The sequence below is a fragment of the Grammomys surdaster genome, unplaced genomic scaffold (assembly GCF_004785775.1).
Source record: "Grammomys surdaster isolate TR1022 unplaced genomic scaffold, NIH_TR_1.0 129, whole genome shotgun sequence".
Lineage (NCBI taxonomy): Eukaryota > Metazoa > Chordata > Mammalia > Rodentia > Muridae > Grammomys > Grammomys surdaster.
The window spans coordinates 21,047,893-21,119,981 of NW_021604587.1; the positions used below are offsets into that span (position 1 = coordinate 21,047,893).

Here is a 72,089-nt window from a genome sequence, read left to right on the forward strand (position 1 = left end):
GTGGTTCCTAGCTCTGGTCTTCATATGTGAGTATATAATCTGAAGTAACTGTATAAACCAGTAAAATAAAAGGGGGCAATGGGTAGTGGGAGCTCCAGAGCAGGGAATAGCAGGAAAAATGGGGAGGGGCTTAGTTAGGAATGGGGAGGGCAGACAAGACAGAAGGAGAGGGAGAGTGGTAAATAATACTAAAGATGTTTGAAATATCCATAGACAATCATATTATTTGTATTTGTCTAAAATTACAGGTGATACATATTTTTAAGATATAATTATGTTACATGGGATGATAATGCCTCCTCCAAAAGCTATAGACTAAGAAAAAATAAAAAAAGCAGTGCCTGTCATGAGATACTTCCTTTTGACTTGTTCTGGGGAATCCAAGAAACTCCCCAAACAATATAGACTATTGCTTTTCTCCTTGGTGACCTACTAGAAGTTGATTTTTTTTTTTTTTTTTGGTTTGGTTTTTCGAGACAGGGTTTCTCTGTGTAGCCCTGGCTGTCCTGGAACTCACTCTGTAGACCAGGCTAGCCTCGAACTCTCGAACTCAGAAATCCGCCTGCCTCTGCCTCCCAAGTGCTGGGATTAAAGGCATGCGCCACCACCGCCCGGCTAGAAGTTGATTTTTTATTGCTGAAGAAACCACACAGTTTGGACACAGGATTTGAAGATTCCAAGCTGGATCCATCCTAGAAACTTCCTCCCTGAGGGCTAGCTCCCACAGCACTGGAAGTTGATATGCTAGCTGCCAAGGGTGAAAAGGAATCAATAGTCCTACTCAGCTGTGATGCCTATGTACCACAGCAGTGACCAGAATGGCAAAATAGACTAAAAATACCATAGTGGCACTTCTACCTTGGCAGTAACCAACTGCTCTGTAAATTGTATTTAATGCCTGCTCAATAGGAGGGAAATAAATCATGTCTGATACTATAAAGCTAGCCAACCACCTGTGGTTGTGTACCTTAGAGGAGAATGTACCACTGACACTTTCCTAAGCCAATATAACTCTTTTTTAAACGATCTATTTATTTTTATTTATATGAGTACACTGTAGCTGTCTTCAGACATACACCAGAAAAGTGCATCGGATTCTATTACAGATAGTTGTGAGCCACCATGTGGTTGCTGGAAATTGAACTTGGGACCTCTGGAAGAGCAGTCAGTGCTCTTAACTGCTGAGCCATCTCTCCAGCTCCCCAATATAACTCTTAATGTCATCTAAATACTTATCCTTATACTCACAGATAAAAGTACATCTTCCTACTTATCAAAGAAACTTCTGTATACAATGTATGAAGAGCATTAGAGAGAATCACAACTGGTCAAAACACAGCAGACAACAGACTGCAAGTCCCCAGTCCCAGTGATACAGTTACAACACAACCCCTGTACCTAAGGCTCAATGAACATCAAGGAAGAGAGGACGGAAAGACTGTAAGAGCCATAGACTCAGGATGTCTGCTGTGAGATAAGAATCTTCCATACATGACAGGGAAGCTGTAGCCATGGAATCTCAACAATATGGTTGCTTCAACAAGACCTGAAAAACACTAGGCAACATGCTAAAGAGGATGGGGGAAATCTCATGGGGTCCCACTCCAACATGAAGAGCTATAGACAATGAGTATTGAGAGAGGGATAATTATTATTCTCCAAGGATTAACCCCACTCTAAGTGATTATCCAATACCATATAGTTAGTTAGAAAAGCATAGACATTGGGGTCTGGAGAGATGGATCAGTGGTTAAGAGCAATGACTGTTCTTTCAGAGGTCCTGAGTTCAATTCCCAGCAACCACATGGTGGCTCATAAACATCTGTAATGGAATACAATGCCCTCTTCAGGTGTGTCTGAAGATAACTACAATGTACTCATATACATAAAACAAATAATTCTTTAAAAAAGAGAAGAAAAGTATATATATATATATATACATATATATATAATATACATATATATATACATTTATGTCACAATAATAATTAAAGAAAATAGATAATGAATTTGGGAGTCTATAGAAGGGTTCAGAAGGAAAGGAGGGAGGGGAGAAATGATGTAATTATATTTTAATTAAATCAAAAATAAAAGTAACATATCTAAACCATCCCCCATTGAGACAGAGCTGTTAGCTGCTCTCAGGTCATCCTCCTCCAAATGAGCAAGCACAGCGACTCACGGGTAGCCAGGTGTGTTGCCTCTTGCCTGAAACCCCAGACCTCCTGAGGGAGAGGTAATAGTATCCAGAGTTCAAGGTCATCATTGACTACAGACAGGACAACTGCTTTTTAACACAGTGTAGCCACTGATTTTCTCAGTCTCCCAGAACCAACTGGAAGAGTCTGTGTCAGATCACTGGGCTTTAACAGCCTCACACCCCACTCACCGAGATACCATTGGGCACAAGGGAAATTTTAGATGAAAAACCCATAGTTAACGCTACTAAGTATCCTATTTTACATGAATAATTAGGAGGCCATGCTACAGAAAATGAAGCCCTATTCACAGAACAAGACTGGAGTCTTGCATGTGGATCTTCTAAAGTGGAGGCTGGGTACCCAATGAACATGTGTGAGACTTCAAACATCCAGAGTGTCATCAGTTTTATGAGGCAATTGCATGCAATGATACCATACAGGCACTAAACTATGTTTACAAGGACTAGAAGGTTCTGCATAATATATCACCAGGCAGAACAAAGATGAGGAAGTAGGAATAGAAAAGTATACAGGATTGTAACAAGACTTTCCATCTCAAGAAACAGCATATTGCAGCTCCCTGAGACAGAAACACCCGTTATGAAGATCATTTTCCTGTGTTCTTAGTGTGCTAAGGGTCAGAGTGTTTTTAGACATAGAAAATCTTTTTTTTTTTCCCTCAAACAAGTCTGCTGTGAAGAAGCCATTAAAATTTTGTTTTTTGTTTTTTACTCTGAGCAAATACATCACAGGTTTAATAAGAAATGTATTAAAATGTATCAAAACCACAGAGTAAATAAATGAACAAATTATTCTATACCTTAGCCCACTTTTGTTTGATCAATAATCTCCATCAACCCCATGCTTGTTTCCCATCAGAGTAGGTGAATGAAGGAACAATCGGTGTCCGCTCACATTTTAGGAGTGACTCTAAACCATGACCCTAGAGAAGATTACAGGTTCTATGTACAGCTGCTTTCAGAAATACGGTACGAAATAGAACCTTGCAATCCAAGCAGAAATCAGAGGCTCCAGGAGTCCTGCACAAGGTGTCCTGGCTCAGAGCTCTGCTGCACAGAGGGAGAATGAGTCTGCTTACAGTCAGCCCCAGCATGGCATTCTGTGCAGCAGAGCCTTTGACAATGATGGAGTGCTGGCTGTCCATGCTATCCAACACAGAAGCTCCTCTCCAAGCTTTTGAATGCTTGGAATTTGACCCGGACAACAGAAGAACCAAAATTTAAATTTTAACTTCAATTAGCTAAAATTTAAAGACTACTTGATTGAACAGTATGATAAATGCTAAGGTAACAGAAGAAAAACAATCAAAAGCCATGTTTGATTCAGTAAGGAATCTGGCAACATTTGATGTGTATGTGTGTATATGTGTGTGTTTGTTTTTGTGCCTGTGTGTGTTTGTGTGTATAGGAACTCTCACATACTAAGCAAGTGCTAATCATTGAACTCTCAATCCCTTTTTAATATTTTAATATAAATTTTGAGGCAGAGTCTGTTGACCCCATTGTGGCCCTGGTGGGAACAGAGTGACATGGTTTCTGCTCCTGGGACCGGGCCCCAGTGTGAGCCTCCATGAGTGTGGATGGCTGCTGTGGACGGCTGCTGTGGACAGACGCTTGTTTGTGTAATGTACATCTTTTCACATTCCTCTGAGGAATGTGTTAACACTAATGACTCCATGATAATCTAACAGCCCAAGTCCAGGAGATAAAAGTGTGGCAAAATGGTAAAGGCTGGGACCTTCAGGACAGCCCTTAAGGCTATGGGAAAAAGCTCTAGATACATGAGTTTGAAAATATATAATTTCTCAACTATGCAAAATATAAGGATGTTGTAAGACTCTGCTGAGCCTTAGCTTGCTGGGGACTCCCTAAGTGAACCACATGGAACCAGGAGTCGATGTAAAAGCAAGAGGAATTTTATTGTTTCAGCTTGCTGGGGTCATCCTGCATCCAAAAGGAGAGGCAACCATGTACGGCTCATTCAGTGAGCTTTTTATACAGTTTTCAGGGCAGCAGCCATTAGGCACAATGTGATTGGCAGAACAGTTTGACTTTTTAAACTGATTGGTCTTTAGGGAATGAGGTGGCAAGGCCTTCCCTTGTCTGTGGATGGCCAACGGTTCATCCTATGGAATGTGTCTCCATCCGCAGGTCTGTTTCCGGCAAACCTCCCCAGCCTCCATGGTCTGAGGCATGTTAATTAGCCTCTCCCTTCCGGAGGGGCAAGTGTCCCATGACCTTGCCAAAGTTCCTGAGCTGACCTCTTCAATGTAATATGAATTATGAGGGGCTTCATGAATCTAAAGGAACAAAGGCAGCTGCATTAATAAGCCAGCTTGTCAGAAAGATACAAAGGCAGACAGATTCCTGAGTTCAAGGTCAGCCTGGGACAGAGTGAGGTTAGGCACAGGTGTGGTACAGATGGTAATTTCAGGGGAGGGTCCCACCAAACTAACTTACCATTTCTGCTTAACAAGGGCAGATAGATCACTGAATCCTTTTGCAATGTCAAAAAAAAAAATGCATGCTTGCTGTCTCTTAAGAATCGGAGGACTGGGGCTGCGGGATGCTGATTCATACGATAATCAAAAGGAAACCTGGAGTAAAAGACTGGATTGATCTGTAAAATAAAAGACCGGACATGTGTTCTGCAAGGGATGAGCTATCCAGAGAATTTCTTAGGATAAAAAGAGAAAACTGCTCGGAGAACTGACAGACACAGAGACTTGCACACACACAGAAACAGAGACAAACACAGACAGACAGACACACACACACACACTCAAGCACACACAAGCAAGCAGGACATGGACAGAGAGATCTCTTAGAATAGCAAGCAAGCAGAATAGAGACAGAGAAGTCTCCAGAGAGAAATCAGAACACAGAGGAACACAGAGAAAGCCGACTGGGAAAGCTGTATCAAGCAGCACACAGGTTGTTAGCCTGGATCCACAATTTGAGTTCAAATTGTTCTTTTCTATGCTCCCAGGCACTCCTTCTCTCAGAACCCTTCTCCATGTGGAGACTGGTCCTTGGCAAGAATCTTGCCCAGGTTGGCCCTGAACTCACTCTGTAGCCCAGGCAGGCCTTGAATTTGATAGTTCTCTGCCTCTTCCTCCTGAGAAGCTGAGAATACAAGCCTAAGAGTGACTTCAGTGTTCACAGGGGTCTTCCAGGCCCTTCCTGAGCTGCCTTTCTTTCCTTCTTGCCTTCAAGCATCAGAGTTTCTTCAACTCTTCTTTCTCATGCAGTCCCAGTGAAGAGATCTTTCTGGATTTTTTAAAATTGCCTCCAACCCAAGCCCTAAATTTCTGGTGATTATATTTTGTTGAGAAGAAAAGGGCAGTTGGGGGTGGGGGAAGCTACTAGGTTAAGACTTTATCCTTTGCTGTCCTGATAGCAGTCCAATGACTTTACAGACCCTAAGTCAATCAGTAACCAGAAATGACATGGTCTCCAAACATCCTCAAATATGGTGACTTTTCAGTACCTTCCTCTACTGTATTTTTAATCACATCACTTTCCAAGAATGAAAAACCTAAATGCTTTTATTGTACCAATTACATGTTGGGACACTGCTCCTTAAGAGATTTGTGTGGTTTATTTGGTCTGTCTGGTATTTCCTTTTTCTCACTCTATGAACTGAACTGAGACTCTTGCACAGGCTAGACCACAGAGGGTCTGAGGTGGGCATGGGAAAATGCTTATTTTTTGTTTCACTAAGATCCTAAGTAATTGTTATCTTCAGTAGAACTCCATCCCAACCCCACTCCATCTGATCCCCCTTCCTCCTCTCCCCTCTAAACCTGAAGAGCACCTCCAGGTCAGAGAAAAGAAAGTGGACAACCTATTAGGCAAATAAAGGCAAAGAAATTTATGTAGGATTCTTCTGTCCATCATTCTCTGTTTCTTCCCAAATAACAAAGAAACATGTCCTCGGTGTGAGCCTGTTTTAGTGTGTGTGTGTGTTTTGTGTGTGTATGTGTGTGTGTTGTTTTGCTCTTTAGTGATGATGATGAGGAAGAGGAGGGGGATAATGAGTCTCAGAGCTTCCCACATGTTTCCGAAGAAACTTATTTTAAAAATTTTTTATTGGATATTTTCTTTACTTACATTTCAATTGTTTTCCCCTTTCTAGATCTCCCCTTCTGAAATCCCCTATCCTACCCCCTCCCCTGCCTCTATGAAGGTGCTCCCCACCCACCCACCCACCCACTCCCACCTTCTGGCCCTGGCATTCCCCTACACTGGGGCATCGAACACCCTCAGGCCCAAGGGCCTCTCTTCCCACTGATGTCCAACAAGGTCATCCTTTGCCACACATGTGGATGGAGCCATGGGTCCCTCCATGTGTACTCCTTGATTGGTGGTCCAGGCCCCGGGGGATCCGGAGGGTCTGGCCACTTGACATTGTTGCTCCCTCCATGGGGCTGCAAACCCCCTCAGCTCCTTCAGTACCTTCTCCAACTCCTCCACTGGGGACCCTGCCCTCAGTCCAATGGTTGGCTGCAAACATCTGCCTCTGTATTTGTCAGACTCTGGCAGAGCCTCTCAGGAGACAGCCATATCAGACTCCTGTCAGCAACCACTTCCCAGCATCCACAATACCATCCTGGTTTGGTGACTGTATATGGGATGGATCCCCAGGTCGGGCAGTCTCTGGATGGCCTTTCCTTCAGTCTCTGCTCCACATGTTGTTTCCATATTTCCTCCTGTGAATATTTTGTTCCCCCCTCCTAAGAAGGATTGAAGCATCCACACTTTGGTTTTCCTGCTTCTTGGGCTTCATATGGTCTGTGAATTGAATCTTGGGTATTACGAACTTTTGGGCTAATATCCACTTATCAGTGAGTGCATACCATGTGTGTTCTTTTGTGACTGAGTTACCTCACTCAGGATGATATTTCCAAGTTCTATCCATTTGCCTGTGCATTTCATGAAGTCATTGTTTTTAATAGCTGAGCAGTATTCTATAGTGTAAATGTACCACATTTTCTGTATCCATTCCTCTGTTGAAGGACATCTGGGCTGTTTCCAGCTTCTGGCTATTATAAATATGGCTGCTATGAACATAGTGGAACATGTGTTCTTATTATATATTGGAGCATCTTCTGGGTGTATACCCCTGAAAAACTTCTTAACACTAAATCTACAGTTCAGCACTAAGTGAAGATCTATATTTATTTATTTATTTATTTAGTTAGTTAGTTAGTTAGTTTTAATTTACTTTTTTTATAGAATAGAGTTTATTAAGGGCATGTGGAGGGGGAGTTAAGAGGGTAGTAGAGGCACAGAAAGAGAGCAGAGAAGTAGGGGAGTAGAGGCCGGCCATGAGCACGTGGAAAGAGGGGGCGAAAGGAATGGTGAGAGAGAGAGGAGGGGCGAGGGGACAGAGTGGGAGCAAGAAGGTAAGAGACTAAGTGGAATTTACTTTTTTTTTTTTACTTATTTACTTTACATCCTGCTCATTGCCCACCTCCCAGTTATACCCTCCCTCAATCCTTCCCCTATTCCCCTCCCTTCTTCTCTGAGTGGGTGCCTCCATGAGGTATTCCTCTCACCCTGACATTTCAAGTCTCTGAGCAGCTAGGTGCTTCCTCTCCCACTGAGGGCAGACAAGGCAGCCCAGCAAGTAGAACATATCCCATGGACAGGCCACAGCTTTTGGGATAGCACCCCCACTCCAGTTGTCTGGGACTTACATCAAGACCAAGCTGCACATCTATTACATATGAGCAGGGAGGCCTAGGTCCAGCCTGGGCATGTTCTTTGGTTGATGGTTCAGATGCTGAGAGTCCCAAGGGTCCAGGTTAGTTGACTCCATTGGTCTTCTTGTGGAGTTCCCATCCCCTTCAGGGCCTTCAATTCTTCCTCCTATTCTTCCATAAGAGTCCCCAACCTCCATCCACTGTTTGGCTGTGGCTGTCTGTATCTGGAAGACCTGTATTTAATATGGCCTCACAGTAGCATCAATTCTTTAACCCAAACCTATAAAAATAACCTTCAAAGAACAGAATACTTAGGAGAGTGTGTAAAAATGTATTAATGCATAACTATGTCTACACTGCACTAAGTACTGAGGATAATATGAACAGTAAGGAAGACACATCTTCTCCTGCAGTCTCCTGAGAACTCTGAGACAGTGGTTGTGAGTGCTTCCAGAGGAGGAGCAGTTCTCAGAGTGTCGAAAGGAGCAGTAAGAATTATCTAGATTAAGGAATAGACGATGGTTTCAGGTATACTTGTGTACAACTTACTCTTAGCAGTCTGAGGCAGAGACAGGCAGATCTCTGTGAGTTCTAAGACAGGCTGATTCATACAAGGAGTTATAGGGCACCCAAAGCTACTCGGTGAGATCCTGTCTCAGAAAAACAAAACAAAACAAACAAACAAAAAAGAGAAAAGAAAAAAGTACAAAGTACCAAAAACCATAGACTACCCAACAAAAACCCCAGTGTCAGACACAGGAAACCTCATTTGAGTTTAACCTCATTTGAGGAAACCTCAGAGGAATTCAAGAGACTTCAAAAACAGTGTAAGCTATTGCTATTGTCCTTGGTGTTGTGTTTTATAAAGAAGAAAAAGAAGCCAGGGATATGTTTGGTGGAAGTGCGGTATGGTGTAGGGAAAGGGGGTGACTCTGAGAGTCCATGCTGAGGCATCCCTTCTCCTGAGGTACCAGCCACACAACTGTATAGTATAGATTAGAGTTTATTTAGTGGATGGGGAGGTGAGTTGAGGGGGTAGTAGAGACAGAGACAGGCAGAGAGTGGGGGAGGGAAGGAGAGAGAGAGAAGAGTAGTAGAGGCTGGCCATGAGAGAGGGAGGAGGGAAACGAGGAGAGAGGGGACAGAGGGGGAAGAGGATAAGAGAGCAAGAGAAGAGCAAGAGAGTGAGGAGGGGGCCAGTAGGCCCCCCTTTTTTTTCCGAGACAGACAGGGTTTCTCTGTGTAGCCCTGGCTATCCTGAAACTCATTCTGTAGACCAGGCTGGCCTTGAACTCAGAAATCCACCTGCTTCTGCCTCCCAAGTGCTGGGATTAAAGGCGTGTGCCACCACTGCCCGCCCCAGCAGCCCCTTTTATAGCGAGTCAGGCACATCTGGCTGTTGCCAGGAAACTGTGGAGGCAGAGCCTAAAGTGCCAACACTTGGTGTCTTCCAGAGATTGAAAGAAAGAAAGGCCCTGTAGTTGAAGACGTCACATACTTCAGCCCCAGGACTTGGAAGAATTGAGCTACAACTGCTCTCGAAGCCATTTTCCTGAAGACTAACTCTCATAGAATCAGAAGGAGCTATGGAAGCAGCCAGGAGAGGAAAGCCACCAATAGTTCTAACCAGTTGTGAAGCCTGCAAACCACAGCATGGCAAGATATCCTGAAAGGTGTAGGGGTAACCAACAGCTTTCTAACAGGACTCAAGGCCTGCTCAGTAGGAGGGAATTCATTTTTGGTATTGAAAACCTAGCTAGGTACCCATAGCTGATGATGTCATAAACCCTACTGCCATTTCCCTATACCAATACAATTTATAACTGCATTCTACTTTTTAAAAAAGATTTTATTTATTTATTTTATGTATATGAGTATGCTGTCTTTAGACACACCAGAAGAGAGCATAGGATTCAATTACAAATGGTTGTGAGCTGTCATGTGATTGGTGGAAATTGAACTCATGACCTCCAGAGGTCTCAAGTTCAATTCCTAGAGCCTATAGGGCAGCTCAGAACTGTCTCTTAAGTCCAATTCCAGGGCATCTAATGCCTTCTTAAACATATAGATGTGCAGACAAAATACCCATTCACATAAAATTAATTTAAAAAAATTTAAAAAAAAAAGAAATAGGTAGTGGAAACAGAGACAGCTGCTGGTTCAACAATAAAACTTTGTAGTTTGTTTTAGATGCTTTTGGGACTGAGCAAGGTGGGACATGCCTTTAATCTCAGTACTCAGAAGGGAGAGGCAGGCAGTTGTTGGTCAATCTGGTCTACATTCCTAGTTCCAGACCAACCATTACTACATAGTAAGACCCTGAACAGTAACAATAAAAAGCATGCTTTTAGGTCAGGCAATGGTGGTGTACACCTTTATATACTAGCACTCAAGGGGCAGAGGCAGGTGCGTCTCTGAGTTGGAGGCCAGCCCGATCTAAAGAGTGAGTTCCAGGGAAGCCAGGGCCCAGGGATACACAAAGAAACCCTGTCTGGAAAAACAAAACAGACCCCCCCCCCAAAAAAATGAAAACAAAAACAAAAAGCAAACCCCAAAGCTTTTCGTTTTAAATAAATATAGACAACAAATTATAGTATATTCATAAATGTTGTATATTTATAAAATGGAATAGTGAAAATTGCCCGTCTACAGCTCTGGGCAACCATGTGGATGAATTTTACAGATGCACTGACAGGAAGCAAAAGACAAGGTGGATGGTCTGACTATTTGAAGTGTCAGAGAGGAGACTGGATGAAACTGGTGCTGAGGGAAGTTGGGACCACTGGGAGGCAAACACTGGCAAGGAATTCAGATTCTTTTTTTTCTTCCTTTCATTTGATCTCCCGTTTTATTCTTTGCTGATGGGATTGAGGCCAGGCCCTCACCCAAGTCTGCTTTACAGTTGAGACATTATTTTGTGAAAGTCTGCTCAGTTTCTGCATACTTACCACAGCTTACACTACATAGACCCTCCTGCCTTTAAATATGTAAATACTGTTGGTTAGTGATCAAATGCATCTCCCACCCCCTACTTCTTGAGATTCACTTTTCCATTAGTGATTTTCTTTTACATATTTTAATTAATTACATTTATCTTTCCATAATTCCATACATGAAGAGCATGCTGCTTTCTCTCACGCTCCACTGTTTCTTACCTCTGCCTCCCCCAACCCCCGTGTATCATTCTCCCACACACACTCTACAAACACAGTTCTCACATTTATGCTCTTTCCTGTACTGTGACCCACTGGGTTAATCACAGCCTGTGTGACACGGGTTTGAAACCACCCATTGTAAACTTTAAGTCTGCATCTCATGACACTGAGTCATCTCGGAAAAAAAAACAACAAACTTTTTTTTCCATTTAAATTGGTGTTCCTGTCTTAGCTGATGACCGTCTATACTCAGTGACCCAGTTGCTCAGCAACACCTGGACTCGGCAGTTATATCATATAGTCCTATACTGTCCTGACCTCTGGCATGTCCACCTGACACAGAATGGCAGATGTAAGTTAATGATAAATGAGAAAAAGGAGGGGTTGGCTGGTAATATCAAGGCTTGTTAATGAGGAAATATAGTTATATGGATTGTATTTTCAACAAAGAAGTTCAAGAAGGGGTCAGCCTATACATTATTATGAAGCTCATAGTCTTGCCAACTTAGACAATTGATAATACTGATTTAACTTAATTTATCTCAAACCTTGGGAGGCTGGAGTAGGAGGATTGTTAGTTAGTTCCAGACCAGGGCTACATAGTGACTTCTAGGTTGAGCTATAAAGCAAGACCCTAACTCAACCACAAAATAATGTTACTTATTTGTATGAACTGGTGATAATATAGATTCTAGTTAGATGAGCATTGAACATATGTCTCATCCACTTCCAGTGTAATTGGGGCTGTTATGTGAACTGCACTGGGAGTCAAAACCGAGTCTACCCTGAGCAAGCAGCAGTTCATGGAGTGTTAGTAAATTGAGCAGAAGTTTCTCAAAAGTATCTTCATTCAGCTGGTCATGGTGGCACATACCTTTAATTCCAGCACTCAGGAGGCAGATGCAGATAGATCTTTGTGGGTTCTAGCCAGCCTGGTCTACAGAGTGAGTTCCAGGATAGCCAGGGCTACTCAGAGAAACCCTGTCTCGAAAATGAAATCAAAACAAAGGTATCTTCGTTCTTCAAAAGGCACTTGACTGCCTTTACTTGCTTTGAGTGATAGCTTATTAATTTGGAAGTTCCTATCAGTATGAAATGAGTTTTAGAAGCCTAGAGAGGTCTTTAACACAACCAAGAGACAGGACTGCAGTGTCCACCCAGAAAACTATGTAAATTCACTTGGAGTCAGAGAGAGATTTGGGCAACACACAAGTCAATCTGCTATACCTGAGGAGTCCAGGACTTTCATTTCTACACTAAAGCCAACCAACGCACCTTGCAGCCACGTTGATTCATGCAGACAGTAACACCTCTGCTTATGCCTTGATGATAAGATCAACAGAACTCCAGCCAGCAATAGATTATTCCCATCTTAAAGTAATTAACTCAAGAGCTGGAGAGATGGTCGGCAGGTAAGAGAACTTGCTGGTATTGCAGAAGACTCAGGTTTGGTTCCCAGCACCCACATGGCAGCTTACATGTGTAATTACCATCTGTAATTCTAGTTCTAGGGGTCTGATGCCCTCCTCTGACTTTCGCAGACAACAACATACATGTGCTGTACATACAGACATACAAGGAAACATTTATACACATAAAACAAAATTACATATTTTTAAAAATTAAAACAGACTATTCATAGAAACCAAGATATAGGTGTCTACACAAATCTTTATAGCACTGTCTTATCCATGAGGTTATATTTATAACTAGTATAAAAATGTTCCAGAAGGTGGAAAACCAAGATTTTATTAGGACTTACTTGGTGACTTAAAACTCTTTAAAAGCTGTCTAACTAATCCTGAGGACTGAAAAATCACCTTAACATTAAATCAGAAAATTGCAGCTTTGTCCTTATTATCAACAAAGAGGTGTGTGTGTGTGTGTGTGTGTGTGTGTGTGTGTGTGTTGGGGTGCTGGGGATCAAATACAGGACCTTGTGCTTGGTATACAAGTTGAATTTCATCACCAGCTTAACTCTTGGACTTTCAAAGTCAAGTCCAAACTGGAGTGCAGATAAAGAGCAAGAAAAAAAATATTCAAACTAATTTTGTTTGAAGTGAAATCCAGCTATTCCAGAGAAGGTTATACTACCTATGCTTTAGAAGATACTTCAGAGGTAATTTTGTCAAATTCAAAAGTTCTGAAATCTACAATATTTATTAGTCAAAGCTTTTTAACCTGCTAAAGATTCATCGAGAATCTATAGTAACATACATAGGAATAGAAATGACTATAATTTTAGTTCCTTCTCCATGTCTTACTGTGAGATTTCTTTTTCTTCTTCTTTTTTTTTTTTTTTTTGGTTTTTAAAGACAGGGTTTCTCTGTGTAGCCCTGGCTGTCCTGGAACTCACTCTGTAGACCAGGCTAGCCTCGAACTCAGAAATCTGCCTGCTTCTGCCTCCCAAGTGCTGGGATTAAAGGCGTGTGCCACCACTGCCCAGCGCTGTGAGATTTCATATGCATAATTTCCCACTCAATTTTCTTATCTGACAAAAAACAACAGCAACAAAAAGGAGGAGATGTTGAAGAAATGAATCGGTTATTAAAAGTGCTGGCTGCTCTCCCACAGGATCCGAGCTGGACTCCAACGTAGTGGTTCACTGTGATCATAGTGGTTCATCTGTAACTCTGGAATCTCAGGGGATTCATAACCTCTTTTCATCTCCATGGGCACATGTGATGCACAGACATACAAGCAGACAAAACACCCATACTGCTTCAAACTGCACAGTTTTCTGATCAACCTGACTTGGGCAACAGGGAACCAAGAACCAACAGACACAGGATACACACATGGAAAATCTGGCGTTGGGTGGAGGGTGTGCTCTGATGGAGATTAGCCAGCCTCTAGGAAACTCAGTGTTTATTCTATACAGCTGAAGTAGACTCAGGTTACCTAACCTCACTAGTGGGTTTCTGTAGGGGAGCAGTCTCAGGCTACAGTCATCTCTTGGGAGGAAGCATTGGTTGCTACTTCTTACACAGCCTGTCAACATCTGTGCTACAGGATATTTGATTACTGTACATAGAAAACCTAATTGTTAGCAAAATATGAAAGCCTAGATACTGTGTTTGTCAGGTGCAGTTAGGTATGTTCTGAAGAGATAGATGCTCAGGTGTGGCTCTAAAAGCCTCCATAGATAAGAATGCTAAAGAATGGAAAGTTCCAGCCTATTTTAAGGCAAGTTGCTTGGGAGAGAGGTCTTGTAGTCTTTGCTCTACGAGCCCAGGTAAAGTCAGCTGGATGGCCTTGAGCTACCCCACTGTTTATGTGGTGAAATGGTCTAGCCCTTGTCTTGGACAACCTCTGCCCCCATGGCAGTGACATGGTTCAGCCTGCCAAGGGCATAAGGGAGGAGCTAGAGACTTCTTTGACATTTGAGAGCTCTCTCTTTTGGATTGGAAGAGTCTTATGGAAGGAGCTCCAGATGAGATAGGAATCCTCTCTTCGGGCTTTGTAGGGACAACAGAAAAGCAGCTGGCAGGACACAGGAAAACAATATTCAAGGAGAGAAAGCTAAGAAGCTCTCTTGGGATCTTTTAGGAGCTCAAGAGAAATGTAGACTAGCTCAGTAGATGACACAGAAAGAAAGAGATTTCTAAAGACCTAGCAGTTTACTGGCAGAATTAGTCTTGTAAATATTTTGTATATAGCTAAGAAAATAAAGTAATATCACTGAGCTAGCAGGTTTTTACTTTGTCTTCTGCCTCCTATGTCTTTATTGCTATAAATATTAGCTAAAAGGATAAATATTACTTATCTGTGCTCAGATCAGGGCCTTGCAATTCCCTTGGCTCTGAGGCACTGGAATCTGTAACATGGCTGTGTTTCTGTCAACTCTACACTTGGGACTTTGTCTACTCTCCATACCCATATGCGTAACATAAATAAAAAATTATCTTTAAAATAAGAGTAATAATTTACCTCATGGAATTGGTTTAAATGCATTAAACCAGCTAATATATAAAGATTCTTAACAAAAAAAAAATTAGTGAATGCCAGCTTAAATAACAAAGCAAAACAGCCAGGCATAGGGCTCATGGCAGTGATCCCATTCAAGGAAGCCAAGCAGGAGAATGGCTCTACGTTCCAGTCTAGCCCAGGCTACAGAGTAAGACCCTGACTCAAAAACCAAAATAAAACAAAAACCAGCTGGTAAGATTTTGTTAAGCATTTCATGGCTTTGCATTCATTAAGTGGCCTCATTTATCTACTAGGAATGTATTTCAATTGGTAGAGATCTTGCCCAGCATGAATGAAACCCTGGGTTGGATCCCAAGCAGGACATAAAACATGGCAAGGTGGCTCCAGCTGGCCAGAAATCGAAGTAACTCAAGAGACAGAGGAGGGAGGATCATAAGTTCAAGGTTATTCTTGGCTTCATAACAAGTTGGAAAACAGCTTGAGATATATAATACTATACCTTAAAGAGGGCAGGAAGGGGAGTTCCTTTGTTAAGAGTGTAAAGATTCCTAAGCTAAGGCTGGAGAGACATCTCAGTGGTTAAGAGTTAGATTCCTGTTTTGGGACACCCACAACTAAGTGCTTGTAATTGCAGCCCTAGGGGATGCGACACCTTTTTCTGGCTTCCCGGGACATACACACAAATGGCATGCAATGATAGACTCATATATATATGCATAAATAAAAAACCTTAAAACAACAAATCCAACCAACCAACCAACCAACCAACCAACCAACGATTCCTAGGCAGGGTGACAGAATCCCAAATCTGTCTGTCCATCAGCTTGAGCCCCCTGCTGCTTTCGCCCATGTGGTATGGGAAGCATCTTCTCCTTTCTGTCTACTGAATGCTTCTTTTTTAGGATTCTTTGTGACTGACTGAATATTCCAACCTACCTCTAACAGAGGAAGCACCTACTATTTCATTGATATAATTCCGAAGGGAAGAAGACAGCTCTATCCAGGGAGCAATGAATCTGTGTGAGCAAGAAAACTGAGCTCACAGTGACAAAAACATTGTTGGCAGCTTGTCTCATGTCTGGTCATGCCTGTGAACCAGGAAGCATCATGTGCTCAGCTCAGGGAGAATTTATGTCTCACAGACAAGTGTCAGAGAGGCAAGCTTGACAGAAGCCAGACAAGCTCTGCCACAAAGGAGTGCTGGGAAGCTCTGAGCTGCTATTTTACCAGGCAGCAAGATAATGACTGGGTCTGAGTACTAAGTAATCACTGAAACCATGGTGCTTTGCTTTGTCTCATGAAAGTCGTATTCAGCAGTGAAGACACACAGGCACACATGCATATATAACCCCAACAACACAGTCACCATATTGCAATTGGGGAAAATTTGGCAATTCCATGTCTGGGCACATAGCCAAGTTGAAATTAATGTATCAAAGAGATGTTTGGACTCCCATTTTCACCGAAGCATTATTCTCAATAGCCAAGAACTGGAAACAACCAAAATACCTGAAACAGCATAGGGATGAATTTTCTGGATAGGATTCTGTAACACAGGAGATAATCCGAAGAATTGACTAAAGGGATTATAGGAATTTAAGAAATAGCCACCAGTGAGTAGCCAGCCTATACTATAGGCCTAATAGACTGGGGAAAAAATCTTTGCCAACTATACATGACACAGAGAATTAATATCCAGGTTATATAAAGAACTGTAAAAATTAAATACCAAGAACCAGATTATATAATGAATGGCTAGACTAAAGACGCAAACAGTCCAACTGATACTTGAAAGTGTTCAACATCCCAAACTTCTTTGAGATTCTTTCAGGCAGGTGTAGTGGTACATGCCTTTAATCTCAGCACTCAGGAGGCAGAAGCAAGTAGACCTTTGTGAGTTCAAAGCTAGACTGGTCTACAAAGTGAGTTCCAGGACAGAAAGAGTTACAGAATGAGACTCTGTTTCAGAGATTCTGTTTCACCCCAGCCAGATGACTGCCATCAAGAAAACAAACAATAACAAATTCTGGGAGTGGAGGAAGAGGATTCATTATGGGTAGGAATGTAAATTTGTATAACCATCATTAAAGTCAAGGGTGATGTTACTCAAAAACTGAAAGCGGGTCTATCATACCATGCAGGTGTACCACACTGGGGTATATGACCAAGGGAGTCTAGGTCAACATACCACTAACAGCCAGGAAATGTCCATCAAAAGAAAAACAGATAAAGAATATGTGAAGCATATACGCGATGGAAGATGGAATTTTTTGCATTATAAAACCATGCACTTGCTGACAAATGGATGCAATTGGAAATCAGTATATTAAGTGAAACAAGCCAGACACAGAAAGACAAATACCGAATGCTTTCATCACACTTGGAACCGGGATTTTAAATTATACATATGTATACATATTATACACGCTTATGTAGTATGCATATACATGAAAAAGAGAAACAAAATGCATATAACAAATCAATGGCTTTTGAAATATGTTATAGACACAATAGAAATTGATTCAGCCTTTACAAAAGAGGAAATTCTATCGTTGCCCTCATGGATGAACATAGACAACATTACAGGTGCCTCCCCTTACAGATATTGTCACCTCAACCCTAGCCATTGAGGACCAAGCCTTCAAGCACATGAGCCTTTCAGGGACAAATTACATCCAACCACAGCAGGTTGCTTATAGTTTGAAAATGTCACAGAGCCACTTAGACCTTCGTGGACTCATCTTCACAAACATTTTCTTTCATTTCTCTTGAGTACATAACTAAAGGGAATGGCTGTGTTGTACAGTAGAATATGATTAACTGTACAAGAAAATGCCCGTTTGTGAAACTGGTTGCACTACTTTACATCTCCACCAGAATTCTGGCTCTTCCACATCCCTACCAATGTTTGGTGATGTAATTTTCATTCCATCCCTTCTTGTAAGTACATGCTACTTGCACATTCCTTTTAAAGTTTCTGGACTTTTTATCGAATAATAAGAGTTCTTTATATATGTGTATATCTGTATCTGTATGTAGATGTTTTACGATTGTCTTCTCCCAACCTACAGTGGCCTTCATTCCTTTAAGACTACTATCTTCCAGGGGCAGGAGAGATGGCTCTGTCATTAAGAGCACTGGCTGCTCTTGAGGTGATGGACCTGGGTTCAATTCCCAGCACCCACATGGCTGCTTATAATCACCTATAACTCCAGTTCTGGGGGTCTGGTGCCCCTTTCTGAACTCTGTAGACACTTGTATACACATGGCAGATATAAGCTCATGTAGGTGTCTGTGAAAGTACACACATAAATAAATATTTTTTAAAAAGAGAATATCTTTCAAAGAACAGAGGTTTTTATTTTGGTGAAGTCAATTTATTGATTTTATTATTGCATAGTTTTCCCTTTTAGTGTCCTATTTTAGGAATCTTCATCCAACAAAAAGCCCTTAAGAGTCTTTACAAATGTTTCCCTGAGACAACTTAGAAGTTCAGGTCTTTTTTTTTTCTTTTTTTTAAGGTCAGGTCTTATGTTTAGGAGTAAGATCTATTTTGAGCTACATTTAGATAACAGTATGAGGTCTCTGGCATGTTGAGGGCCCATTCTCTGATTCTCTGATTCAACAAGTTTGGATGGTGATGCTGAAACTGCAGAATCAGGGGCTGTGGTCCAAGCCTGCACTCTGAAACACTAAATAACAAAAGGTTTTCAAGCTTAGCTGTATATTAAACCTGGAAATGTGTTTAAAATCCAGATATATTGGTCTCATCCAGATGAGCAAGTATCTAGGATCCCGGTGGAGAGAGGAGACCAGCTTAAACATCAGTGTCCTAGAAGGTTTCTAAAAGTGGCTGAGAGTAAATACAGCAATGTCATGACAGGCATTTTCTGTCTGGGGAGCTCTTTAGGGCTGGTAGGGTTACAAATAGATTGAAACTGGGCCACAAGTAGAAGCCAGGGGATAGAAAACTACAGAAACAGCCCACGCAGAACTGTGGGAGCGCTTCCTTCAGGAATCCCCCAACGCAGAGGAGGAAGTCTCAAGTTCCAAGCTGTGAGATCCATTTCCCCCTCTGCATCTTCTCATTCTCCATCCCTCCCAACTTCAGCCAAGGTCCTGTTCTGTAGTTCTGTAGTTGCCTCCCTTGGCTTTCAGACTAAAGCTTCCTTTCTGGAAGTCGATTCCCTCTTTGCCTAGCTGAAATTAACTTGCACAGAAATTAATAGTCAGTTATACTTGGCTAGGGCTGGTGTTTTCTTTTTTCTTCCTAATGCCCTATTTTTACCTCCCTTTGATTCTTGTGAAAGGTCGCTTTGTAACAGTGTTTGCTCACACATCTTTAGTCCTTGCTATGTCCCTCCCTTAAGGTAACAGGAACACTGTCGTACTCAGTGTATGGTGTTAAATAGTCATCCAACAAATATTTGATGACCTAGTATACACTGGATATTTTATGTGTAAGGACACAGCAGTCAACGAAGCAAAGAGGGATCCTTCCATTAATTGGATAGCATGTGATGAGTATAAGAAAATGGGGAAAAAATTAGGCATGGTGGCTTATGCCTTTAGTCTCAGGGCTTGGGAGACAGATACAGGCAGATCTCTTGAGTTCTAGGCTATGATCTATTTAGTGAGTTCAAAGTACTAGTCAAGGATATGTCTCAAAAAAAGCAACAACAACAATAACAACAACCAAAAAAGGCTATGAGGATTACAAATAAATCATAGTATGAACGTAAATTTAGGGCTACTTAAGATTAAATGTACTAGGAAACTCTCTTTAGGGAAGAAGTGTTAAGTAAGCCAATAAGGGAACACCAAGAGTGTATTCTCCAGAGACTGCCCGCCTAAAGGGTCTGTGGCCCTTAACGAGTGGGACAGTAGAGAAGCTAAGGACAGAAAAGACTGGGGTGAGATGACATAAACTTTGCAGCAGAGAAAGAGTTTTGACTTGTGCTCCAAGTGTGGCGAGGGACCTTGTATGGTTTAGGTCTTTACGAAGCTCTCTCCGAGGCTACGTGGCAGAGGCCTGAAAGGAAACTGAAACCCGAAGCTCTAGTGGCTTGGAATGGGCGTTGGCTGCAGTTAGGGGGAACTGAACGAGAACCCGGGATTTACGCAGCTAAAAATGCTCTGCCAGGAGCTGACAGTCCCCAGAGTCTCAGCCCAGCGTTCCGCGGGAGGGACCGGAAGAGGAAGTCGGAGCTGCACCCTAGAGGTCCGGGTGCCGCCAGCGCAGTCTGCGCCTAGCTGCCCGCCCGTGGGATGGGGCTGCTGTATTCGCTGCACTCTCTGGCTGCTGCCCTGCTCTGGAGCTGCCTGCTCAGACTGGTGAGAGCCGTACTCCCCTCCCCTCCGCTTTTCCCTCCCCTTCCTCCCTCTTCCTCCCCCTCCCCCTCCATCCCTTCCTCTCCCTCTTCCCCCCTCCCGATTTCCCTCATCCCTCCTCCTTCTCCTCCTCCCCCTTCCTTTCCTTCCAACCCAGCTTCCCATTCTCCCTCTGCCCGGGCCCTGTTAACTGCGTTCATCCTTGAGTCCCGGCATTCCTCACCTGCCCCCCAGCCCCCGTAATCCTGCGAAATGCCCAACCCCTGGAAGAAACCTGCGGGGCGGGGGTAGGAGTGGGCGGTGTGGGTGGGGAGCTTCCTCCTTCTTGGTCCTGGAGTCTCTATAATTTTTCACCGTGTTGACATGTTTTCTTTTTAATTCAAAGAATTCACTTTTGTGCGTATCTGTGTAGCCCTTCTTACTGCGGGTGGAGGGGCAGGTGTGGGCAGGGTTCCAGGTGTTAGCGTTCTGGCCTGCTCTTTAGTTAACTGCGCTCCATACATTTCTCTCTGTAGCCATATGAATATCTCTATACATTCCTTCCACTCCCATATAGTGCCTTCTATGGAAGGTACACGAGATTATACTGTGGGGATTTGTTTTATGCTTTTGTTTTCTTATAGGTATATTTTTAAATACCTTTAAAGGGGGGAAATGAGAGGTTTGAATAGATTGAAGTCTAAAAGGGTCGAAGTCTGGTTAAGAAAAATAACAAATATGTGCATACATACCCATGTTTACTGAAATAATGTTTTAAAATTCGGCATCAGGTAATTTGAGCTCCAATGTGTGACCAAGAAGCCAGCTTTCAGTGTTTTAGATTTTGTTTCTATTCACTTTCTTTTCTGGGGTTTGATGTTGGGAACTTTTTGCCGTGTTGTTTGCACACTGTTGTGTAAGCAGTGTATTCAGTTATTACTTAGAAACCATCACTTCTCTGAAAGACTGTACTTTGTTACTCTGGGCTTTAAAAGCTCACCGAGAAAGTCTAAGCCCCAAATAGGTTTTTGAAAAAGGTAGCCTTTGGTGTTCTAGGAACCTTGCTGGATAGCTTTGGAGAGAACTCATACAAATGTATTTTGAGGAGAGAATAACAACTCAGTAGCATTACTTTGTATCTTTAAAGTATGAACTGAGTAACCAGACAAGTACCATTTAGGTGCAAAGGAAACAGAGGGCATGTAAATGTCAGGAACCTATAACTTACCTGTCAAGCTTGACACTCATCTCAGTGAACTTCTTAAGATGGTGAATACAAAATTATGTTTACATACTGATACCATAGTTCCACTAATCCTTTCTTAAGATAAATCAATATTTAGCACAATAATACATCTACTCTTGATAAACCCACATTTTTGGGCAGTGGTGGCACATATGTTTAATTCCAGTACACAGGAAGCTGAGGCCTGTGGATCTCTGTAAGTTCCAGGCCAGTCTGGTTTACAGAGAGTTCTAGGACAGCCTTCAGAGAGAAATCTTGTCTCAAGAAAACAAAGCAAAACAAGCAAACAAAGTGTTAAATCCACACTGTGGTTATTAAAGAGCTGGGAAGATCTAATGGATGGCATGGATACATGGGTAATGATGGTTACATATTTATCATGCTATTTTTGTTGTTGTTTTATTGTTTTTTTTTTTCAGATAATTCTTTTCTCTGTAGCCCTGGCTGTTCTAGAACTCACTCTGTAGACCAAACTGACTTCAGACACACAGAAATCTCCCTGCCTCTGCCTCCTGAGTGCTGAGATAAAAGGCTTGTGCCACCACTGACCAGTTTAGCAAGCTATTTTTAGGTACTGACCCTGTGAAGTACTTGGCCTCCCTCCCACCCCCCAAACAGGGTCTGAAACAGGCTGACCTTGAGCTCCCCAAGAATGACAGTGCACTTCTGATTGTCTTTAGTGTGAGGATTGTAGACATGGGCCACCATGCTCAAGTGGCTTCCTGAATGTAGACAAGTGCTCAACTGAGCTAAATCCCTAGCCTGCTGAGGAATAAGGGTTTTGTTGTTGTTTGTTTTTGTTTTTTGTTTTAAGGTTGGGAAGTTGGTAATAGGTTTCTTTGGCTGCAACTTTAAACATGTCCCTTTTCTGAACAAATTATAAGATTTCCAAGTGTTTTTATAGTGGCTTTGCTCTTGGTTCTTATCATAAATCATAACTAAAAGCATCCATTAATATCTGTGTGAGATAGTCTGAACACTGTGCTACCCAGACATTGCCTCTTTCAGGTTACTCCTTTAAACTCAGTTTCCCACGGGGTCAAAGTTTGGACAAAAATGAAGACAAGTTCTTTACCAGAATGTACATCGTGGTGCATTTAGCCTAATTCTAGATAGAGTCATCATTCCATCTGTAAAATCATGAGCCTGCCTTTTTGCTGTCTGCATTGAGGGCAGCATTCCCCTATTCTGTTCTCTCCCCAGAAAGGCCTTAATAGGCTCTTTTTATAGCATGGTAGGCTTTCTCTAGACTGGTCCTCTAAACCTCCAAACTTCTCCTACAAACTAATGCCAAAGGCTTATGAGCCATATCATCAGCTATAGTCTGTCATAAGCAACAACCTGCCATTGTGGTACCATTTTTCTCAGCCTTCTGTTAGTTGTGGCTGCTTGTGTTTCCACCTGCTGACCCATTTCCCGGGACCTCATGTTCTTCCTTGTGGATTTAGAGATAGGTTTGTTCACAGAGAGGATGGGGAGAACACCTAGTGAAGGAGGGAGCTGTGTTCTGAAGGACTGGGGATGTCTGAATGTCTCCCACATCTCACCTTTGTGTATCTTTCTCATCACTTTTTACTGTTTCTCTATCTTTCCTTTCTAGGCAGTGGGAAGGAACACAAGAGAAAGTGTTTTAGCTCTTTTCTAAAAGTTATTTTCATTATCTTACCTATTTATTGGGTGGGTATGCATTTGTGTTGTGATCTGAGGACAGCTTGTGGGGATCATTTCTCCTCCTCCCAACATGGGTCCTGAGATCAAACTCAGATGGTCAGCCTTGGTGACGAGTGCTGTTATCAACTGAGCTATCTTGCCAGCTCTTCTAGCTTTCCTTTATTTTATTTACTTATTTATGATTATTTAGAGACAGGATCTCTCTGTGTAACACTGGCTGTCTAGCACTCACAAAGATTCACTTGCCTCTTCCCCAACAGCTGGGATTAAAGACATGTAGACCATTCTTGGCAATTTTTTGTTATTTTGTTTTGAGACAGGGTGTCTTTGTGTAGCCCTGGCTGTCCTGGAATTCGATCTGTAGACCAGGCTGGCCTTAAACTCATAAAGATCAGCCTGCCTCAGCCTCCCAAGTGCTGACATCAAAGGCTAGCACCACTCCCCACCCCTGACTGGCAGGCAATTTTTATCTTAAACTCTGCTTTGGTGTATTTGGGTAGGCAGTTGAAGGCTCTTGAAGATTTGAGAGAAAATGCTTTTAAATTCCAGGTGGTTATCTTATACAGATAACACTTAGAAGTAATCCCATATCTCTTTAATCCTAGTTAAAAGAACTAGTCAAGAATTGATAGTGAGACAAATAGAGAGGTTTTTGAGTACCTCTTTCTGCATGAATGTGCACAGTGAAGTCATAACTCATAAAAGAGGAGGAAAGTGTCAAACTGAGAGGGCAGGCAGGCATTGTTACATCACAGCAAGAATCCTCTCAGGGATGTGGCTCTTAAAACTGGGGCCATGGTTAATCTTGTAGGAAAGGGATCAACTCTGTATATAAATAGTTTTATTAAAATCTTCAGTTGCCTACAAGCCTAATTATGACTGCCACCATGAAAGTTGTTTGTATCTTAGACAGCTGCTCAGGAAGCCATCCTACATGCGTCTGCAAATGGCATATCTTCACTGTCCAAGGACTACTGCATGTATTATAACAACAACTGGACACAGCTTCCACGTTCCCTAGAAAATGCAGTAAGTAAATAACATCATAATTATCAATAATAGTAAAAATGTTGAATATGAGTAATTATTTTAGGATATAGATCAGTTATGATATTTGGTGATTAATAAATACTTCATTGACTTTGGTCAAGTCTTCTTCTCCGTAAAAGAAATGAAAGAAATGACTTAGGGAAATTTTTGTTTGTTTTAGTGAGACAAGGTCTCACTAAATAGACTTGACTAGTCTGGAATTCACTATGTCAACCAGGCCGTCCTTTAAGTCTTAGAGATCTGCTTGTCTCTGCTTCTAGAGTGCTAGCGTTAAAGGCATGTGCTACTGTATTGGGCTTGGTTGAGGGAAGTTTTTATTTATTTTTATTTTATGTGCGTAGGTGTTTTATCTGAATGTATGTCTCTATATCACACGCATTCCTGGTGCCTGCAGAGGCCACAGAGGATGTTCTATGCCTGGAGTTTCAGATAGTTGGGAGCTGACATGTGGGAGCTGAGAACTGAACCTGGGTTCTCTAGAAGAGCAACCAGTATTCTAAACTGCTGAGTCATTGTTCCAGTCCCAGATTGAGGGAATTTTAAAATTTTTACCTCTAATCCTTGTTGTTTGTCATAAAGTTGTTTTTGTTAGTTAACTCAGGCATAAGTACATGCTATACCCCTGAAAACATTGTACCAAAGCAGTGTTGGGGTCTCATCTCTGAATACTATTGGGAAAATGAGGTATTTATCTCATCAAAAACATTTCTTGTTTTCAGACTTCTTTTAGCTTGATGAATCTGACTGGCACACCACTGTGCCACTTTTCTGATATTCCTCCTGATGGCATAAAGAATAAGTCAGTGGTGGTACACTGGGGACCCTGCCATTTTCTTGAAAAAGCCAAAATTGCACAGAAAGGCGGTGCTGCAGCATTGCTGATTGCCAACAACAGTGTCCTAGTAAGTCCTAAAACAGAGTGACTGCTATTGTGCCTATAACATCAAGTCTCCCAGGAATTGAGTTAACTCTTCTGTGTATTCTAGAAGCTGAAGTTTTAATAACATTGTAGATTATTTTTTATTAATATATATTCTAGATTTAGTATTAAAACTTATTTATTTATTTATTTATTTATTTATTTATTTATTTTTTGGTTTTTCCAGACAGGGTTTCTCTGTGTAGCCCTGGCTGTCCTGGAACTCACTCTGTAGACCAGGCTGGCCTCGAACTCAGAAATCCACCTGGCTCTGCCTCCCAAGTGCTGGGATCAAAGGCGTGTGACACCACTGCCCGGCTTATTAAAACATTCTAATTGGAAAGTTTTATAGTTTTTGTTGTATTTCTAGAGTTGAGATGACTTGGTTGAAAACAAATATGTATATAATATATGTTTATATAGTGTCTATACAGTAGAATGCATATATAGTATATATCAGTTGAAGTTCATGTTAAAGTATGGAGCTTTGTTTTTATAGTTTGACATAATATTTGCACTTAGTGTAGTAGTATGTATGTTTTTATTCTGTAAATAATCACGTTTCATATTTTTTCTTTTAGATTCCTTCCTCAAGAAACAAATCTGCATTTCAAAATGTGACTATACTAATTGCAGTTATAACCCAAAAAGACTTTAAAGATATGAAAGAAGTAAGTTAATCATTGCATATTAGATGTTTACAAAGTTACGGTTGTTAACATTTAATCATCATGCTTTGTTTGCTTGCCTGTTTGTCTGTTTTAAGACTGGGTTTCTCTGGGTAGCTCTGACTGACCAGGAACTTGCTCTGTAGACCAGGCTAGCCTTGAACTCAGAGACCCACCTGCCTCTGCCCCCCCAAGTGCTGGGATTAAAGGTGTGCACCACCACCAGGCTCCAATTACTATACTTAATTTTATTATTCATTCTCCATTTGCTAACAAGAAACTTGAAGAGCTGAGTAAGGCTTCAGTTGTCCTGTCTTCTTAGCTGTGCGATGGAGTGTCCACCCTAGCATGAAATGTAGATGCTGCTGCTGTACTCTCGTCGAGGAGATTCATTCCTGTGTTTAACTGTCACTTTGCCCTTCAGACTCTTGGAGATGATATTACCGTGAAAATGTATTCTCCATCCTGGCCTAACTTTGATTATACTCTGGTGGTTATTTTTGTAATTGCTGTGTTCACAGTGGCATTAGGAGGATACTGGAGTGGACTTATTGAATTGTAAGTTTAATTAAACTTTTTATGGCTTCCTGATAAATGGTTTTAAATAATGTTTCATGATAATCCTAATAACAAGATTATTTAATTTTTTTATGGCCTCAGCATATAGTGAGTGATTGCCATTAAGACCAGATTGTGGGATTGTCTTTTTTGTTTTTTAATAGAAAAGTTGTAGACACCTGAATTGTTGATAAGGAAACAGTTATGTCACATCAAATGCTCATGGAGGCTACTGAGATGTCTCAGTGGATAAAGTGTTCATCGAACAAGTGTGGGGATCTGAGTTCAAAACCCTAGAGCCCATGTAGAGCTGGACACAGTTGTGTATGTTTGGCATCCAAGTGCTCCTGCAGCACTGTGAGAGTCAGAGATAGGAGTCTGTGGAAGCTGATGGGCAGATGGACTTGCCTACAATAGGGTCTACAGTAGAAGACAAGGATTAAGGGTGACTCCTGAGGCTGTCTTTCAATATCTGTACATGTATTCTGGCAGGTACACACACACACACACACACACACACACACACACACACACGGAGTACAATTTCATAGCAGGAACTGGGAATGTAGCTCAGTGATAGAGCTTTCACCTAGTGTTTTGCACAAATTTTGTCTTGTTTGAACCGCTGCACTCCCAAAAGAATACAATTAATGGTAGTATTTAATGTATACCTGGTAATTGGTTCTCTTTCTTGAAATTGTTTATGAATGCTACATGTGATTCATGTCTGTAATGACAGTACTTAAGAGGTGGCGGTCTTCCTTCACTACATAGTGAGGTGTAGGCCACCCTGGGCTGCTTATGACCCTACCCGATGCAGCCCTCTTCCCCCAGTGCTTTATGTAGTGTACACACCTATAATCCCACTACTCAGGAGGACCATGAGTTTGAAAGTGCCCTGGGTTACATATTAAATTTAGGTCCTACTTCTGCTACATCATAAGGCTGTGTCTCAGAAGGGGGGGTGCCTTGTGCTTCTTAATACATGGAATATGAATATGTGAGTTATTATGACTTACATGTGTACTACTGTACATTTTTAAAATTTATTTTCAATGACAGATACCAGTGGTTGGCATCTTTTCCCACTTCGGTACCACATTAGTAACCCTTGTGTTAAAGCCCTGACATCCTAATCTAGAGTTCTAGTGAAGGCGTTAGTGTCTCAATGAGAAAGTAGTGTGTTCCTTAACAGTTACAAAGGTGCAAATGTTTAGACATAAAGTTTTATTTCGCCAAAATCTTCAGTGAACTAGATTTAATTTAATGATCTAGGCCAGAAAAATGCATGATAGGAAGTCTAACTGTATATAGATGGATAATGTTGTTTGTAAGTTTATATCTTAAAACTTAACTATGTCAACATAAATAGGTCTCCCAACTTGGTTGTATGAACATCCACAAACATTAATTTGTTAATATGATAAATGTCATCTCTCCTAACAGTTTTGTTTTCACACACACACAAAAAAATCTTATTTCAAAGTTGTGTAATGGCAGATTATCTCTGGAGAGTAGGAATATAGGATGTTTTAGTTTCTAGATTAAATATCTCTTTCTGTTCCTTATTTTTTACTTTGTGATTAACTTTCAACTGGTGTTAGAAAGGGATTTTTAAAAAAATAACTGTACTTGGTAAAAGCTTGCTGATGTTTTCCTGTGTGTGTTTATACAGGGAAAACATGAAGTCAGTGGAAGATGCAGAAGATAGAGAGACAAGAAAAAAGAAGGAAGATTACTTAACATTCAGTCCTCTCACGGTTGTTGTGTTTGTGGTCATCTGCTGTGTAATGATTGTCTTACTATATTTCTTCTACAAGTGGCTTGGTAAGAAACTGGATTTTATGTGTGCTGCTTTGAATATATACCCATATATAAATTCTCAAGAGGCTGAGGCCAGCCTGGATAAATAGTAATCTCTAGGCCATCCTAGGCCACAGAACTATGGAGTAAGAACCTATCTCAAAAAACTAAACTTTTGGGACTGGAGAGATGGTTCAGCTGTTAAGAGCATGCACTGCTCTTGTGAAGAACCCCAGTTTGGTTTCTAGCACTGTGCTAGGTAGCTCATAAGCACCTATAACTCCAGCTCCAGCAAGATCCAATGCCTCTGGTTTCTCAGGTACTTATATACATGTACATACCCACCTATATACACATAATCAAATAAAAAAGACATTTATTTTACCCTAAAGCATATTTCAATTTTTAGTGAGAATTACAAATGAATTTTTTTTTCCAAGATAGGGTTTCTCAGTGTAGCCCTGGTTATCCTGAAACTTGCTCTGTAGACCAGGCTAGCCTTGAACTCAGATTTTGACCTGTCTGTGCCTCCCAAATGCTGGAACTAAAGGTGTGCATCACTGTTCCCAACTAACAAGTGGAATTTTTGATGTGGAAAGAAAATCATTCAACCTCATAATTATCCTAGAACATAGTATTAAATTATGATTGGCCAATGTTTTGTGTGGTATTGCGAGATTTTGTTTACCTTAAACGAGTCTTCATGACTTAGATGGCCGCTATCTTCTAGTATATTATAACTTGACGGAATTGTACTGACTTGCTAAGGCTTTTCCTTGCCTTTTTGTTTGTTTAGAAACAGGCTTTCTCTGTGTAGCCTTGGCTGTTCTGGAAGTTTCCTTGCCATTTTGTGATTAAGATATACTTAAAGTAACTGATGTTGACCTTGAGAGTGCTTTCTGGTAAACTCTTTACATTTAAGACAAAACTAGCTGGAATTAAGTTATGATAAAGTTATTCCTTATGTGGAATCCTTTCCAAAGTGGTAGCACACTGTTGGACAAGGCACTAAAGCTCCAGAATGGCCTCAGGAAATATAATCTCTACCAGGCTGTTACAAATTGGGTTAGGCAATTTTGCAGAGGATAGACCAAAAATCCAGTTGACAGGACATGGAGTGTCTATCCACTGTCCTCTTCCTACACATAGCCAGTGATCACAGGGACTCATGCAGTGTCCATGATACATATATTAGCTTATCTGGTCCTTACAGCAACCCAGTATTCGTCTCATGAACTTGATCTGTTAGATATGAACACTGGGAGATTTAGAGTGGCTTATCTAGCTTCACCCAAACCCGAACCACCCCAGATTTACTGTGTTTAGATCAGCCTCTGTTTCTCACCCCCATCCCTGAGTACACATCTGAAGTTCAAATATGCCTTGAAAATGGAGGTATAGCTTGTATTTCTATCACAATATTTTCTAGAAAGTTCATAAAAGGAATATTGTAAAGTGTAATAACCCCTCCTTTATAACATCACAGTAGTAAAATGTCTTTAAATAATTTTCAAATAAATCTGGATAGCATATAATGCCCATCAAATTTTACTACCTTGATATCTCATTTCAACAAAGAAGTTTCTTTGAATGGATTTGAGTGTTTGTGCTTTTTTCTTTTTTTTCCCGTTGAGCCAACATTATCCTGTGTAGCTCTGGCTAGACTGGTAACTTTCTGTACAACCAAATCTAGTCTTGAGCTGGTGGCTACCATGCCTGGCCGGATTTGGTTTGAACATAGGTCAAATTGTTATAGATAAATTCTCCATGGGAAAGCATGGATAAGATGGTTGGTTGATACCCAGGAAAGATATTTGTTTTCATCTCTAAATTACATTTCTAAAGAATCTTATTAATAGTTTATTAATCCAAAGCCAGGCCCAGTGGCACATGCAGAGACAGGCAGATCTCTACAAATTCAAGCCTGATCTACACAGCAAGTTCTAGGCCAGCCTAGGCTACCAAAAAAATTTTTTTTAATCACTCAGAGACTATAAGTCAGTTGGTAGAGTACTTACCTAATATATACAAAGTCCTGGTTCGATCTCAGGTGTCAAGGTGACCAGATGTGGTGATGCACATCTGTAGTGCCAGACTCTGGAGGCTGAGAAAGAAGGACAGAAGGTCAAGGTTTTCAAGGTTATTCTTGTCTGTACAGCAAGTTCAAAGCCAGTTTGAACTACATGAGGCACAAAAAGAGGACTAGGAGGTGTAGCCTAGTTGATGAAGTGCTTACTGTACAAGGGAGACTAGAGTTCAGTCCTAGGACCCATGCTGAGTGCCCCACCCACCCCTGCCTCCAGTCTTTTCATTCTAGCACTGGGTAGAAGCAGGTTGATCCCTGGAGCTTGCTAGCCAGTCAGGGTGGTCTGCTTGGCAAACTTCCAGGCCAGTGACTCATTCTGTTTCAAACAATTAAAACAAAAGAAAATCAAGACATCTGAGGAATAATACCATGTTTGTCTTCTAGTCTCTACACATACCTACCTACATGTGTACACCTACATACACACAAACATGCACATATGCAAAGGTTCATCAGTCCTTCTGTTCTTACAGTTAAGTATTTATAAATATTTACAATGAACACGTCACTTTGAATTATTGAATAATAAAAAAATATAGAACTATCTTCAGCCACATAAAGCAACCCTGGTAGTGTTTAATGCAAATAAAACCACAAGTACTGCATCCTGTTTTAAAACTCTAGGTATACATATTTGCATCTTAGCAACTACTTCAGATAATGATATAGTTACTAGTTGAAAATATGATCTTGCCAGGCGGTGGTGGCGCACGCCTTTAATCCCAGCACTTGGGAGGCAGAGGCAGGCGGGTTTCTGAGTTCGAGAGTTCAAGGCTAGCCTGGTCTACAGAGTGAGTTCCAGGACAGCCAGGGCTACACAGAGAAACCCTGTCTCGAAAAAAAAAACAAAGCAAAACAAAACAAAAATATATATATATATATATGATCTAATGAAGAGAGCTAAAGAATCAACCTCTGTCTTGTTCTTTTCTAGTTTATGCTATGATAGCAATTTTCTGCATAGCGTCATCAATGAGCCTGTACAACTGTCTTGCTGCATTGATTCACAGGATGCCATGTGGACAGTGCACGTATGTATCTATTAGTGTATGATGTAATTAGTATTTCAACTTAATACAGGAAAAGTGAGGTGTTGCTTTAACCCTGTATATTCAGTATGCCTTGTATTTATGTCTGCTTGAGTTTAAAGTCAAGAATGTGTTTGAGATTTTTTGTTCGTTTGTTTGTTCTGTTTTGTGAGACAGGGTTTCTCAGTAGCCTGGTTGCCCTAGAACTATCTTTGTAGACCAGTCTGGTCTCGAACTCACAGAGATCTGTCTGCCTGCCTCTGCCTCCTAAGTGCTGGGACAAGGTGTGCATTACCTTAGTGCTAGGACTAAAGGTGTGTGCCACTATGCCTGGCTGTGTTTGGGATCTTTACATTGAATTCCTGAGACATTTCAAGTGTTCAATAGCCATATGTAGCTAGCGGCCATCAATCCTGGAAAGCACTGGAAACATTTCCATTACCACAAAGGATTTTGTTGAACTGATTATTATGCCTCGTTAATGTAAAACCATGACATCAAGATTAATATTTCAGTCACTTCTTGTTAATGGTTGGAACTTTTTTGCATCAAGTGAACATTATTTTTATCTGCAGCATAAATTAACTATTTTATTTATTTTTAGGATTTTGTGTTGTGGCAAAAACATTAAAGTGAGCCTGATTTTTCTTTCTGGACTGTGCGTCTCAGTTGCTGTTGTGTGGGCTGTGTTTCGAAACGAGGATAGGTATGATAACTCTAGTTCACTTTACATTTAAGGATGCGTAGTGTTGTATCTTTTCCTGAATCATATTGATTGTGATTATTGTGGATTTTTTGTTTTTATTCAAGAGCATATCTTAAAACAAGGTTATTTGTTTTTTAATGAATAAGTTATTTAACAGGATCTCCCCATTGCTAGCCTGTAACTCTAGCTTTAAATTTTCAGTGACTCTATCTCCTGTAGGCCAACAAACCCAGCAGATGAACACATCTTAGGCTAAGGAGTTGAGCTCATGCAGGGAAGGAAATCGTGTTATACCTTAAGCACCTAGACTTAAAATATGCTCAGTTATGGGATGTTGCAGTGTAGTGTCTTATAACCTCAACAAATGGTGTCTGCACCGATTTCCAGAATGTTTTGTTTTGTTTTTGTTTTTGTTTTGTTTTGTTTTTCGAGACAGGGTTTCTCTGTGTAGTCCTGGCTGTCATGGAACTCACTCTGTAGATCAGGCTGGCCTCGAACTCAGAAATCCACCTGCCTCTGCCTCCCAAGTGCTGAGATTAAAAGCGTGTGCTACCACTGCCCGGCTTAGAAATCTTTTTATAATTGCCAAAGTTATTGAGTCTCTCATTGGTTGCTAGTTATACATATTAGTTTCTAATAAGTAAATTGTGTAGCTTTCACTTTGTGTTCAACCTGACTAGATATGAACACGAGGATTTTATTGGCAGCTGCCTTTGTAGAAGGAGACACGTAAAGCTGCAAAGATTAAGGTGAATGTGTACTTGTATCTGACATTCTTCTGAGGAAGCCTTGGCAGTCATTATTCTCCCATCACAGTAACTAGCTGAGGAGACAGTTCATAGCCATAACCGTAATGGTGTAACCATAGTGACCTGTTTATTTAACTTTTATCTGAAGAGAGTGGAATGAAATAATAGGTTGATCTCTCTCTCTTTCTCTCTTTTCATTTTAGGTGGGCTTGGATTTTACAGGATATCTTAGGAATTGCTTTCTGTCTCAACTTAATTAAAACAATGAAGTTACCCAATTTCATGGTAAAATGTTATTTTATAGAGCTTAATAATAATTTTTTTCTTTTTAAAACAATATGATTGACATATAATTTGCATATAGTAAGACAAGCTCATTTTAATTACTCTTGAAATGTCCCAAATGTATATGTGGCTTTTGTAACTTCCATCCACTTGAGCTACAGACCATTTCCCAGGCTTCAGAAAGCTGTTCTGCCTGTTTATGCTCACTTCTAACCCAGGCCAGGCCAGCTGCCGAGTGTTTCTATCTGTCATGCTCATGCCATAAAACCTTGTGAGACTAAATATCGGGGAAGAACATTCTTTAATTCAGCAATGAACCTAAGCAAATGGGATACAGGAAGTAAAGATTTTTTAAATGACATATGAAATAAAATTATACATAGTGATAACCATGAAACATCTTTTAAAATAGTGTTCAAATGTGTATCTCCATGCTTGCTTGTATTTGCAAAGTAATTTAATGTGTTAGTTTAGATGCGGGAAGTTTGACCTTTTAAATTCCTTTTTTTCTCTGACAGTCGTGTGTGATACTGCTAGGCCTTCTCCTCATCTATGACGTGTTCTTTGTCTTCATAACACCCTTCATCACAAAGGTATGACCATTTTAAGCTCATGAGGAAGCCTTCAAAACAATGAAACCTTTTAAAAATCTTGTTTGTTTGCTTTGAGACAGGGTCTACTCAGCATAGCCTTGTCAGGTAGAGAACTCTCTATGTGTAGGAGGCTGGCCTTGGACTCACAGAGACCTGCCTGTCTCTAGATTAAAGCCGTGTGTCCCCACTCACTGAACTACCACATGCAGCTCCTTAAATATTTTCTTAAGTATTTATTTTTATTTCATGTGTATAAGTGAGTACCTGCGTGTGTGTGTGTGTGTGTGTGTGTGTGTGTGTGTGTGTGTGCGCGCGCGCACCTCATGGATGCCTGGTGCTCACAGAGGCCTGCAGAGGGCATTCTTTCCCCTGACACTGTTGTTCCAGACCTTCAGATGCCACCCGTTGTGGGTATTGGAATCCAGGTTCTCTGCCAAAGCAGTGGGTACTCTTAATGCTGAGCCATCTTGCTAGCCTCAAGAAGGGAACCTTAATTCTCTTCATAGTGTTGGTTTTGCAGATTTTTATTCCCTGAAGGAAATTGCCTTTGAAATTGGTCTTTCAGTAGAGGGTATTTTAATAACCAAGCTTTCAGTTGCTCATTGGAGAAAATGAGGAACTTCTGATTAGTATAAAGGAAGAATGTGTATAATTTTTCTTTCCTTTTAAAAGTAAGACTTTCTTACAATCAGTGTTTAATGTGGACACTTTAGAGAGGGAGGGAAAGAAGGAAGAAATGTGTCATTGATACCTTCATTTCGGAGAACTAGTCTGAGAATAACAAAGACCAGCATGCCAGCTCTGCAGGCCTGGAGTGTACTGCATACCCTGGCAGCCCCTTCTGTGCTTTAGGTCCCAGTCTACTGCAAGAAGCAATGCCAGCTTTTGATGTCATTAGAGTTTCTTTGGCTGAAGATCTCAACTTGATCTTTCTATTATTATTATTGTTATTATTATTATTATTGTTTTTTTGAAATAAGTTTTCTCTGTGCTGTTTAGGCTGTCCTGGAACTCAATCTGTAGACCAGGCTGGCCTTCAACTCATAGAGATCTACCTGTCTCTGCCTCCCGAGTGCTGGGATTAAAGGGGTGTGCCACCACTGCTAGGCCCAACTTGATCTTTCTATACCAACAAGATCTGTGTCCAGGCTGCTCATTGAGGCCAGGGTGAGGCTGACCTCAGTAACAGTTCAATCCAGGGTTTCCCATTCTCACTTTCTGCCCATTCTGTCCTCTGGTTCTGTGGCCAGAAGCTCCTGCGGCGTATATTCCCTGTTTTCCACCATTTTACCATTCCTCCTTAACACAGTGAGGGAAGTACCAGGCGAGCAGGCGAGCGAGCCAGTTGTCATCCGTTATTTGTTCAGCTTCCTGTCTTGGCCTTTCTCATATCAGGAGCATATTATTAATTATCATCTAGTTCTCCTATTTTCTCTACCATTTTATTTTGTACCTTGCCTTATAACTTTATATTGCCCCTTTATTCTTTGTGTCTCTTAACTATTTCATGTTTGATGATAACAATTTTTCTTAGCATTGGATTTTGTTATTGTTAGTGGTGTACTCAGGGTAGAACCTGGGACCTGTGTATTTTAGCCAAGTACTCTACCACAAAGCCACATCCTTAGCCTCCTCCACTGGGCCTTTATCCTTTCTTTAAACAATATATCATCTATTAAAACACTGTAAAAACCTACACTTCTGACATTTACTGCCAGCCATAAAGACAGACATATACCCTGTAGAGGAGCTAAGATTGCAAGTAGGAAATAAAGATTTGAAACTACCCGAAAGTATTCATACTCAGACTGTTTGACAAGCACTTGCCCATGCCTTAAGGTGAGCTCTTTCAGTCAGTGCCATCACTGAGCAGCAATGCTACAAAAAGACAAAGAGAAAAGCATTAAGTCAGCAAGTGTGAGTTGTAACTGAAACTGGGCATTTTTAAAAAGCATATTTTCAAGCAGGCAAGACAGAATATGCCTATAATTGTAGCATTTAGGGTACAGAGGCAGGAGGATTGCCACAGTTTTTAGCCAGCCTAGATTACAAATCAAGTTCCAGGCCAACCAGGGCTACATAGTGAGATCCTGAGGCAAAAACAAAGCTGTCCAAGCTAGTACAAAACAAAACAGTTCTGAGGAATACTCCATCAGAGTTAGTTAATAAAAGGGAAACACTGTTGATCTTGAACAAGCCTCTAATCTCAAGGCTTGGAAGGCAGAGTTCAGGGCAAGTTAGAAAAACTCTGTTTCAAAAAACAAAACTAAACTAAATCAAAACTGAAACCATTGTCTTTACAAATCAGGTAGTCCTCAGAGTGCACTGGAAGTGCAGCAGTAAATGATAGTCAGGTTTTTGAAGTACTTTTTTTTTTTTCATCTTAAACCTGGTATCAGTTTAATGTCCGATGAAGTCTTAAAGGTACAGGCCTTTTAAAGGATAAAGGCCTTTGAACCTTATTTCTTGTGTGATTAGTTTGTTCTTTCTTTCTTTCTTTCTTTCTTTCTTTCTTTCTCTCTTTCTCTCTTTCTCTCTTTCTCTCTTTCTCTCTTTCTCTCTTTCTCTCTTTCTCTCTTTCTCTCTTTCTTATCTTAGGCCTGTGATTTGTAGCAAATCTGTTGTAGTAGAAGTAGCTGGAGGTGCCTTTTGGCACTCATTGCTATAAATGCTCATTTAATACCTTCTCAGTTTGACCCCGTTGTTTTCCTTATGGCTATATGCTTTATTCTTTTTTTTTTTTTTCGATTTTTTTGGTTTTTTGAGACAGGGTTTCTCTGTGTAGCCCTGGCTGTCCTGGAACTCAGTCTGTAGACCAGGCTGGCCTCAAACTCAGAAATCCGCCTGCCTCTGCCTCACAAGTGGTGGGATTAAAGATGTGCGCCACCACTGACCGTCCAAAGATTTATTTATTTTTTTTTTAATTTGAGTACACTGTAGCTATCTTCAGACACACCAGAAGAGGGCGTTGGATCCCATTACAGATGGTTATGAGCTACCATGTGGTTGCTGGGAATTGAACTCAGGACCTTTAGAAGAGCAGTCGGTGCTCTTAACCACTGAGCCATTTCTCCAGCCCTATATGCTTTATTCTTATTAGGTAACTAGAAATGTATGTCAGATGCTGCTCATTTCTGGTTTTAATGATTTTCGAAATCCAATTTGTACGTCTTCTCCCTGGTCTGCTGATGCATTTTTTTTTCTATGAAACATAAAAGCAGACGCCTCACAGAGAGTGTGGTGGTGCACACCTGTAGCCCAGCACTTGGTTGCAGAGGTAGGCAGATCAGTAGTTCAGGGTCACCCTTGGCTAGATGAAAACAACAGAAAGGAGGACATTTTGTGTAGTTTTAGCTTCAAAGTTTCACCTCAGACAGACAGGGATACAGGAGAAAACTTGTTCTTGAGCACCTTGTCTAGTCCACAGATAAGACTTCAGCAGACACAGGGAGGGAACTACCACTCAGGAGAATGCTGATTGGAACAAAGGAAGGAGACAGAGTTGACCCTGAGTGAGAATCCAGCTGAGGAAGGTTGTCATATTCTATGAGGTTGGGTCTTTTCAAATTTGGCTTTGTAGTTGTGTTGTGGGAAATGCCAGAAGGTCAAAAGCATTTTTATTCAATAAGGTTACTTATATTTGGTAGAGAGCTAAATTTAAAAGATTTTAATATCTTCTTTTTTTCTGATCTGATGGTTTAAGAACCATAATATACGTAGTAAAAAAAGAATTAAAATACTGAAAGTTCATAACCTATTAACATATTGGATGTCAGTATAAGCCAGATCTCCAGGTATACTTGAATGATCTGTGTATATGCCGACCTGATAATTACTGAGCTCCAGTAAAGTGGAGTGAGTGGTGTGCTAGCTGGATTTTGTTTCATATTCAATATCTGCTGTTTGTAGAGTCCAAGGAAGAAGCAGTTGATAGCCCAGGTTCAGTTGGCAGTAGGCTATGTGTCGTGGGCTGTTAGTCATCCTTGAACTGAGGCAGGTTCTTCTCTTTTGATGACTGACTGACATCTCTTCTTCCCTTTAGAATGGTGAGAGCATCATGGTGGAACTGGCTGCTGGGCCTTTCGAGAATGCTGAAAAGGTGGGGATGGTGTGAACGGCAGTGTTCACCCAGCTACTGCCTGCCTCTCTGTTTCCTACTGTAGCTCATTCATTGGTCATGGGTGCATGCTAAGGTGTTATCAAACTTCTTTCTCACAAATATAGCCATTTTCTTAGTTATTCTAAATTATTAAATACCTATTGACTTGGGTTTCATCCTAGAATGATGGAAACTTTGTGGAAGCCACTGCTCTGCACTCAGCTCCCCATGAGAAAGTAAGGATTGTATTTCAGATAAGTTCATTGGACTTTAAATCATACCCTCTGTGAGGAGGCTCTTCTTTGGGTGGGAAAAAATGTAGACTGACCAAAACAAAACAACACAACAAAACTTGTCAAGGTCTGAGTCCTATTCTTGGTAAAAAAAAAAAAAAATACAAATTTAAAGGTTAGCTGTGGGGGGACTATGTTCATACTGTTCATTCTCCATGTGTTGGATATAATTTCCTAAAACTACATGTCTTATTCCTTCAAGTTTTTTGTGCAATCAGAGTTTATGTATGTGTAAGTTTGTTTATGTCGTCTTAAGTTCAAGTTTTTTTTCAAATAATCAATGTAAAAACATTAAAACTATTACTACAGTGTCAGTGTTTCCCTTCCTAAAAGAAATATTAGGAAGAGACTTACTGGTTCGTTCTCTCTCCCTCTCTCCCTCCTTCCCTTTCCTTCTCCCTCCTGTCCTCCCCCTCCTCTCTGATTTTCTTTCTTACAGTTGCCAGTAGTTATCAGGGTGCCAAAACTGATGGGTTACTCAGTCATGAGTGTATGCTCTGTGCCTGTTTCAGTATTGGGTTTCGGAGATATCATTGTACCAGGTGAGTGACTATAATAATTTTAGCAAAACTATACTTACAGTTTTAAGGATGATATTTACAGTATCTGGAAAAGTTATAAAGCTCTGTATTTTTGACTGTTATTAGAACTGGGATCAATGACAAAGGTTAAAAAAAATGCATTGTGAAGGGCAAAAGAGAAATCAGCCCTCTGGACAGCCAAGGTAAAATTTCTGCTGCTGAAAGGTATCTTAGAACAGCAAGGATCCATTCATCCTTCTCTAGAGGAACCTGTCTGTGATGTTTCTTTTCCTCCTATTTGATAGTAATAGTTGCATTTTAGGGCGTGCTTTAGGTATGTCAGCAAGGTAGGGTTGAAGAAGAAAAGGAAGAGATCCACAGCTTACATGGCTTTATAATAAAAGACAATCCGGTGGGAAGCCAGTCACAGTCTGTTGCTTGGGGAAGGCAGACACCCGTTGGAAGCCTAGAGGTTTCAAGAAGCACAGACAGGGGGACCAGCCTAGGCTAGGACACTGGATGTGAGAGCCGGGCTAGATATGGGGGAATTGTGGAAGGGAGGATTAAAGGGGCTTACCTGGCTAGACACTGGAGATGCACATATGAATATACTTATTTAATACATACAGCATGAGATTTTTTTTCTTCTAAAAATGAGTATTGAGACCTTTTTTTTTTTTTGCTTGTACATTTGCATATATCTGTGAGAGCTTGTATTTTGTTTTTTTAAAATTCTTAGTATTGGGGCTGGAGAGATGGCTCAGCAGTTACAAGACTTGCTCTTGCAGAGATCTCAGGTTCAATTCCTAACACTCATTGTGAAGTGACCCAAACTCTGCAAGTTCAATTCTAGGGGATTTGATCCCTCTTTTGACAGGCACCAGACACACACATGGTGTACATAAATACAGGCACAATCAGTGTTCAAACTCGTGAAATAAATAAACATTTTAAAAATACAATTCTTGCTGGGCAGTGGTGGCGCACACCTTTAATCCCAGCACTTGAGAGGCAGAGGCAGGCGGATTTCTGAGTTCGAGGCCAGCCTGGTCTACAGAGTGAGTTCCAGGACAGCCAGGGCTACCCAGAGAAACCCTGTCTCAAAAAAAAAAAAACCAAACAAACAAACAAAAAAACAAACATAAAATACAATCCTTTGTATTAAAACTTAAGTCAGTCTTCTAAATATCATTTAAAATTGCTTTTCTTGATATACTCTCAATGTATTTTTAAACCCTCATATATTTGTTCATTTATATAAATTGAAAAAAAAAGTATTTTTTATATGCAACATAGTTTTGAAGCATGAATAGAGTGTGGAATAACAAGCTGAATGACAAAGGTTACCTCACCTTTTTTTTTTTTTTTTTTTTTTTTTTTTTGTCATGAGAACACTTGAAATTCAGTCAGTAGGTTTCCAGACTAATACATTGCTCATAACAACCATCAATGTGCTGTTTGATGAGTCTCTGGAACTTATTTCTATCTGAGTGAACTTTGTGTCCTTTGATCAGTATTTTTTTCCTCAAATTCTCCCCAGTTCCACTGTTTGACTCTGCTTCCATGAGCTAAGTCTTTGAAGTTTTATTTACAAGTGAGGTAATACAGTGTTTGCTTTTCTATGGCTGGCTGCTTCTTGCTTAACAGAGTGTCCTTCAGATTGATCACAATGCTGTTACCACAAATGACAGGATTTCCATCCCATCTACTCTTTCTTCTCTCTCCCCAGTACTCTGTCTTCTCTTTCATGTCTCCCAACCCACCCCCCAGTGTGTGTGTGTGTGTGTGTGTGTGTGTGTGTGTGTGTGTCCCCGGGTGTTGGTGTACATGGAGGCCAGAGACTGATTGATGTCCCTCTCTCTCCACCTTATTTATTCTTTGTTTGTTTCTTTGTTTCTTCCTTCCTTTTTTTTGAGACAAGATCTTTCTACATAGCCCTAGGTATTGGAGGAACTTGCTATGTAGGCCAGGCTGGCTTTGAACTCATAGAGATTCTTCTGCCTCAGTCTCCTGAGTGCTGGGATTAAAGTTGTATATCACACCATATCTGGCTCTTTAAGAATATTATTTATGTATTTTATTTCTTTATTGTGTGTGTGGATTTTTTGCCTGCCTGTATCTCTGTATACTATGTACATGCTATGCCTCTGGAAGCCAGGAGAGAACATCAGATCTTTGGGATTGGAGTTACAGACGGTTGTGAGCCACCAGTTGGGTGCTGATGAACCCAAGTCCCCTAGAAAAGTAGCCAGTGCTCTTAACTACTGAGCCATCTGTTCAAACTCAACATTATTTTTTGAGATAGGAGCCTCACTGAATATGGAGCTTGCTGATTCAGATAGGTTGGACAGCCATTAAAATCCACCTGTCTCCCTCCCCTTAGCACTGAGATCATAAACAGGTGCTATTACATGCGGGTGCTTGGAATCCAAATGCAGGACAGTGCATGCAGCAAGCTTCATCCACTGAGCCATCCCTGCAGCCAAGTTTCCTTTTTAAAAGATGAATATTACTTGGTTTTGTATATGTACTACATTTTCTTTATCTATTCATTCATATAAGTACTGAAATTGGTTTTATATCTTTGCTGTTCTGAATATCGAACATGTCTCTTTACCATACTAATTTCATTTCCTTTGGCTATATGCCCAGTACTGGAATTGCTGAGTCACATCTTAGATTTGTTTGTTTGTTTAAGGCTTCCTTGATATGTAGCCCAGGCTGTCTCAGTCTCCTGAATCCTTGAACTACAAGCTAATGTCTCTGGGCTTAGTTTGTTTTTAATTTTTTGTTATTTGTTGTCAAGCACTTAAGCTTACTAAGCAAACCCAAGAAATGCTGATAAATCATTTGCCCTTTTTCTCATTGAGGTTTTTTGTTTGTTTGTTTGTTTGTTTGTTTTACTGTTGGCTTCTTCAGGATCCTCAGATGTGTTAGGTACCTATCAGCCCTTATCAGATGTGTTTTTTTGGATACTCTTATTGCATAGGCTGTATCTTCTATTGATTGCTTCCTTTGCTATGTAGAAGATTTCATGTCATTCCATTTGTCTACTCAATATATATTTTAACAAAACTAAAAAAGGTTTTCTCTCTAACATGGAATATTAAGCAACTAATAAAGTTCATGTTTTTCAACTACTGTTGCTTTGCTTGAGGAAAGTGTTTAAACTATCAAATTTTAAAAAATCAACCTGAGGGCTGGAGAGATGGCTCAGCGGTTAGGAGCACTGGTTGCTCTTCCAGAGCTCCTGAGTTCAATTCCCAGCAGCCACATGGTGGCTCACAACCATCTGTAATGCGGTCTGGTGCCCTCTTCTGGTGTGTCTGAAGAGAGCAACGGTGGTATACTCATATGCATAAAATAAAGAAGTAAATCTTTAAAAAAATCAACATGAAACCTCATTCATAATTTTAGATACTTAAATGTTCCCATAATGCAAGAAATAAACATGAAACATGACAACCTGTGTTGTCGCCCATTCTAACAGTTGAATCTGTAATGTTGTCATTGTTTTAAGAAAATAATGTGGATTTTCTTTTAGGCCTGTTGATTGCATATTGTAGAAGATTCGATGTTCAGACTGGTTCTTCTATATACTATATTTCATCCACAGTTGGTAAAATTTGTTTCTTTTTATTATGTTGTGCTATATTGTCTGGAGAAAATGCCAAAGGGCTAAAAGTAGTAGTCTGCTTCTCTCTTACGACTATCACACGAAGTGCTATAGAAGATCTCGTACTTAGCCCTGTGGCTTGTAGCTTGGTTAGTGGAGTGCTTGCCCAGCATACATAGCATCTTAGGCTTGAGCCCCAGATGCACATGCACTAGTGTGATGGCATGTACCTGTAATGCCAACATGTGGGAGGGAGGGGCAGGAGGACTAGGAGTTAAAGACTCTCAGCTGGGGATGGAGGGATGGCTCAGTGGTTAAGAGCACTGACAGCTCTGCTAGAGGTCCTGAGTTCAAGTCCCAGCAACCACATGGTAGCTCACAACCATTCATAATGGTATCAGATGTCCTCTTAAGGAGTGTCTAAAGACACATACAGTGTACTTATTTAAAAAAAAAAAAGTCTCCTTAGCTACAGGAGTCTGAGACCATCCTTGAATATGTAAGACCCTGACTCAATAAGTAAATACATAAATACAAATACAAAAATAAATAGTAAATGTCAAAGGTTCACACAAATTTCTCCCAAAATAGAGTTAATAACAATGCAAGCATTAGTCTAAACAGCTAAATTTTGGTGAGGAGGTAAGTAGCATTGTTTTAAACATATGGAAATAGATTAAACAGTAAATCTAGTAAAAGTTAGTACAGTACTTTCTTTATATAAGCCAAAGCTCATTTAAATAACCTATAAAGGATAGTCAAATTATTTTGGTTTGTTTGTTTGCTTTTCAAGATAGATTTCTTTGTGCAGCTTTGGCTGTAGACCAGGCTGTGCTCAAACTCATGGAGATCCACATGCCTCTGTCTCCCAAGTGCTCTGATTAAAGGCGTGCACCACCACACCTGACCTAAAACATCTTTGAGATCCTTTGTTTGTTTTTTGTTTTTTTAGAGACAGGGTTTCTCTGTGTAGCCCTAGCATCCTGGAACTCAGTCTAGACAAGACTGGCCTCAATCCCAGAAATCTGCCTGCCTCTGCCTCTGCCTCTGCCTCTGCCTCTGCCTCTGAATGCTGGGATTAAAGACATTCATTACCACCACCCAATTATTTTATGATTTTAAATAGTGAAATGTTAGGCTGGAGAGTTAGCACAGCAGTTAAGAGGATATATTTATCTTGCAGAGGACCCAGGTTCAAATCCCAGTTTCTATATGGTAGCTCACAACTGTCAGTAATTTCTGTCACAGAGAATCTAACAACCTTTTCTGATATCTTATGCCCTAGGCATAAACATGCAGGCATACCTACATGGAGGCAAAACACTCATGCATATAAAATAATAAAATAAATCTAAGCATGGTACATACCTTTAAGCTCAGCATTCAGAATCAAAGGAAGGTACATTTGTGAGTTTGAGGCCATCCAGTTCTATAGAGTTCTAGGACTTCTAGGGCTACACAGAGAAACCCTGTCTTAGACACACACCCCATACCACTGCCCTCCCACCTCCATGGTGCTACAAGGAAAAAGAGATAATTAAAATCAGGAGCAGTGGATGTGCACTTGTAATTCCAAGGACTCTGAAAGGTTAGAAGTTCAAGCCTATTCTTGGCTCTGTATCAAGTTCAAGGCCTTGGGTTGCAAGAAACCCCCGACTCAGAAACAAAAATAAATAAATTGAGCTGGGCAGTGGTGGCACACACCTTTAATTCCAGTGCTTGGGAGGCAGAGGCAGGTGGATCTCTGAGTTCAAGGCCAGCCTGGTCTACAGAGTGAGTTCCAGGACAGCCAGGGCTATACAGAAAAACCGTGTCTCAAAAAAAAAAAAAATTAAAAGTTGAGGTTCTACAGGGTGTGTTGGAGCTCACCTTTAATTCCAGCACTCAGAGGCAAGCAGATCTCTGTGAGTTTGACGTCAGCCTGGTCTACATAGCAAGTTCTAGGACAGCCTGAGCTACAAAGCGAGACCTTATCTCAAAAAACAAGTTGAGGTTTTATAAATAGTTTTATAATTTTATTAAATACCAGAAACACAAGTAGTAAATGTTTATCACTTGAATTTTTTAGCATCGTGTATTGATAACCATAAATTTATGTAAATGAATTAATGTTTTGTAGTTGTCTGATAGAGCAGGCAGTCATTACTTCTGTTACTGTTATTGAAATGTTACTACTAGGAAATTTAAAAGAAAAAGCTCTGATACCTCTGAATATTCTGCATAGATATTTCAATATCCAAAGCTCTGAGTGCTTAGGCAAATGGCCTGCACCACACAGCCAGTGATGTCCTTGAAGGTTTTCTAGTCCATATAGAGTTAATGTTGTGATGTTGGAGAATGATGTCACTAGAAATGTCACCCCTGACAGTATGAAAGAAATCTAAGAGAGGCAAGAGCAGGAAGTGCAGAGAGCACGAGAGAAGGAAGGAGAGACAGAGGAGAAGAGGAGGGAGGAAAGAGAGGGGAAACACACTCCATATAGAAACAAGAAAGCAGCTTGAGTACAACATCCTTTAAAGACAGTAACACCCAGTACCAGCCAGCATGATCCAGTCAAGAACACTCAGTCAAAAGGCAGTGCTGGAATACTTGTTAGTTCTGTTGTTACTTTGGGCAGCTTACTCAGCCTTCCTGATCTTCCACCACCTCATCTTTATGTAGCCACACTAAATTGCCTGAGATCCTATATTCATATGATATTCCAGCTCATTAGGAAACATCCAAATGATATTTGGTGTGCAATAGTTAAGGAAATCTGTAGTATGTATTAGGACAAACTTAAGATTTGGTTTATTTTTAGTTATGTGTGTGCCTCTGTGTGGGTATGCCCATACAGGTCAGCACAGGGTCCTGAAGAAGCCGGGACCATCAGACCTTGTTGGAGCTGGAGTCACAGGCAATCGTAAAAGCCCAGCACCCATGTTAGATGACATCTGTTTCTAACACCCATTCTTGGACATCTGACACCTCTAACCTCAAGAGCCTGTGCCCACAGTGACAAATCCACACACAGATACAAACACATAATTTTAAAACTATGTCTTATTTAAATATGTCTTTAGAAATATTTGAAAACTAATATTTTAGTGGGGAAGGAAACCCCATTCCTTGAAGCATGTAAAACTGACCTGCACTTCTGTTTTCCCACAGCCTATGCTGTTGGCATGATAATTACCTTTGTTGTTCTGATGGTGATGAAGACGGGACAGCCTGCTCTCCTCTATTTAGTACCTTGTACACTTATTACTGTCTCAATCATTGCTTGGAGTCGAAAGGAAATGAAGAAGTTTTGGAAAGGTAGCAGCTATCAGGTATGTGTTTATACTTTCTAATTCACCAGCTGATATGCTACAGCAAGTCTTTATGTATCAGAAACTTCATGTTACCCCTGGATGCCCTGAGTTCTTCCTCTGCAGTTCTGCTGGCATCTTCTTGCTGCAGCAGTGGGTCTTTTGTGCCCATCTTGAGTGCCAGAAGCACTGTGAAGTTCCTATGGGAGGACATTGGAGAACACAGCATCGAAACGTACATTCAAATCCACATAAGTAGCATGCAAGGTGCAACTATGAAAATAGGCACTGGGTTTTGAAAATGACAAGAGAAGTTTATAATGAAGCCAGACTGTGGTTGTACAGGCCTTGAATCCCAGTGTTTGGGAGACAGAAGTGGACTCTATGAGTTCCAGACCTGCCTGGTCTACAGAGCGAGTTTCAGGACAGCCAAAGCTACACAGAGACCCTGTCTCAAAAAACCAAAACCAAAACCAAACCCAAAGTTTATAGTAACATACATGTTCTCTCCAGCATTTGAATGTACCAAACTAACTTCAATATCAAAGTTGCTCTTTAAAATTCGTATAACAAAGAAAACCATAATTTCAGAATCTGTTGTTTGAGTTATTTTTTAACAGAGGTAAAAGCTTCACTCCCCCCCACACCCCAAACATGTTTTTGGAATTCCAGAAAAATTGTTTTGCATTGAAATTGAAGAGAGTTGAGAAACCCTTGCTTGCTCAGTTCAGGCCACTACACTGACCCCTTCCTAGGGACATTTTGTAAAGCAGTTATTTCTGATTTGTGCTAGTAAAGTGAACTGCCCCCTCCAGCTGTCCCCACGCATGTCAATAGTTACCTGAACAGAGTCATCACCTGAGAGTAGGTGGCTGCAGACGTTCTTACCAGAGAAGTAGTTCAGATGGCTCACAGCATCTTCTGGAGATGGCCAACATTATATTATAGGCTTTTATAACTGGAATTCCTTCTGGGAAATATTACAATTTCATTTTGAGATTTAAAAAAATAATAATAAAACCTACTTTGACTACTTATCAGTGCTATTGGGTGAGCCCACATTAGTGTATACAAAGGTATCTATAGCCACAAGGTCCTTCACTAAACTATTAAAATAGCTGATAATTTTTCTATGAAGATGACACCTACGTTGTTTTATCCCCCTAATACTGGAGATCAAACCTAAAGCTCTCATATGGTAGACAAGTTTAATTTTTATTTATTTGTTTTGTTTTTTGAGATGGAGTTTCTCTGTGTATCCCTGGCTATCTTGGAACTCACTCTGTAGACCAGACTGGTCTTGGCCTCAGAGATCCACTTGCCTCTACCTACCAAATGCTGGGATTAAAGGTGTGTGCTGCAGCCACACCACTTGGTTTAGATTTTTTTTTTTTAATTTAAGTAAAAGAATATCTACATCTACAGTCCCAACTCTTGGGAGGTAGGGGCTGGCTAACCTCAAACATAGCAAATTAGAAACCCTATTTCAATCAATAAGATGAAAATGTGTCCTAAACTACTACTAACTTTTGAGTATCTTATCGTCAAAATGGCTTTTTTATCCTCTTTAATAGTTTTATATTTCTGCATTTAATGAATATTTATGGAGCATGATGTAAGTATAATTTCAGATATTGACTCTATAGGATGAACAAGTTATAAGCAAAACTTCTCCTGAAATTTACTAGGAAATGCAGACAGAGTCATAGCAATAAAGTGTACTGCATGTATTGATAATGGCAAAGTGTCATGGTACCCAGGGATGGGGCGTCTGTGGCCAAGGAGTCAGAGCCAGTTAATGGGTAATTCTAAAAAATTGTCAAATCTCATTTAGAACTGGGCTACTTGTTCATCTGAGAGGAACCAGGTCTTCAGCAGTTCCAAGGGAAGAGAGCTGGCATGTTCTGAGAACTGACTGGAGCTTTGGGAGCTCTGGTGTTAAGTATGGGTAAAGGACCTGAGGGAAATGAGAACTGGAGGCCAGAGTATGTAGCATCTTAGAAGCATTGTTACATGAAGTGGTGGATATGAAGAGAAATTTGGAGGCATAATTAATATGGTCTGATGATGCATTCAGGGCGGAGAGAGGAAAAGGAAGAGGAAGACTCAAGATCTCTGAAGGAGAGCATAGGCTTGTGCATACAGCATGAGGCAGTTAATATTCCAAAGTGCCTACAGGACCAGAAAGGGATCCAGGGCAGGAGTCGGAGCCAACCCAGATACAGTGTCTGAGTGGCTCTAGTGTACGAAGCAGTAAGTGAGAACAGAACACCTCAGACAGACCTGAGGAGAAGAGGGTCCACTGCTCAGAGCACCTAACTAAGTGTGAGGCCAATCACGACAAGGATGTCAGATAACACAGATACTACTTTAGGACAGGTACCAAACCCTTGTTTAGGGTAGAATTTAAAATCAATACTGAATGCAAACACTATCTTAAACAATGTATGTTGGTTATTTTCATCACCAGCATTTTTGCTGGTAAGGAAGCCCTTCAATGCAGCTCTGTGTATTTTTTATAGATTTATTTTTATTATTTTTAATTATGTTTGTGTATGGACTGTGGGTGCCTTCAGAAGTCAGGATAGATTGTCAGATATGTCCTCTGCAAGAACAGTATATGACTGCTGAGCCATCTTTCCAACTCTTAAATAGTTTATTATAAAAATATATGCTATAGAAAACTTTGAGGTATTAAAAATACAAGAAGAACCCTGCTACCCAGATATAAGTGGAGCACTGTGCTTCCTTCTGCAGAGGGATGGCACCACTGTGAGACGGTTCTATCAGCAGCTCCTCACTTGCTTGTTCTATTTTTCTGTATTTCTTTTATAAATTTCTTGTAAAAAAATCTCTCGCTGGCTGAATATTAATATTCTATTATACATACTGCCATTCTTTATCATTTATTTTTACCCAGACATTTCTCCTTACAAGATTTTTTTGAGAAATGATAAAACTGTCTGCAAAGATGTTCACTATGACACATCTGGCCTTTCTGCTACTTAGTGGATACGTTATTATTATTGGCAATTAATGTTCTAAACATCTGTTGACTGTTTTTACTGCAGCCATTTTTTCTGTGTATTTTAATTACAAAGTAATATATATTTGTTTCTTGGTTGGTTTGTGTTTAGGTTTTGACTCTTTTTAAGACAGGGCCTCTCCCTGTAGTCTGGGCTGTATTGAGCTCAACTGTAGCCCCTGATAGCCTTGAGCTTTCAGCATTCCTCCTGCCTTACTCTCCTGCATGAGGGATTATCAGAGTCTGGCACTATTCCTCAGCTAGTATTTGTGATTTTAATTAAAACATTTTAAGATGTATTTATTCTCAGTGGGGAGGAGTTGCCTGCAGAGACTAGAAGGTTCCTTGAAGGGGGAGTTACAGGTTCATACTAGGAATCAAACTCTGATCCTCTGTAAGAGTAGCAAGTGCTCATAACCACTGAGCCATCAAGAAGTACAAAAGTGAGGCTGGGGAGAGAGTTCAGAGTGTGTATTGCTCTTCTAAAGGACCAAGTTCAGTTCCCAAGACTGACATCCAAGCAGCTCACACCTGCCAGTAACTCTAGTTCCAGAGTTCCTACACACTCAGAGGCTTCCTGCACTCCATGCACATATTCACATAGGGATACATTATGAAATAGAATAAATGCTAAAAAAATAATAATAATACAGAGAGATGACTTGTGGTTAGGAACACTTGCTGTTCTTACAGAGGACCTGAATTCAGTTCCCAGCATCCATATGGGGTCTTAACAATCATCCTTAACTCCAATTCCAGGGATACAGCATAAAGACATATGTACAGGTAAAACACTCATGCACATAAAATGAAAAGAAATAAATATTTTTAAAAAGAGAAATGAATGTCTCAGAAGTGAAGGACCCTTTTAAGCTGTCCCATCCTTCTGCCACTCTTTCAGGAGGGACAGCTACCTTGAGCCCTTTGGGTGTAGCTTCCAGGTCTTTCTGTGCAGCTTCCAGGTCTTTCTGTGCTTCCCCACAATGGAAATAGTTGATTATTTTAGAGTTACTATATACCTAAAAGCATTAATTTCTTTGGAGATCTACTCTTTTTAATGTTTCTCTGGTTTCTTCTAGCATTTTCTTTTCTCTTTCTATGTTTATTGAGAGAGGGAATGGTGGGAGGACATGGAAGGAATTCCACCAGTGAGTATTCATGTTTGTCATGAGCATATATTCTGCCCCGGGCCACTCGAGTTTCATTCTAAATAATTATGGTATTTAAAAATACATATTTCTGTTTTCACAGCAGCTAGACACAGAGCAGTAATAGTCCCAGAGGCAGGCTTCAGGGTTCAGTTTTGTTTTCTATTGGTATAATAAAATACCCTGACAAAATTAGCTAAGAGAAAAATGGCTTATTTTGGCTCACAATTCCAGGTTATAGCCCATCATGCAGGGAGTCAAGGGCAGCGGGAACTTGAAGCAGCTAGTCACCTAGATAGTAAAAAATAAAGAAAAATGAATACATGCATGAGCCAGTACTCAGTTGGCATTTGCCATTCATTCAGTTTAGGATCTCTTGCCTAGGGAATGGTGCTACCCAAAGTGGGTGGATCTTCCCACTAATCAAGGTCATTTTTCACAGACATGTTCACAGGGCAACCTGTTTTAGACAGTCTCACATGAGGCCCCTTTCCTGGCTTATTGTAGGTTGTGTCAAAGTGCTCATTAAAACTAACCATTATAAGGGGCTTCCCTAGGTGACACGGCAGCTAAATAAAACAATTAATTGTAGGATAATCCATTTTAAAGTATCTGAAAACAAAAGTTACTTCAGTTTGTGAAAGGTAGCATCATTATTTTATTCCATAAAGACTTTCAGAATACAGATTAACACCTAGTAAAGAGCAGGAGTCTGCTGGCCAGGTACACCTGAAAACTAATTTAGTCATTCTAGCTCTGACCTTGGAAAATTTACCTTGCTCTTGGTGCCTCAGTTTCTTCTAGTATGAAATAGGGTAATAACTTACTTCTGAGGACTGCATTTAATTTGACTATTAACCATTGGATATGTTAGTATATGCCAGTTTCTTAGAACAGTGTCATAGCATACCATTAACTACAAATATGTTTGTTAGTATTTGAAGGAGTTGGGAGCTTCAAAACTTTGTTTTGTTGGTTTGTATGTCTTTGGTTCACTATCTAGATTTTCTTTTTTTTTTCTGATTTTCATTTTAAAACTTTGAATTTGTGTGTGTGTGTATATAAGCCTGATTGTTTCAGTAGCCCTCATAAAATTATCATAGCTGTCATATATTTTAACTTTTGTTTGTGTTTGTTTTTGAGACAGGGTTTCTCTATATAGCTCTGGCTGTCCTGGAACTCTGTAAACCATGTTGGCCTGGAACTCAAAAAGAACTGCTTGCCTTTGCTTCCTGAGTGCTGGGTTCAAAGACGTGCACTACCACTACCTTTATCACTATTAATTTTTAAATGATCTCTATAATCTTTATACACAGACATTTTTGTCTGTACCAATTTTTTTAGTCATTTTGAAATAAACATAAAACAGAATCTATTAGTACTACAAATAATTTGGTTCATTATAATGTCAGATATATGTGTTGAGTACAAGGGTAGTGATAGAGGTTAAAACATCTCTGGTCCAAAATTCAAAGTGCTCTAAGATCTGAGATTCAGGGGTATGGTGGTATAAATGAGTATGGCCCTCATAGGTCAGTATGCTTGAATGCTTGACTGCCAGTTGATTGAACTGTTTGGGAAGGATTAGGAGGTGTGGCTTTGCTAGGAGGTGTGGCAGACGCCACTGGTGGCAGACTTTGAGGGAACCCATTCTGTCTCCTACTTGTGGATCAGACGTGAGCTCTCAGCTGTTCCTGCTGCCATGGTTTTGCTCTGTCATCATGGACTCTGGCTCTGTGCATGAGTTATATGTGAAATATAAGTTAGTTTCATGTTTGGATCCTATCCTCAAAATGTCTTTTTATGAATAGGCAGATATACCAAATTTTCAAAATCTGAAACACTTCAGTCTCAAGTATTTCAGATGAGAAAATCTTAACTTGTAGTATAATTAATGGAGGAGGTGTAGAACTTCCCACTGGAGACTTGTTCCAGAGGGTGGTGTGAGCGGGTGTCCAGGGATTGAACCTGAGGCCTCACACATGCCAAGCAGGCTCTGTACATCCGTTTGCAATGGCTGCGGTGGTCCTGATGGCCTAAGGTGCAGACCTCATCACGTAAGTGCTATAGTACTTGACTTGGAATCTTTCACCCTCTCTGTAAATTTCTCATGAAAAGAAGATGGATTTTTCTACAGTTACATTAAAATAGTATAATTTTAGAAAAATTAGTTACAAATTCTTTTGTGTAGCTTCAAGGCTGGTTTTCTTTGACATTTTCTGGATACTTCTAAAGCTACAGTATGCAGTTTGGTTTATTTGTCTTTACTAGAAGCCAGAGTTCTAATTAATGTAGAGTTAATAAATGACTTTTTTCCCCCCGGAAAGCATAACGGTTTGGGGAGAGTGGTATTTTGTGTTTCTAATAGTAAATCAAATGCAGTGAGGCTCATGCAGTAGCTTGAACAGGCTGTTTACTCTAATGGGTAACAGATACTCAGCTTGTTGGCATCCAGTGAACAGTGTCTGCTAATGTCACTAGTACTTGTAATTATTTTTAGAAGTCACAAGCTTTGAGTCACGAGTTGGGGTTCAAAGCTATTTAAACTGACTGAGGACCGAGACCTTGTTACTCAGGTTGATTTATTAGACAGCTTTCAGCGAGCAGCTTAAACAAGTAGAGCTTCAGAAAAGCCAGGTTAGCCGACCGCCTCTCAGAGGACAGCTTTCCAAACAGACTGCCTAGTCACAAATGTGAAATACCAATTTTGCCAGTTAATTTCTTTTTGGCTGTATTGATTCGTTGAGTTTTATATACTTGACCCCTGTGTTTGTTCTGTGTACCGCTATGTTGTTTTTACCGAAAGCTTGGAGAATAGGAAGTAGCGATGGTAACTTTTCAATTAGTAATCCTTGAAATTGTTTTGTTGTTGTTTGGTTTTTTGTTTTGCTTTTTTGGGGGGACGGGTGTGTGTCTCACTGCATAGTCTAGGCTGGCTGAGATTCAGAGTCTTCCTGCCTCAACTTCCTGCATGCCAGGATCACAGCCGGGTATTACCATGACTGGTTAATTAATATATCTAAATTTAGGGCTGGGATTATAGTGCCCAGTGTGATACCTAAGAATTAGGAGAGCAAAAGCCTGTTATAATGCTGGGCACATAGCTCTTACTGTTCAGGGTGGTTGCCAGGGTACACAAATCACAGAGAGGAAAAGCAGAGTGTCTACCCCACCCGCTACTGTCCCTTCCAGACTCGCTCAGGCCTCCTCTGGCCTTTTGTCAGAAAAACAGGCCCTATCTCTATCTGTATGTGTATGTTTATAACTTTAAGTGTGACTAAAATATTCCATAGCTTCACTCTATGTCTCATGTTGTAGAATGCTTAATGCTACCAGTCTTGATCGACTTTTATCTGTTCTTAAAATGCATTGAAGTTTATAGTGTATTTTTATGATGTTAGAGAAGGAACTCAGGGCTACCACATGCTAAGTAATCCCTTGAATTTTTTTCTCCTATAGCTGTTATGAACATGAAACTGCTTTAATCTAGGTGTTATCTTTGGCAGATAATGGACCAAATAAATGACCAGGACCTTTAATAAATAACCGTGGTTGCTGACAGGTGGGCTTTACTGAAAGTATCCCCATCGGTTGAGGTGCAGGTCACCTGAAAGCTTCAACTCAGAGGCACTCCTGTCTGGCAAGTCCAGAAATCCATGTGGAGCAATCTCTTCTTCTTAAAAAACAAAAACCTGAAGTATTTAGAAAAAAAAAATAGGGACATTTATATTGCTGGACTTTCCATCTGATTCTCAGTAATGAAGAAAGGAGAGCATACATACTGATACTGAATCTTATCATGTATTGGTCTGAAAGACTTCCACAACCTTTACAAAGAGATTACATTTTTCAATTTTAACGTAGTTTTATCTGAAGAGCAGGATAAAATATCTTAACTATTTAAGCACTTCCTTTTTCCTGCATTCTCAAATATATTTTGAAAAAATGTATAGAATATGGGTAAAATTGAAGTGAGAAAAAAGTTCACTTAGGATGCCTTTAAAATGCTCTGTTAGCAAATGGATTTTGATTTGTTTTCAGGAGTTTTAAGTGCTCTGTGGTTTACATGTTTATTAGTAGGATTTTTTTGTTATGTAATATTTCCAAACTTTTATGTATCATTTTTGACTTGCTTGAGTGACAGTGGTGGTGTTTTCCTTGTTGTGTTGTTCTTGTTTGCTTCTTTTGAGAGGAATGTGAATGTGTATGCATGTATGCCTGTGTGCATTGTGTGTGTGTGTGTGTGTGTGTGTGCGTGCTTGTATGTGTGTCTTGAGATAGATTCACTATGTAGCTCTGGCTGGCCTTGAGCTTGCTATGTAGTCCAGGCTAGTCTGGAACTTATATATAGAGAGCTGACTTCCTCTGTCTCTCAGGTGCTAGAATTAAAGGGGACTTTCTTTATGTGTTATTCTTATGTTGTCTTCATAAGGTTACAATGTTACAGAGCCAGCAGGTGTTTTTACACTAACTTCTGGAACCATTTTTAGCTTTCCATTGACATAAGTGCACACTGCCTCTTACAGTCTTCTTTTGAAATGGAATTCCAACTACTACAAAGGACAATATTCCCACTGGGAAGTAGAGATTAATGGGAGACCTGGAAGATATATTCATATGGGCCATATGTCCTGTAATTCATCCTTCTGAAAAGTTAGAGATGATGTTGATTTAGACAGTGTTGTAAAAGAAATTCTTGGTTCTATAAGGTCATTCTTTTTTTAAGGTTTATTTTTATTATTTTTAAATCATGTGTATGTATGTGGATGTGTGCACATTAGTACAGGATTGATGGCCTAAGGCAAGCAATCCCCTAGAATCAGAGTTACAGGCAGCTGTTATCTCACTGAAGCCAGAGTTGTGGACCAGACTGAGAGCAAGTGCTCTTAATCGCTGAGCCATCTCTCTATAGTCCCAAGATTACTTTCATTTTAGTTTTGAGATAAGGTCTCTCTATATAACTCTGGCTGTCCTGCCCCAAACCATTTAGATCAGGCTAGCTTTGAACTCACAGAGACTGGCCTGCTTCTGCCTCCTGAGTGTTAGTTAAAAATAGGGGTGGTGGTGGCAGCTGAGGAGTAGCTCAGTTGGATCCTGATGGGAGGGGACGTAGGGAGGAACTGGGAAAAGTAGAGGGAGAAGAAACTGTAATCAGGATATATTGGATGAGAAAAGAATCTATTTTCAATGAAAGTGGAAAAGGGGGTGGGGTGGGGTGGGGTGGGGTGGGGCGGGGAGATAGCTCAGTTGGTAAAGTGCTTCCTGAACTAGCATGTAGGTGTGAGCTCAGCTGTCCAGAACTCACTTAAAAAGCCTTGTGGAAGGTCTCAGGTTTGACTTGCTTTTCATCCCAGCACTCTGGAGGCAGAGGCACGTAGGTCTCTGTTAGTTTCAGGCTACCTAGGGCAACATAAATCCGACTGTCTCAATAAAGTAAAAGAAGAAAGAAAGCTAAGTTCAGTGGGGTGTATCTATGACCCTGGTGCTGGGGAAAGTGGTCAGATGGGTTGCAGAGACAGCAGGATCTCTTTGGTAAGCTCCCATCTCAGCAGCAGTGCCTGTCTCAAAAACTAGGGTGGAAGACAGCCAAGGAAGATAGCCATACGCATGTGCATACAAGTGCCTGAGTACCTAGATGCAAACACGCATCCACACATGCAAAACACACACAAACATCATACAAAAACATCATACAAAAAAAAATACTTTTGCTAAATTAATGAAGACTGGGAGGCCAGTTTACAGTTTGCATTTTCTGATATCTTTTATTTTGCCTAGGTGATGGACCACCTGGACTATTCAACAAATGAAGAAAACCCAGTGATGACTGATCAGCAGATTGTACGACAGTAATTACGTGGACTTACAATGATGTATTATTGATTTTCTACAAATAGATTTTGGCCTTTTTTTCTTTTTTTCTTTTTTTCTTTTTTGCTCTTGGAGACAGAGTCAGGATTGGAATTCAGTCCTCCTGCCTCTGCCTCCCAAAGGTTTGGGACTATAGCTGGGCAACACCATGCCAGCAAGTTTTAAATCAAAGTTTGGATTGAAAATTGGGAACATATACAGTGATGTTTGCAAGTCCATATATTTTTTATGAGCTGGTAAAAATCCCATCATACATAGTGAAAGTGCATTTTCTTTTAATTATGTTAAAGTTGTGCCTTCACAATCAGATAAAAACGTAGGATTTGTGTAGTTTCCAAGTGTATTATATACATTATATTTTTCTAAAAAAGAAAAAAAAAGCTACCCTGACCTTCCTTTGTACTTTTCTTACTGAAATATTTCTCCAAATTCTAAGGATAGATCATGTATAAGTATCAAAGCAAGTTTCTGAGTAGATGTTTTTGTTAAAGATTTATGCAATTCTTAACCCCACTGCAGAAATAAATACTTAAGACTGCAAGAAAGCAGTTCATGTATATGGGTATTTTGCCTGTATGCATCTGTCTGTACACCACATTTGTGCCTGGTACCTGGTGCCTGGTGCCCATAGAGACCAGAGGAGGGTGTTGGGTCCCCTGGGACTGGAGTTACAGATGGTTATGAGCTGCCTAGTGGGTTCTGGGAATCAAATCCAGGTCCTCTGAAAGTGAACCATCTCTCCAACTTTGTACTTTAAGTATTAAAAACTTGTAACTTTTTTTAAACCTGAGTACCTAAATTCCTTCATTTGCATATGCATGCTATTAGACTGTTTTTTAGGTAGAAGGAAACACAGAAGTAGTCATTATAAGGATGCCAAAACTGAATCTAGTTTCTATTGGTACATGGTTTACTTGAAGATACAGATTAAACTTCTGTACTTACTTTTAAGTTTTAGTTTGTTTTTTTTTCTGATCTTTGAAATTTGATTCCATTGATTAGGTAATATTTCTTCTTTTAAATGTTTTTCTTATCTGACTAGATATTATATGTATAACTTATTGTTTGCTTTGGCCATCCTCACAAACCCCACATCATCATCACCCCCTACTTTCCAGTCCTTTTTATATAAGTGAGCACTGCTAACCACAAGTGTACTAAAGTTCATACCTTTTCTCAAATCCAAAATGAGTGGTCAGAGAGTTAACCACTTTGCTAGCCTGCAACCTGAAAAAAAATTTTTTTCCTTTTGATTCTTTGCAAAATCTCAGGTATTTTTCTAGAAATTAGAGGTGAAATTAGCTTTCAGTTTTGTTTCATCTTTTAAAATTTCTCTAAGAAAGTACCAGATACCAGGCAGTGGTGGCGCACGCCTTTAATCCCAGCACTTGGGAGGCAGACGCAGTCGGATTTCTGAGTTTGAAGTCAGCCTGGTCTACAGAGTGAGTTTCAAGACAGCCAGGGCTACACAGAGAAACCCTGTCTCAAAACAAAAACAAAAACAAAAACAAAAAAAGAAAGTACCAGATGACAAGTCATTGCAGAAGCTCAGGATTTTGTATTTCTGCATAAATGCTGCACAGGAGCTGTGAGCAGATCTAGTCTTTCCTGATAAGCCTAATTCAGCTTATTCAAAGTAAAATGAGCATATTGAAAAATGGGTTAGACCTTTGATATTTGAACTAAAGTTCACATTAAAAGCTTTTTTGTTTAATTGTTAATTTGTGCTGAGTAAATGACAAAGAAGCAGGACTGCCAGCCTCCTCATTCTTCTAGGTACAGGTGTGGGGGCTTTTGTTTACAGCAAAAGAGCTATCTGGAGGGTGATAAGTGCCATTTATAATTCTAACTGTATTTTCACTTCAAATATCAATAAAATGCCTGCCAGAATACAGCTGTTTTACTAACATCTGCATTCCCATTCAAGTCGTGATTTTCAAATGCACCAGTTACAATTTTATGAAAAATTTTAAAGAAAATTATTCTTAAAAAAAAAAGAAAATTATTCTTTCTAAAGCCTCGTTGAAATAAGACAATTTCTTAAAATAATTTGGTTTTATTAATTTGTAACTAATATTTTAATTTCCTAATCTAAACTTTGGCTCCAGAAAAACATGAACACATCTGCAAATGAATTCTGACTTATTTGAAACATTTCTCTTTTACCCAACCATCATATTGTTGTAATTAAAATCTTATATATGGACTGGAGTGTAGCTCACTGGAGTACTTGCCTACCATGTTCAAAGTGCCTTCCCCAGCACTGCCAATGAAACAACTTACTAAGTAGCTGTAAATAACAAAAAGAATTTCCTAGAGTCTCTCTACCCTCACTGCCAGTGTCATGTGTACTTAAACAGCCCTCCTAGCAGCATAGTTGAAAATAGCTCCACAGAGAAAATAAAATACAGAAATACTTTGTCTTGGAAATCAAAATGAATAGATACCAGAGTTCAAAATTTGGCTCTGAAAATTTGTCATCTCTTCCTCTCTTGCTAACCTAACACCAATAACTTTTAAGAGGTAGAGAAGTTGGATTTTTTTTTCACTAATCTTTTTTGTTTGTTTGTTTGTTTTCAAGACAGGTTTTCTCTGTGTATCCCTGGCTATCATAGAACTCACTCTGTAGACCAGGCTGGCCTCCGACTCAGAGGCGCCTGCCTCTGCCTCCCAAGTGCTGGGATTAAAGGTGTGTGCCACCAATGCCTGGCAAAATCAATGATAAATACATTTTTATTAGCTAACTTTAATTCACAGTTATGCTTTATACTAGAATGTGATTTAATGCCCTTTTGAAGGAAATACTATCCTTCCATATGCTGCTGGCATTCATGTATTTTAATTACATGTGTTTGGGTAGAGTGGCATATTTATAATAAATATCAATGAGTTTTCTAAATTCCTTTGCTCTTTCAGTGTCCACATTTCTAAAACTATTTTTCCATCATGGGCACTTACCCAGGGCTTTGCACACACTGAGCAAGTGCTGTGCCACTGAGCAGCATGGCCAGCTCCTCAGTTTCTGCTCTAGGTAGAAGTGGAATTATTTTACATCGGATGAGCATATATCTAGTCTGTTCATCTGATTCTCTAGAACTTCGGTTTGCTTCCTGTCAGTGAACTTTCAGAGCTGGCAGTTGTACTCCTGGTGGGTAGAATACACTACTAGTTAAAGAAGCTTTTGTAGTTTTCTATGAATAAGAAAAATAGATTGCATCAACTCAAGGTTGTAGTAAATAATCAGTTCACCACGTGGTGGGTTTGACTAAGCATTAAACATACTATAAACAGCTTTCCTATCCCTTTGGAATATACATAAAACATATCTAATGTATATCTGGTTTGCCTGCACCTTCCCCATAGGACAAGTGAGTATAAATTCAGTAGCTCTTGTCCACATTTTCCCCTTCTACATTGTACTCAAAATTAGTACCTTTTTAAGGGTGCGTAATTGGTTTTTTACTTCTTAGATGATTGGTTTGAATATGAGATTCTTTTTCTAACATTTTTCTATGTAATTTAGTGTAAATTAATATTTTTATAACACTATTAGGCTTTTTATGGAACATGATTTAAGACAGATTTTTGGATTGTTAATTTAGCAGTAAGTTAAGCTCTCTTCATCATGTGCCAATTCTGACAAGAAGAAGAACAGCAACAACAAACCTTTTAGTGTATTGAATTTACAGCCATGTACAATAAATTCTATTTTAAAATAAAAAATGAATTTGTTTTATTTTGTATGGCAAAAAAAATTATTGAAAGTAAACAGATGACACACTAGATCATGCATTGTGCACACACAAAAATGAACAGCATGGGATTTTCCTGTTGTTCACTTTTGACAGTTTACCTTTTGAAACTCAGATTTCGAATGTGATACTTACTAGAAAGTTATATTGATACCTAATAGCACTTGACTCTTTTTGAGACAGGAGCTTGCTATGTAACCCAGGCTGGTTTGTAACTCTAGATCCTCCTATCTCAGCCCCCAAACTGCTGAGATGACAGATTTGCACTACCACATCCAGCAAGATCTTTTAGTAGTTACTGTTCTGAGTGTCTCATTCTATAGCCTAGTATATCCTGAAACTTGCTCTGTGGCTGGGCCTGGCTTTGAACTCTGGATCTTATAGCCCTTCACCTTCCAAGTACTGAGATTACAGGTGTATGCCATCATGTTGGGCAGCCTTGAGCACTTTGGTTTGGTTGGTTGGGTGGTTTGATGTCTTTAGAAAGTATCTCAGTTGAGAGCTGAAGGGATGGAACCTCATCCCACTGGTCCAGCTATATGGAAGGATATGAGTACGTTAGAGAGAACAAGGGATGGCTAGAGCACAGGAGGAGGAAGAATTTTGCCCCTTAACCTAGATCCTTATGGCTGTTTTCATTTTTTAAATTTTATTTTATGCCTCAATTAAGTATGCAAAATACAAATAATAAAAGTCCCTGTTATTCTCCCCTCCCCCGTTTCCCAAGACAAGATTTCTCTGGCTATCCTGAAAACTTGCTCTGTAGCCCAGGCTAGCCTCCAACTCAGAGATCCACCTGTTTCTTCCTCCCTGGTGCTGGGATTGCAGGCATGTGCCACCACTGCCCAGCCCCATTTTTAATCCTCTTAATTAAGGTACTCATATTAGACTAGGGGTGAAGCTCAGTTTACATAGTGCTGTGCTGTGGGTTTGATGCTTAGCACTGTATTAAAAAGTATTCATACCAATAACTGGTTTATTCGTATCATCTAAAGGTTGAAAGGTACATGGCAGAAAACAAATGCATATGGCTTGAGTTAAGAGAATAATCAGCTGTGAGACTGTTATATTTAGATTTAAATAAAATTAATTCATGGTCTCTTAAAAATTACATTAGTTTGAAATTCATTCATCTTGTTATGCTAGAAAATGGGTATCAGAATTAAATTTTATATTAAGGTCATTTCCATTTTTATAATCTTTATGAGATCTAGAGTCTTACGGTTTCATCTTTTTTTGTTTGTTTGTTTGTTTGTTTGTTTTCGAGACAGGGTTTCTCTGTGCAGCCCTGGCTGTCCTGGAACTCACTCTGTAGACCAGGCTAGCCTCGAACTCAGAAATCTGCCTGCCTCTGCCTCCCAAGTACTGGGATTAAAGGCGTGCACCACCATTGCCTGGCTGGTTTCATCTTTGGTTGTCCCAAGTCACCCAGGTCAAAGTAAATTGAAAGTAGGGGCTGCGAGTGTAGCCTAGTGAAACATTAGTGTGTGACTTAGTTTGATATGTAAGAGCCCTGATTTACTTCCTAACACTAAAATCAGTCAATCAAATGTAACAATGTTTACCCCCCAGGACCCCCAAAGTAGAATGCATCAGAAAAGCATGGGTTCTAATGTGCTGATCTGAGAATGATTCCCACAGGCTCCTGTTTGAATGCTTGGTCCCCAGCTGGTGAACCTGTTTGGAATGGTTTAGGGGGTGTGGCCTTATTGGAGGAGGTGTGTCACTTGGATGGGCTTTGAAGTTTCAAAAACCCCCTCCCTCCCTAGGGTCTTTGCCTCTTGTTCATGGATCAGAATGTGAACTCTCAGCACTGGTCCAACTCCATGCATGCCTACTGCCATGCTGTCTGCCATGATGAACATAGACTCACGCTCTGAAACTGTCCTCAGATGCTTTCTTCTAACTCTGTGGTGTCATTTGTTCTGCAGAGTTTCTGTCCATACCTATTCTCTATTAACACGTTTGTATCAGCTCTGGTTTGTTAAACACATTTATCCCTGGGCCTTGAGCCTATCATTCTCAGTATATTAATGAGTGTTATTGCTGGGGCTGCATATTGAAGTGTGTAATGAATTGTTTTGGCTTATTTAGAGGGATTAGAGACATCATGCTATAGTAAGCTATAATATTTTGCTGATTTTGATTACACTGATTTTAATGATATAGCTATCCCTAAATCACCTGACTTATTTCATGAAAATTAAAGAAAGATTGGATACCATTTGTATAAAAATTTAATCTGTATTTAAAATACATAAATTTCAATTCAAGGCAGAGACTTAAGTGCTTAAAAATGAGGGATGCGCAACCGTGAGTGGTTTTGAGACGAGACGGATCATAAAATTGAGCTCTTGGTTTTAAACTTTCACTGTCTCTTTTTGAATTGTTAATTGGTAGTTCTAATAGTGAGTTGTTATTTATTCACATTAACACATCCATGTTTTTGAGAAAACTCAGGAGATAGACATGTAAAGATGTAAGTCTGTTTAAACTTGATGATCTGGCTTTACACTTAATGCTATCTATTCTGATATTATTCTGGGTTCATTTAAAACAAGTTTTCAGGGTCTGAGGGTGGGAGGGTAGTACTCACCTTTAACCTTAGCACTCAGGAGGCTAAGGCTGGTGAAAGGCTGAGAATGACTCTGAGAGAAAATGGGGTTCTTACAGAGCTCTTAAAAGGTCTTGCTTTCTGGGCCATTTGTGGGATGTATTTGAATAGAGTTTATCTTGTAGTAAACACCAAGCATCCTGAGACTGGCCATCTGGGATGCAGCCCCAAGGGACCATTCCTCTTGAACTGTTTACATAAGCCATCTCAAGTCATCAAGTCAAGTTTAGGGTCCAGCTGCAAGAGATGGGGGATGTTGCTTTTATTTTTGGCCTTTTGCCTTTTTGTTCTACAATTAACATGATTAACATGGATGCTTTGCTAAATTTGAAGGGAAAATTCTCAGTATGGCTACTGATAATTTTATGTTTGTTTATTGAGACAAGCCTTCACCGTGTGGCTGTGGCTAGTCTGAAACTCACAGATATCTGCCACCACATCTAGCTCTAGTAATTTGTTTTAGATTTCCTCTAAAATCTTGTCACTGAAAGAAGGCTTTTCAGACTTTATGGAGAAGGCCAAGGGAGTGAACTGGTGGGAGAGAGCATGTTTAGCACATGCAGTCCCTGAAGGAGATTGTCAACACCAAACCAAAAAGACATAATTTCCCACACTCCTGTCCCCCACCCCCAACCACCAACACAAAATTACTTAAGGAAGATGCTTTTTTACTTTTAAAATTAATCTGAGGGGGGGGGGACCAGGAGGTAGCTCAGTGAGTAAAGGTACTCAAGATCTAACAACACAAGCCCCAAATCAATCCCTAGAAGCCATGTTCAGATAGAAAGAACCCAACTCTCCAGTATCGTCCTCTGACATACACACAGATACACACACACACACACACACACACACATACACATACACACACACAGTGACATGTGCATCCTTGTCATCACATACATATACACACATACATATACTGTAGCACGTGCATGCATCTCATCTCTCTCTCTTACACACACACACACACACACACACACACACGAGTGTATACTTGCATACACATGCACTAATAATTTTAAGAGGAAAACCGAGGGTTCTGAGGTACAGTTTAGTAGTGGTAAAGCACACTTGTGTAGCATTCCTAAAGCCCTGGGTTTATCCACAGCCTCTTGTCATAGATATGTATAAATATAATCAAAGTTTATAAAATGTTTCAGTTGTAGAATTAGCATATTCACATATGGTTGAAGAAGACCTGCTTTCATAAGTTACTCAGGAAATAGATATTGAATACTTATGAGATGCCAGACTGTGTGCTGTAAATGAGAATTCCTGGAGAGAAGCTGTCTGCAAAGGCTGACTGATTAGAACTTCATGGATGTGAAGAGAGTGGAAGCTGCAAGTCCAGAGCCTAACTAAAAGTTATCTCAAGCTATCTTTAGCCCCCAAGTGCCTTTCCTCACCCACTTCTGCTTGGACATAACAGCCTGTGACCTCACATTCTGTGACCTCACATCCTATGATTAGCAGATAAAAGCTTTAGGAATCCATTAACTTAATAAAACCCTGCTTTACCAGTCAAAGGGCTAAGAATGTTCTCCGCTAGTATCTAAAGTATGTAGCAGGGTTTTCTCTCTCCCCCATTATAACAACCCACCTACACGATGTGCCCAGTTATGTATTTGAAAAGTGTCTTGATTCATGACATTCTTTGTTTCTGTTACTATAAAAAAAAATTCATGAAACTGATTCCATGTGAGAACATGGATTTGGGGGTCAACTGAGACTGTGTTCCTGACCATGGTCACTCTTATTGAACTCCAGAATAAATCACCATCTATCTGCTTTGAGGTGAGAGCTGGTTTTTTGTTTTGCTTTGGCTTGGATTTTTTGCTTTGTTTTGTTTTTGCATCAACAGTATCAAGGTACTGGCACTGAAGATTAATTTAAAACGTTCCAATTTATAGTTGGCATTTATTAAGCTTTCTGTTTGTGACTGAGGGTAATACTTTTGAAATAGTATCTTTAAAAATTCCACCAAAGTAGAGCAAAACTGGTTTGTTCACTCTCTGTTTGTATAAAAGATTCTGTGCTGACTGCCAAACACTCTGGACTATCAAACTTCAAGGAATGGAGAATGTTACATTAATCAGACATTCCATACACTGGCTTTCTTTCTGTATGATTTGAATTACTTAATGTCAGCATTATTTTTGTTTCATGTTTTGCCTGTATTTATTTCCTGTAAGGGTGTTGGGTCACCTGGAACTGGAGTTACATACAGACATTTGTGAGTTGCCATGTAAGTGCTGGGAATTGAACTCGGGTCTTCTGGAAGATTAGCCAATGCTCTTAACCACTGAGCTATCTCCCCAGCTCATAAGTCAAATGTGTCTTTTTTTTTTCTGAGACAAGATTTCTGTAGACCAGGCTGACCTCAGACTCAAGAAATCCACCTGCTGCTGCCTCCCAAGTGCTGGGATCAAAGGTGTGCACCACACTGCCCCTAATGTCCGAATTTAGAGTCAATTCTTTTCAGTTTTGAGATAAAGTGTCCTTTCTCAGCTGACTAGAAATATACCGGTGACAAGCCCATCCGGAGAGAAAGGTCAGGGATGATTAATGTGGAAATAATCCCACTGTCCAACAATTTGACTAATTAAACAGAGTAGGGAAACATATTGTGAAAGATGAAATATATAATCTTTTTTGTGCTATTCTGGATGTTTCTAAGTTTGGTCTTTCTGTCACAAAAGGGAGCCCAGCAAACAGCTTGAGGACAAACTCTGGAAGGGATAAAATAGTACCTGTTTCTGTGCTCTGTACAGTTCTTCTGTTCAATAAGGTTAGTGTAACACTAGGCTAATAGAGGCACGGGAACTTAATGAGCTAATGACAGAGGACCAGAAGAAACCATATAATGAATGCTAGCTATGCCGATTAAAGACAGGAGTCTCCTGCTTTTAAGTTATTTTACCCTCCTGCTTTTACTAGCACTGAAAGTAAACCTCTAAAAGTTTAAAAATATTTGGGCTGGAGAGATGGCTCAGCGGTTAGGAGCACTGGTTGCTCTTCCAGAGCTCCTGAGTTCAATTCCCAGCAACCACATGGTGGCTCACAACCATCTGTAATGGGATCTGATGACCTCTTCTGGTGTGTCTGAAGAGAGCTACAGTGTACTCCTCTACATAAAATAAATAAATAAATCTTTAAAAATATCTGAGGGTTGAGATAGCTCAGTGAATGTAGTGCTTGCTGATCCAGTTTGATCAGCTTGAGGAGCTGCATTTAAACGCCACTCTAAGATAACAGGCAAGAACAATCAGGCTGGAGAGCCAGCTCAGTGGTTAATAATACTGACTACTTTTCCTGAGGTCCTGAGTTCAATTCCCAGCAACCACATTGTGGCTCACAACCATCTGTAATGGGATCCGATGCTGTCTTCCGATGTGTCTGAAGATACTGACACTGTACTCGAAAAAAAAATACATAAAAAAGAGAGAAAAGAACAATCACCTCAGTTGCCGCTGTAAGAGCTTCAGGGTAAACAAGACTCTCAGCTCAATGGAAGGTCATTGAAAGATCATGTGTTTTCACCATTAAATTAAGATCACCTTGCATTCGCAATTTGTTGCTAATTCTATGAAGCCAAAATTTATCGTCAGGAGGGCCTCATGGCCAGAAGCCTCCTCTCTCTACCCTGAAGTCCTTTCTGCCTGTAGTTCACCCCAGTCCACTCATTACCACACCTCGAGTATTAAACTCTCCTAAGGTCTCTCAGCCACTGTCAGTTCAGCTCCCTGTGGGTGGGGAAAGCTTGTGTCTTTTTATTTATTTTATTATCAGTGCCGCCTTCTGACAGTGAGGGACAAGAACACTCCCCCTATAGTAGCACAGAATTTAGCTCAATGCACAGCATCACTTCTAGTTATTTCATTTTTTATATGAAATTCACTTTTGCTCATCCATCTACCCCTCTTTTTTTCAGTTCAGTAATTTTTCTATATCTCTAAGAGTTAGTTTATCTTGTACTTCAATAGCTTCATTATGACAAATTGTTTTATGTACCTTGTAAATAAATAGACCTCCTTGCTTTTTTTGTTTTGTTTTGTTTTTCGAGACAGGGTTTCTCTGTGTAGCCCCGGCTGTCCTGGAACTCACTTTGTAGACCAGGCTGGCCTCAAACTCAGAAATCTGCCTGCCTCTGCCCCCCAAGTGCTGGGTTCAAAGGTGTGTGCCACCACTGCCCGGCAGCATATTTTTTAAAAAAGAAAATAAACCTCTATACTGTCAAGACTTCTGAAGCAATATTTTTAAAACCTGACGTTTTAAAACCTGATTAGTGAGAGACATTTGTAATCACTCACAAATTGAAATACTTTTTTTTTTTAACCTAAGGAAAAACTCTGCAGTTGGGTCATTTATTTCTCTTTTATACACTAGGCCATGAATTCGTATGGAATGGGCTCCAGCAGCTCGGGCTCTTTCCTGTTAGTGTGTTTCTCTGGGTGGTGCAGGCTGGCACTTCAGCTGAACCCAGGTGCCCTTCTCTTTGCCTTCCTTTTTCTTCTGATCGTTTCTCCTTCACCCGATTCAGGAAGCTGTCTCTGCTCTTCGAGTGTTTAATGTGTTCAATCCGCACATTGATCCTCTTGGTCAGAATCTTGCCCTTAACTTGCTTGTTTACAATGATGCCCACGGCACGCTGGGTGACATTGTAGACTCTTCCAGTTTTGCTGTGGTAACACTTATGGGGGATTCCTTTTTGAACAGTTCCGATTCCCTTGATGTCTACAATATCACCCTTCTTATAGATTCGCATGTATGTGGCCAAAGGAACAACTCCATGTTTCCTAAAAGGCCTAGAGAACATATACCGAGTGCCTCTCCTCTTTCCCTTTGTGTTGTCATTTTGGCGCATTTACTGGAAGATGGCTGCCGCCAAATTGAAATACTTTTAACTTACTGGTTTCTAAAACGTATTTCCTGGGTTGAGGTTTAAGTTTGACGGCAGAGCATGTACCCTAGTGTGTATAAAGTTAACCCACAGCACCAAAAATAAATTTATTAATTTAAAGTTCAAACCTAGAATTAAGCCCATTATTCAATACTTTAAAAAGAAAAAGAGAAAAACTTTTTTTTTTCATAAGCAGACAGATTATTTCAGCAGTAAATCTGGAACTCTTGCTTAAGCAAGGATACTGCAGTTATTGTATCCAAAACCGACCGTTTCCTACACCGTCAAATAGACAACAGTTCCCTCCACACTATTCACAACACCGATCAGTGACCAGACTGAGCTCATATTTGTGTCACTGTATCTACTAAGACAACTCGGGCTTCTTCCAAGGCTCTGGCGTCTCAGGTGGAGGAGAGTGAAGGAAACAACTTCACTTAGATGAGCCGCCGCAGCGCAGTGTACCAGTTCCGGTTACAGCCAGTGGTGGTCCCTCCCACACCCAGTTAATCAAGCCCATGGAGGAACTGAGTGCTACTGCCTTTCTCTTTATTCAGCGCACACGGCCTGGGTTCCCCAAGGGAAGAAAAAATCGCAGAGGGAGCTCTGGTCTGTATGTGGCCACAAATGTCACAGCTAGCTCTGCCTTTGTGCATTCCTGTAAGATTTCAGAATCGCAGACTAGTGCAATGACTCAACAGGAGAGTCAGAGCTGGTGAATGCCATCATGAAATGTATCTCTTGCCTACAGAGGAGCGATGCCCTTATAGAATGTGTTTATGCCTTCTTTCCTATTGTATCAAATTGTTGACATGTTCTGGAAAGGTTTGAATTGGAACTTTATTAGCTTTCATAGGCATCATGGCAGCATCAGGAAATAATCCAGCCCTAACAGAAGCAGCCAAATGCAGCAATGTGCACTAGAGATAGCTGTTCTTACTGAGCATGTTGCTTTGAAAACATCAGAAAATCCATACTTGTAAAGATTAGCCAATGAACTGAATCGGTCTCTTAGCCAAACCACGAACACCATTCTGTTTCAGTGCAACTGAGAATCCATTAAATATGCCCTTTGGGAGGGCCACCTATGGGTGACACTGAAACAAATTTAAAGGAATGATGTCAGTGTGCAGCAGCTTGAAACTTAAAACCCACCAACTTGGTGGGCAATGGTGGTGCAGGCCTTTAAACCAGCATGCAGAGGCAGAAAGACGCAGAGAGGCAGAGAGGCAGAGAGAGGCAGAGAGGCAGAGAGGCAGAGAGAGGCGGGGGAGGCAGGGGGAGGCAGAGAGAGGCAGAGAGGCAGAGAGAGGGAGAGAGGCAGAGAGGCAGAGAGGCAGAGAGGCAGAGAGGCAGAGGCTGGTGGATCTGAGTTTAAGGCCAGCCTGGTCTACAGAGTGAGTTCCAGGACTGTCAACAACAACAGGGTACACAACAAAACCACCAACACTACCACTACCCACCACCACCACCACTAACAAGACAGCACCAGTGTCATATCATGTATAAGACTCTGTTGAGCCAAATTCATGACTGTCTCTTCCACAGCATTGGCTATCAGGTTGCAGGACCAAGAGCCTGTGGCTTCAGTCAGGGCAGGTAAGGCCATCGTGCACCAGCTACAGATATGGTGGATTGATGGGGCTTGCTGGTGCTAACTAGCCACCAAGACAGGAACAACCTCTCCCTAAGATGGTCAATACCCAACCTCTCCCTCCGAAAGGTTTGAATTTCCAGAGATTAAATGTCCTCCTGATCCTCAATTTCATGCCTTTTCCCTGATGAAACTTTGCTAATGGTTAAAATGGTTCTTGTGGACCTATTTGTGTAACAATTTCCTAAGATTAAGACCTTTTATCATCAAGGAAAGCTCATCAAAATATAGGATGTTAAAAAGAAGGCAAAACAAGAGGGTATTCTAACCTGAGGTGAAAGGTTTCAGTAAGTTCCTGAAGCTAACCATATCCACTACACCACTTTCTCCCCAAACAGCTATAACCTGCAAGGGCTGCTGAGAGATGCTTTTAGACAAGCTGAATTGAGACAAGTTCAAACCACTTGAGGTAGTTGAAGGAGACAGTCTTCCACGTGTTAAGCTGCCTGCAAATCATGAGCCGTCACCCATGCAGGGATGGCTTTTTGATGAAGCTATCTATCTTTAAGGCATTTTTACTGCTGTAAGTAACCTTTCACCCATCCTCCTGTAAGTAATCCCAATAAAGCCCACTGGGTCACCACATGGGACTTTGATGGTAACCTTACTTTGATCTGTCTTTGGTTCCTTATCTGGGATGAGTAGACATTTGTTTACATTTCCCTGGGAATACTGTCGCATAGTAGGCCTCAGTGTGCCTCATCCATAGAGCCTTTGCCAGGCCTGTGTGAGGCTCTGGGTTGCAGTCCCAGCCCTGCAAAAGTAAATATGAAATGATTGCTTTGCAATAGCTATATCCCCGATGTTCTTCTGAAAGTTCATAAGCTGAAAGTGCAACACCGTGTATTATATATATTTACTTACAAATTTAAATTCTAGAAATAAAGAAGAAATCACAGAGCTAATGACTGACATTTTGGAGCCTAAAATTTATTATTGTTGTTACGGTTCTGAGAGTCAAAGTCGTGTGTAGTTTCTGTGGAAGCTCAAATAGATAGGCTGGTGTACCCATGTGTAATGGCTCATGAATTCACTTTGCACTATGTTGTCACAGAATTCCATGTTATTTCCCTGTAGTGTCTCACTTCATATCATCCTCCCTGATTTAGGAACAGCATCTTGTTTCAATTTGATATGATGTTCTGCATGTCAGTTGGAGGACAAAATTATGAATTGGATTACATATAATGGAAGTGTTTTTATTTTCATGTATATGGGTGGTTATCTGTCTCTGTGTGAGCATATGCCCTCAGGGGACAGAAAGCATGTTAGTTCCCTTGGAGCTGGAGTTACTGACAATTGTGAGTCCCTGATGGAGTTACTGAGAATTGTGAGCCCCTGATATGGTTAGTGAGAACTGAATTCTGATTTCCTGGGAAATCAGCCAGTCCTTAAGTTTGTTTGTTTTTAAACAAATGCCTATATGTCATTAAGTGCTGGGCTGGGATACTGGTGAAGCCACTGGTGAAGATGGCTAAGGTTGAGATCCTCATTCAATTCAATGTTTAGGGGAAACTGACAAGGAAGTTGGTAACTAGAGTTGGAGGAATGCTCACAGCTAAGAGCACTCTGTTCTTCCCAAGGACCATCAACACCAACAGCCATGTCAGGGGGCTTACAGCTTAACTACAGCTCCAGAAGGAGCCCATGCCTGTGCCTTCTACAGACAATTGCACTCACTTGCACATATAATTAAAGATAAAATATCTTTTAAAAAGAGAAATTTTAAATAGGAAATACACACTATGCAATGGAGAATGTTCTAGAAAAGGCCCCTAACCCAAATTGCCTGTGTGGTGAGAGCCACACATTCTCAAAATAAGAAGCTTGTAAGTTGTAGTAATAATGGACACATCATAGAATAGTAGAAGTATACAGAGGCAAGTCTGAAATGAAACATTTACAGTATGTGGGCGTACGTATGTATGTATGTATGTATGATTGAAGCAAGGTCCCACTACATAGTTCTGACTGGCCTCAAACTCACAGAGATCCTTCTGTGTCTGCCTCCCAAGTTCTGGGATTAAAGGTGTGCATCATTACACCCAGTCAAACTTCTTCATGAGGGCAACAGAGCCACTGAAGGATTTTCAGTGTAGGAGCGACTTAAAGGGAAATTCTTACTGTATTAATTCAGAGTGTTCTCTTGCCTGGGAATGCCCTTCCTCGGTATATTTCCACAAGACTCAGTTGTAATTCAACTGCCTTGATGATTTCCAAATGTCCTCCAGTCATAATTGAATTCTATCATGGAATAATGATCTAGTCATGCCATAATTTTATCAGTTAGAGATTGCTACATAAATTATCCAAATAATTAGAGGCTTGAAAGAACAGTTCCCTGGGGTCAAGATGTTGGGAATGGCTTAGCTGATTTCCCGTTGGAGAATTTTGGAGTTAATGAAGGTGCCAAACCTTCCACAATGGCTTAGCTATATGGCTGGCAAGTAGGCACAGGCCATTGACAGGGATCTTAGTTCTTTGTCATGTGTACTTTCTGAAGGGCTATTTGATTTCTCTGAATGAGTGATCTAAAAGGGCAAGATGGAAGCCAAAGTGTTCTTTGTGATCAAGCCTCAGGAGTCACACACTGTCATTTCTACAGTACCCATTGAGAGCTTGAGGTCAGCCCTACTCAGTATGAGACTGTCAACCATAGGGTAAGAAGATGAGGAAGGTGAGAAACAGAGAGGGCACTATCCAGGCTAGCTAATCCTGTATTGGTAACATTTATCTTCGCTATGGATTCATCTTACTTTTAACTTTGTACTATTCATGCTTACAGCTTACAAGAACTCATTCCAGGGAACCTAAAGTCAGTGTCTCCCTCTCAATGACCTAAGGACCTCCCTCAGGACACCATCTTTAAGAAGATTATTATGATTATTATAGTACAGGAAGATATGGGGCCGGTTGGGAGATGGCTCATCTTTAAGATTCTTCTTATTCTTGTTAGTGTGTATGTGTGTGAGGATTCTCTCTTCCCACTTTAACAATGGTCCAGAGATGGAACTCAGACCCCTTGGCTTGTACAGCAACACCTTTACCCATTGACCATTTTGCCAACTTCTGAAAAGTTTCTTGAATTAAACTGCTTTATTTTTACTTTTTAAATTATTATTAATATTATTATTTTGGTTTTTCAGGACAGGGTTTCTCTGTGTAGCTCTGGTTGTCATGGAACTTGCTCTGTAGACCAGGTTGGCCTTAAATTCAGAGATCACCTGCCTCTGCCTCCCAAGTACTGGGATTAAAGGCATGCTACCACTGCCCAGCTCATTTGTCTAAACACAAGCTTTTAATTCAGATTTTGTGGTGAGAAGACTCATACCTTTAATCTAAATCTTAAGGCAGGAAGACATACCTTTAATATGGGTCATACCTTCTTCTAAATGTCTACATAAAGTCTATATAGAAGGAGGAAGCTTTTCCTTTTTAACCAGGCTTATAAAGTTCACAAGAAATAAAGTACTTTCATTTCATTATATTTTGATTTTCTTGTTTGTCCTACCACCTAGATTATAAAGACAGTAAAGTCACAAAATGTATAGACTCAGTTGAAATTGAAAAGATAAATATAGTTACTGAATGATAGCATGTTAGTCAAGATCCCTGAA

General features: G+C 40.3%; 1 protein-coding gene across 2 annotated transcripts; it reads left to right on the plus strand.

The window, feature by feature from the left end:
* Window positions 1-20,061: 20,061 nt before the first annotated feature.
* Window positions 20,062-56,106, plus strand: Sppl2a (signal peptide peptidase like 2A). 2 transcript variants are annotated; one of them, XM_028756353.1, is made up of 16 exons: window positions 20,231-20,348; window positions 24,151-24,270; window positions 25,011-25,193; window positions 25,792-25,881; window positions 26,303-26,436; window positions 28,112-28,263; window positions 31,260-31,356; window positions 31,958-32,059; window positions 33,012-33,093; window positions 33,612-33,686; window positions 37,729-37,785; window positions 37,968-38,021; window positions 38,518-38,620; window positions 42,144-42,218; window positions 45,366-45,526; window positions 55,457-56,106. In XM_028756353.1, the coding sequence occupies exons 1-16, from the start codon at window positions 20,283-20,285 to the stop codon at window positions 55,529-55,531; spliced, it is 1,626 nt and encodes a 541-aa protein (XP_028612186.1). In that variant the 5' UTR covers window positions 20,231-20,282; the 3' UTR covers window positions 55,532-56,106. The 2 variants fall into 2 exon arrangements, with proteins under 2 accessions (XP_028612193.1, XP_028612186.1); XM_028756360.1 differs by lacking the exon at window positions 37,968-38,021 and having other exon boundaries at window positions 20,062-20,348.
* Window positions 56,107-72,089: the final 15,983 nt, after the last annotated feature.

Excerpts from the sequence above, each read along its gene's own strand:
- Sppl2a (XM_028756353.1), top strand. The coding sequence starts at position 20,283 with ATGGGGCTGCTGTATTCGCTGCACTCTCTGGCTGCTGCCCTGCTCTGG. Across the intron at positions 31,357-31,957 it reads ATGCCATGTGGACAGTGCAC|GATTTTGTGTTGTGGCAAAA; the intron begins GTATGTATCTAT and ends ATTTATTTTTAG. Across the intron at positions 33,094-33,611 it reads TGAAGTTACCCAATTTCATG|TCGTGTGTGATACTGCTAGG; the intron begins GTAAAATGTTAT and ends TTTCTCTGACAG.